At 55.9% G+C, this 68,553-nt stretch overlaps 6 protein-coding genes across 9 annotated transcripts; 4 read left to right on the plus strand and 2 right to left on the minus strand.

Annotated features, from left to right (window-relative positions):
* Positions 1–5,080: 5,080 nt before the first annotated feature.
* LOC119113557 (uncharacterized) lies at positions 5,081–8,638 on the minus strand. The gene is made up of 9 exons (XM_037237854.1): positions 8,585–8,638; positions 8,300–8,380; positions 7,928–8,260; positions 7,706–7,834; positions 7,371–7,444; positions 6,995–7,103; positions 6,728–6,886; positions 6,311–6,472; positions 5,081–5,110 (listed from the first exon to the last, which is right to left on the minus strand). Exons 1-9 carry the CDS (start codon positions 8,636–8,638, stop codon positions 5,081–5,083), a joined length of 1,131 nt encoding a protein of 376 aa, XP_037093749.1.
* A 4,730-nt stretch (positions 8,639–13,368) lies between these two features.
* Positions 13,369–16,281, minus strand: LOC119113961 (UPF0561 protein C2orf68 homolog). 4 transcript variants are annotated; one of them, XM_037238197.1, is made up of 6 exons: positions 16,030–16,281; positions 15,663–15,737; positions 15,098–15,206; positions 14,395–14,493; positions 13,800–13,977; positions 13,369–13,523 (listed from the first exon to the last, which is right to left on the minus strand). In XM_037238197.1, exons 3-6 carry the CDS (start codon positions 15,125–15,127, stop codon positions 13,369–13,371), a joined length of 462 nt encoding a protein of 153 aa, XP_037094092.1. In that variant the 5' UTR covers positions 15,128–15,206; positions 15,663–15,737; positions 16,030–16,281. The 4 variants fall into 4 exon arrangements, with proteins under 4 accessions (XP_037094092.1, XP_037094093.1, XP_037094094.1 ...); XM_037238198.1 differs by lacking the exon at positions 16,030–16,281 and adding an exon at positions 15,950–15,989; XM_037238199.1 differs by lacking the exon at positions 15,663–15,737 and having other exon boundaries at positions 16,030–16,060.
* Positions 16,099–19,789, plus strand: LOC119113559 (uncharacterized). Its single transcript, XM_037237855.1, has 4 exons — positions 16,099–16,188; positions 18,446–18,778; positions 19,207–19,277; positions 19,775–19,789. Exons 2-4 carry the CDS (start codon positions 18,466–18,468, stop codon positions 19,787–19,789), a joined length of 399 nt encoding a protein of 132 aa, XP_037093750.1. The 5' UTR covers positions 16,099–16,188; positions 18,446–18,465.
* Positions 19,790–20,907: 1,118 nt separating this feature from the next.
* On the plus strand, positions 20,908–32,269 carry LOC119113560 (zinc finger protein 546). The gene is made up of 13 exons (XM_037237856.1): positions 20,908–20,918; positions 21,105–21,110; positions 21,539–21,659; positions 22,694–22,771; positions 23,402–23,536; positions 26,473–26,571; positions 27,086–27,174; positions 27,660–27,814; positions 28,834–28,965; positions 29,096–29,229; positions 29,671–29,777; positions 30,414–30,572; positions 32,113–32,269. Exons 1-13 carry the CDS (start codon positions 20,908–20,910, stop codon positions 32,267–32,269), a joined length of 1,383 nt encoding a protein of 460 aa, XP_037093751.1.
* Positions 32,270–35,336: 3,067 nt separating this feature from the next.
* On the plus strand, positions 35,337–38,725 carry LOC119113561 (transport and Golgi organization protein 11). The gene is made up of 4 exons (XM_037237857.1): positions 35,337–35,440; positions 37,042–37,289; positions 37,365–37,399; positions 37,520–38,725. The coding sequence occupies exons 2-4, from the start codon at positions 37,082–37,084 to the stop codon at positions 37,712–37,714; spliced, it is 438 nt and encodes a 145-aa protein (XP_037093752.1). The 5' UTR covers positions 35,337–35,440; positions 37,042–37,081; the 3' UTR covers positions 37,715–38,725.
* Positions 38,726–58,288: 19,563 nt separating this feature from the next.
* Positions 58,289–64,507, plus strand: LOC119113562 (zinc finger and SCAN domain-containing protein 10). Its single transcript, XM_037237858.1, has 8 exons — positions 58,289–58,297; positions 58,734–58,826; positions 59,293–59,453; positions 60,004–60,128; positions 60,835–60,926; positions 61,433–61,645; positions 62,541–62,753; positions 63,432–64,507. The coding sequence occupies exons 1-8, from the start codon at positions 58,289–58,291 to the stop codon at positions 63,678–63,680; spliced, it is 1,155 nt and encodes a 384-aa protein (XP_037093753.1). The 3' UTR covers positions 63,681–64,507.
* The last annotated feature ends 4,046 nt before the right edge of the window (positions 64,508–68,553 follow it).

A 68,553-nucleotide genomic window follows, 5' to 3' on the forward strand; every position in this document is an offset into this window, starting at 1 on the left:
AAGCTCATTGCAATGGCGCCGCAGCTGCGACGACGTGTGACCATCTCAGTAATTAATCTTGATAGTCGTATTCGCGCCTGTTCGACGAATTCCTGTGGTAGGCGGTTGCTCGGAGGCCGGTTGCCGGGCGTTGCCTCGTGGGGCTGGGCGTTAACTTCCTGGTATGTAGTTGCTGTTATTTTGAGTTTGGAGCTGGCATGAGTCTGCTCGCAAGCAAATACGAATCCGATTTCACTCGGTGTTTTAGTGGCTATTTGTTCATTACGCAATTCGTAGGAGCAATTTTTGAACCATTATGACCCTTTCTGCCACGTAATATCGCAACTCAAAGCTGAATTCCGGCACCTCGACATGAGGTATCATTTAGCCAGACCGCCACTAGCTGCATTTGGGGCCAACAGATAAGCTGTCATGACAATTTTCTAGTGTCTGCACTTCAGCCATAGAGTGTTGTATTCTGTGCTTCTTTTAGATGGTAATGTACACGTAATATGCAACTTTTCTTATGTTGCAGTGTGCTCCAATATTGTGTCCATGCAAGGACAATATACTTAACTTTGTGTGAGCAAGTGGTTTCACTCCTGTCAATGTTGGAGCACTAATTGCATATTGCCCCCTGAGGCCATATTCAGTTTGGCACTTTTTGGCAGATGCACATTCCTGATCTTGACAACTCATCCACCGATTACCTGTACAGTACCCTGTACCTCTCTCCCATCCCTTCACTGCTACTTTATAAGCATTGGAGATAATGCATCAGAATATCTGCTATGTGATGCAGCAAAGTTACATGTGTCGGTGCATTGCTGTGTTTTATGTTTAAGTGGTGTAGCACTCACGTGTGAATGCAGAGGACTGAGGAGCCTTTTACTTTGTATGTAGCATGCCACCCAGATTTGCTGTCTGGTGTTTTGCCCTAGACATGCAGCTTTCAAAAAGGACAATGACAGGGTATGTCATCATATGTGATAACCAGATAGTTCGTAGGATTCTATCCTTCTGATTTACATGTAGGATTCTATCCTTCTGATTTATGATATTTAGAAATATCCCACTGTTCCAGTATAAAAAATTCATTCATTGCACAAAATGCATCCATTGCACTAGATGCATACAAGACATTGATGTACTGAACCTGAGCTCAAATGCACCACTCAGGCTTGGTCAAAATGTGCTTGATTTCCATTTGGGTGGGATTTTTTTTGAAGAGCCACCTTCAGGTAGCTTTCCAACATCACATCACCTCAAAACATTTGCCTTCTATTGGCTGGAATTGGTGCAATGGAGCAACAAACTCAAGAGTGTGGTATGCAGAACAGACTTAACATGTGCAGATTTGCACTGCAGATTTGTGGCTCTGGGGCAGATATTTTGAAATTGAGCAATGGTGATGCTATACTGGTCACATTTGTTGTTTGCAGTCTGGCCACTTGCAAGACTGTAAAAAGTATGCAGTTTTCTGAACATGTCTGGCATGGCAGCAATATCCTTGTGATTCATTCAGAGCACTCCGGGCATTAATCTGAGGGCTGGAGTTTCATATCCTATCACCATTAATTTCAGTTAATACAGAACATATGTAATATCTATGTATAATATAATATAAAATAATTCTCTAACTCAAATTCCTCCAAAGTCACGCAGACCTCAGTGACCTTGGAACTTCCATGATGTTATTGAGGATTTGACAGCTGTTGGGTCACCTTGCAGCACACACAGAGATGGTGATTAAGATTGCAGAGGGCCATGCACATGCAGTTGACCAGATAGTCTGTCCATGGATAGTTAACCACACACCCACACTGCCAATTGTTGACAATGGAGGTAGCAGTGACCACCTGTTGACTGGCTGTTCACTGTGCAGCACACTATTCATGCTATTGGTGCAACTGCACCACTCTGATGCAACAATACATACTGAGTTATCAACAGGGGCAGTGATGTCACAACAGCTGTGCAGTCAAATTGGCTAAGTTGAATTCAAGTTCTCATCCACTCTGTCTCATGCAAAAGGATCCAGACATACTTCCCTGATCTAGGATAAACATCTTAGCCTTGTGCAAATGGCCATAGCTCCTGTGCCCCCTCCCCCCCTTGGCTACACTGATGACAGGCCGTAGCCATTGTCACTACCTGCATATGCTTTCCAGTGACATATTCCATGCATGGCTCCTGGCCAGGGATTGTTTACATGCACCATTTGTTTGGAAAATGGCTTATTCAGACATTGATTTTCAGGTCATGGCAGCCAGACAGAGCCTGAAGCTGTTTGTTGGTAACCTGCCATGGACAGTGAGTGGGCGTGAATTGCGCACGTATTTCTCGGAGTTTGGACCCGTCGCCAGCGCCCGCGTCATATTTGATCAGCAGTCTGGGCTGAGCAAGGTAAGTTATAGCCTATTACCAGGCAGATGGAACAGGTGCTGGAGAGGGGCTAACATTTCACAGGCTGGTCTTTAAAACATGTCTGATTTTCTGATTTTGCAAGTATACTGTGTACAGATGTGTATACGTGTCATGCATTTAAGCTGCAGCTTTTTGGCAATTATGATGGGCTGTATTGCATGCAGAACATTGTCCCACCTCCTCATGGTGAGCACTTGCAGAACTGTTTGAGTCTGATTATACTGTCCCTTTGTAGGGAATGGTATGTCACTCCATTGCACCATCCTGTTGTCTCACTCATCATTTCTTATTTGCACCCAGGGTTTCGGCTTCGTCGTTATGGGAACCAAGGAGAGCTTCAATGCCATCTCCAACAAAGCCAGTCACATGCTAGAGGGATCACAGCTGGTGATCAATGCTCCCAGAGACTAAGCAGACAAGAGCGGAACACCGCGGCCAGCTGGGGTGTGCTGCTGGAGTGAGCAGTACCACTGGCTGCCACATCTTCCCAGCGTTCATCGCCCCAGCCAATCAGTCCGACGCGCCACCGTCAGCGCCGGTGATTAGGTCTCGTTGCTCCACCGACTCTCGCCCTCTTACCGGCGCGTCGGTCCGCGAGCAGCGCCTCCTCGTCCTGGGCGCCTCGCTCGGGGTGCGCCACAGACTCGTCCTCGCGCGCACGCCATGGCGGAGGGCGGCGAGTCCGAGAGCGAGTTCGAGCGAGCCGCCAGCCGCGTGGTGCGCCTGGCCTCCGAGCGGCGCCTGGCTGACGCCGACCTGCTGCGCCTGTATGCCTGGTACAAGCAGGCGACGGCCGGCGTCTGTCGCGGCGCGCGGCCCGGCCTGCTGAGTCTGGCGGCGCGCCGAAAATGGGACGCGTGGCACGCGCTGGGCGCGCTGCCGGCCGAGGAGGCGGCGCGCCTCTACGTGAGCGCCGTGCGCGAGCTCGACCCTGGCTGGGAGGCGGCGGCGGAACGGGCGCCGCGGGGCCTGGGCATCGCCGTCTCCACGTTCCAGCGCGAGGAGGAGGAGCCGCCGGCCGGCGGGCGCACGCCGTTCGACCTGGTGAGGGCGGGCGCCGTGGACGAGCTGGCGCGTCTCGAGCCAGCCGCCGTCGCCTGGGATGAGCCGGGCGACGATGGTTTGACCCTGCTGCACTGGGCGGCCGACCGCGGCCACGCTGATGTAGTGCGCCTGCTGCTCGCCAGGGGCGCCGCCGTCGACCGGCGCGACCCCGACGGGCAGACGGCGCTGCATTACGCCAGCAGCTGCCAGCATGCGGCGGCCGTGAGCGCGCTGATCGAGGGTGGTGCTGACGTCGCGGCACGTGACGCCGACGGGCTCACGCCACTGGAGGTGGCCGCCGACGAGGTGCGCCCCCTGCTGGCCGGCGCACCCCCCGGCGGTGACAGCGCACCGCAGCCAGTGGCCCAGCAGCGCTGAGTGGACGGCCTTAGAAACGTTTCTGTGCTTGTTTGACAGCGTGTGTGTGCGTGTGTGTGTGCGTGGGGTTTATGTTTACATTGTTGGCTGGCCAGTGGCAATACAGGTTGTCTTGTGAGTGTTTGTACTGCGAGAGTGCATCGTCGACAGTCGTGGCGTGCTGGGAGTGCCCAAGCCTGCAGCGAAGCGCCTTATACCGAGTGCCAGTCCACCGACAACCGAGCTTTGATGTCGGTTGTCTCCCATGCATGTGCATTAGTTCACCGCCGGATGCTTGCGATCGCAGATGCAATCGAAAAAAGCCGTTGAATAACCGACACGAATAACCTGGTCCGTGCTGCACTTCGGGCCTTGTTCCGGAGTCAGCCCTCGCCCCCCCCCCCCCCGCCCTACCTCTCTTCCCAAGTGCGAAGAGAAGGGAAAGATGCGTTTTTGCGCCTTCAGATGGGACTTGTCGGCATCGCGTCTTTCCCACTCTACCGATGTACGATGTTTCGCTCTAACGCAGACAACATGTTATCAACACGCATTTGGTGCGAATCGATTTTGGTCACCAGCGTGTCCTTCGCGTTCTTTACCGTGAAAATTGCGTTCGATGGTTCCCGCTTCACCCAAACTGGTTTACAAACAAGATTGTGATATGCAAGGCAAGACTGTATGCCACGTTGCCAGGCAAATGTGGACCGTGATGTGGCTCGCACCCGCGCTGCTCCAGTGGCCGCTTTCGACCGCTGTACTACTGCACAGCTGGCCTCCACTGCCGAGCGACTTCTCTCATTCCGTGCACCGGCCAACAGCCGAACGGAACGTGCAAGAGGACACGCGCCTCTCCGAATACGGTGAGTCAAACCCGCCCGAGGGCTTCGCCTTGCCGAGTCGCCGACGGAGTCATTGAACGGTTTTGCCCCCTGGATCCTCTGCCAACAATGAGCGTGGTGCGCTATGTCTGGTTTCGTGTGGCCATATTCTGGCTGCGGCTGTTCTGCCTTGCAAACTACAGATGTCACAACCGCTGGCGGCGCGGTGATCCAATACCGGCAGGACTGTTCGTATAAGTCATTTCCGGTGCTGCCGAATAATTTGGGCACTCGTATTCACGACTCGATAGTGATTTGTTCAGGCCTCGTCCACACGAAAAATACAACGAAGATCTCACCGCACACGCTCGCCGTTTACTCACCGAGCCGTCCCCACCCCTGACCGCCCCAACCGTGAGCATCTTGACGCTGTCGGCTCACGCTTTTAGCTGCGCCTAGTTTGACACGTACGTCGGTCCTCGGTCCTGACGGCGACACGCCCGTGGGCAGGCAGACGGACGAGATCAGCGTAAATGGCCTATCAAGCCGCGTGCCATTGATGTTATGTTCATCAATGCGCCGGTTTTGTAATGTTATCACCCACTCCGGCACGTCATGTCCGTACAACGCATAGCTCCAATACCAAGGCATTGGAGAGGACGCTCACGAGAAATCTTGCGACATTTATCTCTTTTAAATGTTGAAAAAGACATTCTCCGCTCCAAAAACTTGTTAGAGAGCTCCACGCTCTTCACATTTACACAAGTTACATTTCACACAAGTTGTTTCCAGTATCGACACGATTGACACAAATGGGACTCAGTTTCTAAATAGAAGAACTTCAAAATGCCCCGGAAACGAGGTAACAGAGGACCGACACTACACGCCACTAGGCGCAGGGCTCAGCAACGGTTGGATCACGACATGCAGCCTCAGCCTCAGTCGCGCTCCTTCACCGAAGACCTTTACGCCGATAATGCACTGATATAGCAGTTACACACGGGAGATCAACACCATCGGCGCACCTCGCAGGCAACCGGCCTCGGCACGGCCACAGTGCAGGCATGAACGTAATCCAACGAAGCCAACCAGAGAACTGCAGCTTTGCTTCGCCTCCACAGGCGCAGCCAGTGTTCAGGGACGTAGTTTCGCAAAGTAAGTTATGGGAGGGGGATGGAAAATGGAAGTGGCTAAATGTACCCACTATTGTACACAAACGGCGGATTTTCTCCCCAGATTTTGCCAATTTCCTTCTCAAAGCGAATGGGGAGGGAAGCCTCCTGCAGCTGAACACGAAACTACACCCCTGCCATGCTCTGCACACAGCATTGCATCGCGACCCGATCTTCAGCGTTGCGCTCAGACCCTGCAGTCGCCGGACATTGTGGCGACCGTTCCGGCCTGCCTCGGGCCGTCAGTCCGCGGCGGCTTCCGCTCGGCCGCGGCACCCGGCGTCCGACCTGGCCGCTTGCACCGCAGTCAGCGCCGCGCCGCCGCCGTCTCGGCCCGCCACCAAAGCCAGAGGGCGCCGGCCGCGGCTACTTGGACGGCTTGCGCTGCTGCTGCTGTTGTTGTTGCTGCTGTTGCTGTTGCTGCTGCTGCATCTGGCGCTGCAGCAGCTGCGCGCGTTGCTGGGGCGTGAGCGGCGGCGCCGTCACGAGCCCCTGCAGCCGGCCGGCGGGCACCTGCACCACCGAGAAGGACGGGCCGCCCTGCGTCTGGCTCGACAGGATCACCTGCTGGCCGCCGGCCGGCTCCGTCTTGAGGAACACGTGCTGGCCGCCGCTGGGCGCCTGCGTGGTGAGGATCACCTGCTGGCCGCCGGCCGCCTCCGTCTTGAGGAACACCTGCTGGCCGGCGCTGGTCGGCGTCTGGCTGCTGACCAGCACGGGGCCGGCCGAGGCGCGCCGGCCGCCCACCGTCGAGAGCACCTGGAACGCGGCTGGCCGCTGCAGGCCGGCTGCCGGCGAGGACGGCGGCGGCAGCAGCGACGGCGAGGGGGCGGCGGCCGCGCGCGGCGACGGAGCCGTCAGCAGCACGGGCGCCGGCTCCGTCGGCGAGGGCAGCACCACGCGCGGGGCTGACGTCACCGGCGCGCCCACGTTGATCGAGATGGGCGCGCCGATGCCGGGGATGGAGACCTGCACGTTGTGCAAACCCGGGATTGTCTGCAGGCCCTGCTGCAGGTGCTGCAGGTTGGCCACGTTGACGCCCTCCGACAGGAAGTTCATGATGTTGACGTTGGGCGGCGGCTCCGGCTTCTGTAGGAGGCGCGGCGGCGGCGGCGGCGGCGGCGGAGCGGTGGACGGCGGCGGCGGAGCGACCACCGTCGGCGGTGGCGGCGGCGCGAGCAACTCGGGCTTCGTCGCCGACGGCGGGTCGGGCGTGTCGGCGTTCAGCAGGTCCTCCAGGTTTTCCAGATCCGCCAGCAAGTCGCCGCTCTGCACCAGCTGCAGCGCCGTGCTCAGCAGATCCCCGCTTCCGGCAGCCGCCGGCGGCAGCGGTGGCGGCGGCGCCGGCGGTAGCGCAGGCGCCGGCGCGGGTGTGGGCGCGGGTGGCGGCGGGGGCGCCGCAGCCGGCGGCGCCAGGCGCGGCGCGGCAGGTGGCGCGTTCAGCAGCTCGGTCAGCGTGGGGTTCTGCAGCTCGGCGCGCGACACCGGCTCGGGCCGCGACGCCGCCGGGTTCGGCGTCTGGAACGAGAGCGGCAGCAGCTTGGTGGGCGGTGCGGTGGCCGGCGCCGCCGACGGTGCCACTAGCTTCTCCAGTAGACTGGAGCCGGCGGCCGGATTCTCTGCCGACGGCGAGTCGGCCAGCAGCGCCTGCAGCCCGGTGGACGGTGGGCGAGCGGTCGTCGCCGCCGCCGGTGCCTGCGCCAGGCGGACCACCGGCGGCGCACCGGCGGCCGGCTGCGGCAGCGTCACCTGGATGTGCTGCAGCTGGCTCTGCAGCAGCTGCGTCATCTGGCTGCTCTGCGCCGACACCTTGATCTGGATGGTCTGCGGCGCGGCCGACGCGGCAGGCAGCAGGCCGGCGCCGGCCAGCGGCGCGTGCTTCTGCGCGGCGGCCGCCGCCACGCGTGCCTGCCCCAACGCCTGCACCATGTGCTGCGAGAGCGGGCCGGCGCGCGCCACCAGCGGCGGGTTGCGGAGCTGCGCTGTCAACGCCGGCGTGCTGCCGCGCGCCAGCTTCGACTGTGGCACCAGCCGCTGCTGCGGCGCCAACAGCACCGGCGCCGATGGCGGCGCGGGCGGCGGCGCCGGCTGCGACTCACGGCGCTCGCGGGCGCCGCGCGTTAGCGTCACGCGCGGCGGCTGGCCGACCACCTGGTGCGTCAGCTTGGCGCTCTTCTTGCCGTACTCTGTGAAGATCTCGATGCACTGCTTGACGTAGAGGTCGGCAGCGGCGCGGCAGCACAGCGGGAACCGGCAGCAGGCGCCGCCGCGCCGACCCTCCTTGTAGTCTCGGTCGACGTACAGCTGGCCATGGTACGAGTCGTCGGCCGGCCGCAGGTACACCGACAGCTTCATGTGCATCACGCGCCCGCCGCCGCGGTCCCACTCGACCGCGTTCTCCTCGCGCAGGTGCAGCGAAGCGTCGCGACTCGGCTCGGCCGGAAACTCGACGCGGCGCGCGCGCTGCCGCACCTCGGCCGCGCCGGCGGCCGGCGCGCTCACGGCTGGCACCTCGGCGATGGGCGGGTTGCAGCGCGCCCGCTTGGGCGGCGGCCCGCCCAGACGGCCCTTCTGCTGCAGGAACTGGTGTAAGCGCAGCGGGCCAGCCGGCGGCGGCTGTTCGGCGGCCCGCCGGCGCCGCGCCGCCGCCGGCTGCGAGCGTCGCTCGGCCGCCTGCAGGAGCGTGCGGCCGGCCAGCGCGCGATGCGACCACTGCTGCTGGTTGGCCACGAGCGCAACGGCCGGCGACGGGTCCAGGCAGAGCGGCGGCGCCGTGGCCAGCGCCACCTGCGCCTCGATCTGCACGCGCTCCTCGTGGCTGAAGTCGGCCTCGGCGAACATGCGCGCCAGGTCGGCCAGTACGGTGTGCTGCGTCGGCCGCAGCAGCACGTACGCTGACGTGAAGAGCTCGGCGCCGACCGAGCGCCGGTAGTCGCGCACCTCGGCCACCGCGCAGCCGGCGACGAACACGCGGCAGCCGCTCTGGTCGAGCAGCTCCAGCAGCTCTGCCGGCAGCTCCTCGTCGTCGATGCAGCGCAGCAGCTCGCGCTCGTCGTAGCCCAGCCGCACCGACTCGGCCTCCTGGCCGTCGGGCGCGCGTAGCGCCAGCGAGTAGCCCTCGTCGCCCGGGTACAAGTTGACGCGCAGCACGCTCAGGCCCTCGCGCTCGGCGAGCAGCGCCAGCAGCGGCCGCTCCGGCGCCTCCTCCTCATCCTCGTCGTCGCGCTGCTGCCGGCCGCGCCGCCGCTCGGCCCACAGCCGCTGCAGCCGGGCGCCAATGGCGCGCCGGCGCGGCGGCGGCGCCGTCAGGCTGGCGCGCGCCTCTTGCAGCGCACGCTCCGCCCGCCCGGCCACGTCCATGGCACAGTGCATGGTGCGCGAGGTGGAGGTGGCAGGCTGATCACCTGGAGTGGGTTCAAGTCTGTTAGGAGCTGGGTGGTCACAGTATTGAAGTCCATCAGGCGACATCCAAGACAGTGGGCAAAAAACCTTATTCAGAGAGCTTGCAGAGCTCAGTTTTCTCAATTGATGGTTGCAGGCAACTCTTGGGATCTTCGCGGATTACCAGCTCAAATCCCAAGAGCAGACGGCGGAAGCGATCTACAAGGCCAACCAGATGCTGGCGGTCGTGAGGTGGTCTTTTGCCAATATCGATGCTTGCACATTGCCATGCTCTATGCTCTCTAAGATCTTAGTATGTCCGCACTTAGAGTACGGCAACATCATCTGGGGCCCGTTCGGAAAACTGGACCAGAAGCGGCAGGAGCGGGTTCAGTGACGAGCTACCGGGCTTGTCTATGAGGTGAGGCCCCAGCCATACCAAGAGGTTCAGACTCCTTCAGTTGCCCTCGCTGTACTACCGTCGTCGCAGGGGAGGCACGGTAACAGTGTACTAGCTGTTTCACGGAGGTAAGTCGTGGTCAGAAGAGGAGTTTTTGACTAGGCACAACTCAGAGGTGGCAAGAGGACACCAATGGAAGCTCAGAAAACCTGGAGCTAGGACTCTCATCCCTCGTAACTCGTTCAGCACAACTGGTTCAGCAAGCCCATTGTCAATGATTGGAATGTTCTCCCATGCCCAAGTTGTGTCATCAACCTCAGTTGAACAGTTCAAGCCTAGGCTTGATATGCACTGGGCAGACATGTCATCTCACACTGAATCTACCCATAATTCAAGACTGTTTGGTTACCATACTTAGAGCCTGACAAGACTGAGATCTATAGGCCTAGTGGCATTTTATAATTCCTGATCACCATAAGGTAAGGTAAGGTATTAACAGCATGAACACTTAACATCAACAACTTGTCATGTTGTGTCATTGTGTTGGACCAGTACCTCACACCCAACAAGCTTTTAAACTTGTATCCAGTTATTAATACAAATTGGGGTGACACCAACCCAGTTTGGTTTCAAATGGGGGGCAAACAATTTGTCTGCCCCCTTTCCACCTGAAATTCCAGATGGCTTAATAGCTAACAGGCAGCAGTATACCCCAAATAACCAAGACAGGGCATTCTGTGATGTCAAAAGAATAATTGCAAAAAAGAGGACTACAGTCTTAAATCTCATCTTCTAAAACACTTGGATACTCAGGACAAAACAAACAATATGTGCACCATACTCTGACCTAGATGGCTAATAGCAGGCTGCACTGGTTCCATGGCCTGCAGTTTTCATTCTCATCCAACCATGTGACATGACAACAACAATCCTGTCATCCTGCAAACAGCTATGAGAAAATAAAAAAAACAGTTAATTCCCAACACCATGCTAAGTATCCAGCAAACTACATCTGCCAATGTAAAATCAGCAAATAGGTCAGGTCCTGTCAACATTGATCTCACGCAGTTCCCTCACAATTTTTTTGTTATACTTGATGTACAGTACATGCACACATGTACTAGTTACCTGAGGTATCTTAACAGCACATCCTTTCCACCTCACACACAATATGCTGCAACACGCCAGCCCCGCACAAATACTGTTGAGGCATTCAAGGGCTTTGCACAAGACATTGACGGATTCTAAAAAAATGGCCCAAGGCAACAGGAACACTTAACCTCCTTCGGCCCAGTAACGCAAAAGTTGATCCGGCGACCGTCCCTCGGACGATTCCCCCAGCACCTGGCATAATCTGGCCGCATTTTCCATAAAAATAGCTTTTATTCCTTGCTCTTTCGCACACAAACTTTGTTTATAACTGGTGTACTGATCACATTTGAGGGGCATGATGGTTTCTGTCAAAATATAATTGATATTCCTCGGCATAACACGCCGTCTCTCCTGCACAGGTCCAGAAATGACGTAAAACGTAATCTAGTACCCATTACGTACTAGAATTCCCAGCTCCTACAAAAGAAAATTGGGAGCCCGTTCTTGTAGCTTGTGTGACGCAGACGTTTCGATATTTACCTCGATTGTGGTCATGCAACGCGGCTACATGTACGTGCCTACGCCATTGCGATTAATGCTGTGGGACGGCTCGACTGGGGGTTTGGCCTGGTTGCAGTCGATTGTGGGCGATCACCCTGCTCGAGTACTGATTGAGCTTCAGTACCCCTTCGGGATTGGTGCCGTCGAGCGTTCCCTTTCAGTGTTTCATGGCTCCAGGTGCCAGCTCAAATCTGATTTATCAAGCGGGCATAAGTCATCTGCACTGGTAGCCTCCCTGCAACAGCTATGAACAATTCTGGGGACAGGTTTTGTTTGACTGATGAAGCAAATGACTTCAAGGAAAAGGCAGCAAATTTATTTAATGCACTGGATGATGTGCATTACTCCCCTACCAAGGAAGAAGACAGCTTTTTGAAGGCAGACTCAGTGTTAAGTGGCAGTGATAAGGGAGCATCAAGGCTTGCAGGACAGGAACAGCATGCCAGGAGTAACTTCCCTGGTGCCTCTGTGCCTAGAACAAGAAGGAGAGGAATTATGCCACCTCCAGATGTGCCAAGTTGCAGAAGAAAACGCAAGATCACTCTTCCTAATCACCTTACAAACCCATCAAAATACACAAAGTACTCCTTGGCAGATGTTCCTGAGGCACAAATGTCTCAGAAATCAAATACAGCTGCAGCCATGGCATTTCTGAAGGAATGTGATCAAAAGCAAAAAGTGGATAAGGATGGGACTGTTGAGCCTGAAGATGCCAAAGTGTTGTTCAGGAAACCCATACGCAAACTCACTGCCCAGGCAAAGGGGGATAAAGAAAAAACATCTGATGCTTCTCAGTCTAGTTCAAGTCAGGGATCCCCTAAAAGGGATCAACCTAAATCCAAGAAGGGATGTGAAATAAGCCTATCACATCTGCAGTATGATGATGAAGAGTGTGACTGAAACACTACAGTTTGGCCCCATTTTGATAGGAGTTAATGTACTCACCCCACCCCTGAGGAAACTGTGACCCTTTGCAATCACTTGCTGGTACTATAAATGTTGTTTTGAATACATGTCTGGCCTAACATCCATTGAACATCAACACTGATGCATTTGTGAGTAACATTACTCCTTTTCTCCCATCCACAACATTCATTGCGGTGACAGAGTGAGGCAGTATGGGCAGAAACAGCACTGTGTTACAGGGATGCACCACTATGATCTTGCAATGCTATTTACATGATTGTGCATGTCATCCACATATGCACAATATTATTGCACAGCAGGAGAGTAAAATACTGTGCAACTTCCTTTTCACAAATATGATCCAAACCATTTGAATGGATGGATTTCTGGGACCAGTGCTCACACTAAGCAGTGCTTGTAGTATAGTCCAGACCCCCGCCATCCAATCATGCAACTCCAGGCAACCCCAGAACTTAGTTGGAAAAGCTTTATGTGCCGCAATGCTCGCACAGTCCGTCCTGCCCTCCAACCAACTGACCTTTAGTGCGACCACTGCCACCAGTTGGAGGCTGTACCTGCCAAGGGCGAATAGCGAGCGCCTTAAAGAGACTCAAACCCACCATGCCATGGGTGGATGGCTCAGAATGCAGGCATTCTAAGCAACTGAGGCACCAATACAGACTACCAACCATTATTCTCTCCTATCTTTGGCAGGTATCTTCTTAAGTATTGTAAGCTTTCTTGCATTGACTGGCACAGCCTTCGATAACTGCAACTGGCCTAGAAAAATGGTGTATTCTTTCCTTCACATGAGGATTACCTGACACAAACATGGTTACTGCTCACTAACTGGAACATTTGCTGGAATCACAGCCTCACTGGGTTGCACCAATTTGTACTGACTACCTTTCCTAAGATCACAGCCTCACTGGGTTCCACCAATGTGCAGTGATTACATCAGCTGAGATCATAGCATTACCAGGCTACTCTGATCCACACCAACATCTGCCAAGAGCACACAAGTGTACAAGTTGCACAGGCTACATTTGCTCATATCACACCATCACTGAGTTACACTGATCTAGACTAAGTTTGTGAAATTGCGGCTGCACTCGGCCACGCTGGGCTACTAGGGTGCCTAGGAGCAATGCCCATCACTGGTTCACATATCTTCGACTTGACTTGATGCTGTTGAGCACGGGGGACTCCAGAGCGCTGTTACCACCCGAGGTCACTCGGCCGGCGGGCGCCGCTCGTCGGCCGGCTCGGCGCGCGGCCTCCCGTCGGGCAGCTCCTGCAGCAGCCGATGGTACAGTGCCCGCTGCAGCCGCTCGTCCAGGCCAGCCTTCTGGCTGAAGTCGGCGCAGAACTCGCTCAGGTCAGTATCTGCGGGAGAGGCCCGGCCCAGGGCGGGTCAGCCTCGCACCGAGAGGCGAGGCAGCACCGGTTCCAGGCATAGGTACGGCGGGGGGCTGACCCTCTGTGAAGGGAGCCTAACATTTGAGTTCCAACACTTGTCATTTCCTGCTTGCTTCTAGGTAGCATTGGCGACAGTAACAATGCAGCACTGCAACAAAACACAAAGCTCTTTGCAGGAGGGGATATTCGGCTCAAGACAGCTACAGGAGCCGACACCACTACGCAACTCTACCGGGAGCCCACCGTCCATGAAGGGCTGGCGGCGCACAGCTCCTGTCCTCGTATCGGCGTACTCCAGCATGAAGAGGGGCCGGCGCGCCGCGGGGCCGCCCGCCGGTGGCGTGTAGATGGCGCGGTCGGGCCGCCGCGGCGCGGCGCGCGCCGGTCGCACTGCGTCGGCCGGGGCCGGAGCCGCGCGCGCCTGGCGACACGGGGTGTTGTGCTGGTGACGAGTTCGCGGCGGCGGCGGCGGCCTCACGCACTCTGACTCACTGTCAGCTGATGGTGGTGGTATTCCCATTGTCTTTGTCACTATGCCTGGCTCATTGCTGCTATGTGCAAAGGTACTAATGTCCGCAATAGCTACACATTCCCGATGTCATTTACGCATAAGGAACACTCATCATACCATTTGGACATCTGATAACTGTGTGAGCATAGGGTCTTGATCTAAATTGCATCAATCAATGCACATGACATGCCAGCAGTGAGTTGTGATAGGTTGTCAGTTGTGGCAGATATGTGAATGAGTAAAAATGAACACATGGAAAATGAGCAAGTGAACTTCTACTGTTGCACACACTGCAGTTGTACAATATGGTTACTTGTTGACATATACCTTCGCTTGTTTTTCTTTCAGCTCCTTGTCATAACTGTCCCTGTCAAGCTGGTTTTTGATGATGGACTTAATAAACCCGTGGTTCATGTCCAGGTGTACCTGTGGTGAGAGCGGACATCAGATTAGAATGAAGGAGCCTATCACCCAACATCTTCAGCCAGGGATATCTATTGCTTCCATTACTTGAGATTAGTATACCAAGGCTTTCATCTGTAATAGAACTGTCATACATTGAAGTCATGAAGTTATCATGAGCACCTGACTGAAAACCACATTTCAACTGATTAAGCCTGTCCCTAAAATGTGATGTCATAACCAATCACAGGGGTATTTTGATACCAAAAATCAGGTTTACCCAACAAGTGGTGTGCGCTGCAAGAACCCCCGCTTTTGCTTTCTTCTCTGCCATAACACTAAGGCCTGCCATCAATGAGGCACCACCTCTGAGAGAGTAGTCATATATATATATATATATATATATATATATATATATATATATATATATATATATACCTGGCCAGTGTTTATAAGTATTAAGTATTAAGCAGTTCTGTAGTCATTTTAAGTAGCTAGTTTTTGGTTTTATATGAAATATGCAGTATATAGCCTCCATATCCAGAAAGGATGGTGAGCTTCATCATACATGAGTCATTTTCATTTTGTTGACATCCCAGCCAGCCATGGTTATTAGTAAAATACTCACATCCTTCCCACACTTTGGTGAGCCATCCATACTGGAAGGATCCAGTTCACTGGTTGAATCTTGGAATTCAAGTCAATTTGAAGTTGACTGCTACTGAGTTATGCAGCTTCTGAAAGATGGAATGCCTGGTAGCATCGGGCTGCACTGCAATTTGCCAGTATTTACAGTGCATATATTTAGTGAGACAGGGTTTGTAAGTAAAACAGAATGTAAGTGCTGGTTATATCCATCCATGTATATATAAATACATATATTTAATGCAAACATATACACATACACACAATTTCTATATATGTATGTGCACATCTGGCAAGACTCTGATGTGTAGCCTTGAAAATCATAGTAACTTAGGGCCTAAAAGATACCAAGATAAGAAGCTGGACACAGGTCCCCAGCAATGAGGCAGAATAAAATTATCTCCCCAATACACAGAACTGATCAAAACGTTGAGACAAGAAATGGAACTGATGAACACGGTGAAGCACCAATCGACCAACCAGAGCAAGTTTCCGATGAACTTAAGTTCTAAGCTTGTTCCTAAGCATCCGTCACCCTGAGGTCTGACCTGAGGTCTGAGGTCGTTATAGGGCCTTGGGCCTAACTGTTGCAACCACAGGTCCCTGCGGTGCGCCAGTGCGCGCTGCGATCAAGGAATGCAACTGGGTAATTACGGCACAACAATCACGATGATGAATGAGAGAAACATGCTCAATCAATATACACCGGTGAACGGGAGAACCGCGGGAAGAGCGACGGTGAAAATCAACACGGGCAGAGATGATGCAGATGACCAGATCATGGCATTTCCTGAAGCTGTTATTAACTTAGAATTTATTTAAATTATCGACATACGAGGTAATGGCTCCCAGTTAACACGCAAATATCCCCCATTATCATCCCAATAAAATGTACATTTTTTAAATATACTGTACCTTGGTGAGCGACGCAGATGTGACTGTTGTGGTGGCAGTAGCGATCAGCGACCCAATGCTGATGGATGGTGGAGTGAGATGGGAGATATGTATTGTTGCGGGTAGTGTTTAGTGGTGTGTATCCAATCCCAACATCAGATACATATCAGGCTAAATAAGGTAATCAAGACTTTGGGCAAAGCCTTGCGGTAAATGATAGGAACACTGGTGGCGCCAGGCTCTACATAATGACGTTGACACGGCTCTGAATTAAAACAGGTATTTATTTTGCCTCTAAGTTGAACATGTCAAAAAGAGATTCTGAAAATGGATGTTAAGACACTAATACGGCATGCTTGAGCACTGTGTAATCTTTTGTTGTAATTAAAGTGTGCATTCGACGTTTGCACTGGTTTTGAACTGCAAAGCTGTCTTGAAAAGCACTTTGTAAGTCCTTAACCTGCTCAGTTTGTGAGCCACACACTTTCAAAGATGTGCAGACCACTTCAGGGAGACTATTTCAAAGCCACTGAGGTGTCCATTTTGCACAAGATGTTGTCATGTAAGTTCTTTCATCATGTGGGTCATGTGGTAAAGGCCAATAAAAACTTGTATGACATTCATGAGCATGATCTCCAGTAAAAGTAGCTGTCAGCTGGCTCTCAATTGTTGTTTTGCTGGTTGTGATGAAGTTATCAAGTCCTGATGTATTGAGGAGCCCATCTATTAAGCAGAGAAGCTGTGTTGTGTAAAGTGAAATTATACGAGTAGGTATTTTTTAAATGTAGTACATCAGTTTTGATGCCCCTTCTTGCTTTAAAGCTGCAGCATCACACATCAGTTATAATTACAGCAGAAATAGCAGACATGTATGGTCTTGCCTGTAGCATAAAATCATGACACAATGAGCAGAGACCACTTGTAATCACGGATTGAGAAACGGGAGCTGGACATACTGACAATCATTTACACATTTGCCCTGTTTTTATTTTGGAATACTGTTGTCAAGAATAGGTACTTGTTTCAGTATTGCACATGATGCAGTAAGCCATAAAAACTATGTGATTGTTGATTGCATGCCTGTCATCTGAGCACCTGAGCATTCTGTGGTGAAATATTTGATATGTTTGCACCACACTTTGAAATTGCTGGTCAAGTTGGGATGGGTTATGGCTTTTCAATGGCATTCTGAATACTAATATGTTTTCTCATTATCTATTCTTATTAGTCAAAATTTTGCATACATTTTGGCAATGTTCTCAAAGGGCACATTTCAAAACTTGACATAATTACCTGAGTTGTCTAACTGACAACTTACACATTTCATTGGGAGACATATGTGCACAAAGTGTGTATACAATAGCTGTGATTGGGCTATCTGCTGACTTTAAAAGACTGGGCAATGGTGTATTACTGCAGCATGGAATGCAGGGCATGATAAACATCCATACCTGCTTGAAGATGACAAGTCAAGATGAATTGGGTGGGGGTTGTTCACAAGACAAACTGTACATGAAAATGTTGTTTGCTGGCAGCACATGGCATGTTTGCCAGCATGGGGAGGTAGGGGGCCAGTGTGGAGAGTAGTTAGGTGGGGGAAGGCCATTACACAGACATGAAGGTGGCACACAACCGGTAACACACTAAATAACTGGGTAGCACTGATTCTGAAGGAAGACTTTCTGATTGATAATTTCTGAAGGAAGAAGATTAAGCATGTTGTCACCCAGTGATTGTGTGTATGTGAGTGTGTGTGGGTGTGTGTATTGGGTGTGGTTGTGGGTGGGTGTAGGTGTGCACATGCAGCTGTGGCACCCGTACTTACCTTTTGCCACAAGACATCAGTGGAATTGTATGTTCATTGCAACATACTGACTAGGTGGTGCATACACTATTTTTTGTTCAGTGGCTTCTAAGAGTTGTGTGATGCACAGTTTCTCAGACAGACTTAATAAAAAATTATTTTTAAGGGCTATCAGAAAAACCACATCATGAAGCAGCATGTGCCTTATGGGTCATACAAGTTGTTTTTGTCAAAAGATTCAGGAATTATGCCATCATAATAACATTGAGTCACACCTAACTGTGTATGCCATTCAACTGGTACCCTCTTAGCAGCATCAGTTTGGGACTGGGTTGTCAACCTTCAGTGGTGACTTTTTTGGTCAGTTGATGCTTCTTGAATCATGAGCATTTTGGATGTTAACAAAGCTGTTGATTTATTGCATTCAAGCTCAGGAACCATAATGTTTTGGGGCTTATGAAGCTGACTGTGATTATCTCTTTGTGAAACACAACCTATCCATCAGTCCAAAATCTGAAAACAGAAACTCTCCCTGGCCTGAAATCCTCACTTTTGCTTAAAAAGAGCAGTGTGGTTTGTGCTGCAATAGCCCTGGCTATTCACGTGCAACCAATGCCTCCCGTCATTCTCCAGACGCAGTGGCACGCCTGGCCATGGACAGGCCCAGCCTGATGTACGACTCCGGGGAGACGGACGGCGACGCGGAGCGCCAGGTGGTGCTGGCGACGGGCGCGGAAGACCCCAACGCCAGTCATCAGGTGGTGCTGGCGACGGCGGCCGAGGGCGCCGGCCGGCAGGTGGTGCTGGAGGCGGCGGCCGAGGCCGCCGGCCGACAGGTGGTGCTGGCGACGGCGGCTGAGGGCGCCGCCGGCCGGCAGGTGGTGCTCGAGCTGCCGCAGGGCGTCGACACGTCCGAGGGCGTCATCATGCAGATCGAGGGCGACAAGATACACATTATCACGCCGGGTAGGTCCTGCGGGGAGCCTCGGTCCTATGCCATGCAGTGCTGCCAGGCCCCTGCAGTGGCCACCCTGCCCCCTGGTCTGCTCACCACCATGTGGTGGTCCATCATTGTGGGCGTCCGTCATGACCAGTGCGTGAACACGTTGCTTGCATAGCTCACCGTGGGTGACCGCTCCAGAAATGATTTACGGCTTCTCCGAAATGTCCGGTGCACGGTGCTGCTGCCCTAGTCGACGTGGCAGCTGCGTTTTGTCTCTGTTTAAAACATCTGGCCATGGCACATCCTTCAGCCTGGCGCGTCGTGCGCTCTGTACCGAACGCGCCGCTGGTCCGTGCCCGGCCCGCCGCGTGCCTGACGAGGTGCGCGCGCCGCCGTTCCGTGTCCGGCCTGGTGCGTGCCTGACGAGGCGCGCGCGCCCCCGGTCCGCCAGGCTCCCAGCTGGCGGGACACCCGCTCGGACTGGCCGTGCAGTCGATGATGGGCGACGGCGCGGCGAGCGGCGCCGAGCAGCAGCCTGCCGCCGCCGACCTGCAGCTGGCCGACGGCGGAGCGCAGGCGGACGACGAGCGGCCAGTGGCGGACGCAGCGGCGCAGCACGAGACGCCGGCCCAGGTGGGTGCCGCCCGACCGCTCGGCTACTGGTCCACCGCAGTGACATCTGGCGGCTGTGAAGGGCATGTTGACGCCACTTGTTTGCGGTCGTCAACATAAAATGCAGGATGGGCTTGTCCGGGTTACCGTTAAACACAGCTGTGGTCTGCACATCGTGAGTCTTCTTTGGTACTAACTAGACCTAGCATGTGTTTTGTGTGTTGCCAGTCACCCCACCACTATCTCGTGACCGAGGTGCCATCCTTCACCTCGCCATCCCCTGACTGAGGTGCAGTCCCTCGCCCCGCCATCTCCTGACTGAGGTGCCATCCCTCACCCCACCATCCCTTGACTGAGGTGCTGTCCCTCAGCCCACCAGTCCCTTGACCTGAGGTGCTGTCCCTCAGCCCACCGTCCCTTGACTGAGGTGCTGTCCCTCACCCCACCATTCCTGACTGCGATGCTGTCCCTCACCGCGCGGCCGCCCCGCAGGCGGAGCCGGAAGCGTGTTTCGTCTGCGCCGAGCCGTGCCAGCAGCCGGCGCGGCTGCTGCTGACGCGCTGCGAGGCGGGCGGCTGCGCGCTGGCCGAGCGGCTGGCGGCGCTGCTGCCGCTGCGGCTACGGGTCAGCGCCGCCGACGGCGTCTGCGCCAGCTGTCGGCAGCTGCTCGAGCAGGCGGACCTCTACCACACCCAGCTGAAGGTGCGGCGCGCCTGCGGCGGCCGCGGCGCGGTGCCACGGTCGTCGTGCCCTGTCGTGTGGTGTGGTGACGTCAAAAGCAGCCGTGAAACAGCGTGGCTCGTGTAGGACGTTAGCTAGCATGACGTTGATTTCTGCATGACATATGTTCCAAGGTATTTTACTGTGAAGCAGCCAGCTCAATGCTGCAGTGGGTGCTCCCGTTCATGGTGCTGGTGAAGCCGCCGACGGCGCGTGCCACCCACCGCTGGAACACGCGGCTACGTCAGAGCACGCGGTTGTTACACCGGCGTGTAAGCGGCTGCGTGGCAGCTCTCTGTGTCTGGCTTTGTGCCGCGGACCCCTGAGCTGACGCGACGCAGGGCCTACAAGTGTCCGCTGGGACCCACTGATGGATTCCGGCTGCTGAATGTGATGCTGCAGCCGCAGTGGCATGTGTACGACTCCCACGGCAGCAGCCGCCCCGCCACGCGGTGCCAAACAGCGGTTCGGTGACCGACCAAACGGCCAGTGTCTGTGTGTGACCCGGCCCACCAGCTGACTGGCGGGGCGGCGCTGTGACCGGGGCCGCCGCGTGCCCGGCAGGGCGTCGAGCTGAAGGTGCGTCAGCTGTTCCACCTGGAGGAGAAGCTGGAGCTGGAGGAGGAGCGGCTGGCGGAGGAGCAGGAGGAGGCGCGGCTCCGCCGCCAGGAACTGGCGCGCCGTCAGGAGCAGGAGCGGCTCCGGCAGGAGCAGGAGCGGCTCCAGCAGGAGGCCATCAGCGCCCGCAGCCGTGAGTGGGCCGGGTCTTGCCGGCCTGGTCTGGTCTGGTCTTGCTGGTCTGGTCTGGTCTGGTCTGAGGATGTGGAGAGTGTCTCATGGACCGTCGATTATTGTCGAGACCTTGACCGAGGCAGCATCTGATGTACCAATGGGTCAGCTTGCCACCCCATTCTTCTACAGCCACTCCCCCGCTTGCCCTGACCCGCGCCAGCCGTGTATTGCTGCACCGCATACACGTCGGTGACCACCAACTGATCGGCGCGCGTTGTGTTTCAGGCGCAAGTGAGCCGCGGCCGGGCGGCGTGACGCCGCAGCAGCCGGCCGACGCCGACACCTCGGAGGTGAGCCAGCGGGCAGAGCGGCGGCGCGCGCCACCCATTTGCCCCGCCCGCACCAGGCCTGCCCACCTCCGTCTCGTGCTACTGCTACTTGCTGACGACGACAACGTCGCCTACAGACGAGAGTCGGCTTTCAGAGCCCGTCCCGGCTTTGATGTCTGGTGTCTGATGTAGTTTCTGGTTGAGTTGTGGCCCCCGCGTAGCCGTGGCGCCGCGTGGGCCTCGCGTAACGGGGATGTCACACTTGAAGCTTCTCACCTTATTGTTAGCTTCGCGAGCGTGCGTCGGCCATCTGCAGGAAGCGCATTTCTCGGTCGATGACGTCACCGCCGTCCGCCGGCGGAGCGATCAGCTGACCGGGCCGTGCCGCAGGAGCTGCCGTTCGCGGCCTGACGACGACTTCGACAGCGCGGACGAGTCGGCGTCCGTGGAGCTGGTGGTGCTGCCGCCACCGGATCCGGACCCCGCCGACGAGGACTGGACGCCCCGTCGGGTGAGTGGCCAGCTCGACCCGGAACGGTTGCCGGTTCGAAACTAGACATTGGTCGGTTTTTTGTTTCGGTTTGTGTGCAGGACTGGGATACTTGTGGTATACGGAGTGGCGTACGTTAAGTAGTTCAGTGAGTGCCGCCTTCTCGTGTTGGGTGATTGTGGCCAATCAACGTTAAAAGTGAGACAACGCTCATTTTGATGGCTTCGCTTGCCCGTGCATTCTCGCTGACATGGGCCCCATTGACGCTGCCGGCGTGAGAGCCTGGGATGCCTGTCGTCTGAGTATCCGAGTGTTCCGATGAGTCCAGTGTCATGGTAACGACGCGGCACTGGCGCGACCTGGGGCCGACAGCGCTCGACACGCCGCCAGCGCCGGCCGCGGCGGCCCTGGTCTCCCTCGGATTATGCCACGGGGACCGAGCGGCCCGGCTCGCAGGTCAGTCTGGCGGACCGTCGATGGCGGCCGCGTCACCCCGCCTGTCGGATCACCGAACACCTCGCGGGAGGGAGGGAGGGAGGGAGGGAGAGAGGAAGCGGGAGCGGGAGCGGGAGCGGAGCGGGAGCGGGAGCGGGAGCGGGAGCGGGAGCGGGAGCGGGAGCGAGAGCGAGAGCGAGAGCGAGAGCGAGAGCGAGAGCGAGAGCGAGAGCGAGAGCGAGAGAGAGAGAGAGAGAGAGAGAGAGAGAGAGAGAGAGAGAGAGAGAGAGAGAGAGAGGAGAGAGAGAGAGAGAGAGAGAGAGAGAGAGAGAGAGAGAGAGAGAGAGAGAGAGAGAGAGAGAGAGCGTGGAGCCCGCCGTCGTCATACGCAACGGTCGTCCACATATACCCCGTTGAATTGTGTATTTTGGGTTTAGGATTCGTTTCCACGGGACCTAAGGTAGCCTGTGCATATTTGGGTGCAGTGCGCCGCATGGCGTTCAGGGCAGTGTTTGTCCTGGGAGTGTCAGATCCCCCTCGCCGTCGGACGGCATCTAGACCCCGCTAGGGCGGCAACGAGCCGACGCCGGACGCTGCTGACACGGGACCCCCTACCGCAGGAGGAGGCGACGCCAGACGAGCGGCAGTCGGAGGCGCCCTCCGCGCAGGGCCGGAACTCCGGACGCCGAGGTGAGCATGTGTGAGAGCGGCCGGGCCAGCGCGCGAACGTGTCACCGCCACACCGGGGCCGGAGGGCACGTGGTGGTGTCACTGAAGCCACCACACCCGGGCCGGAGGGCATGGGGTGGGGCCACGGAAGCCACCACACCGGGACCGGAGGGCACGTGGTGGTGGGGTCACTGAAACCACGACACCGGGGCCGGAGTGCACATGGTGGTGTCACTGAAGCCACCGCACCGGGGCCGGAGGGCACGTGGTGAGGTCACTGAAGCCAGACAGGAAAGAGAGGAGGGGTGACCGCTGCGCTGCGGGGCGAGAAAGCGACAGGTGGCGCCCCAGCGTCCAGACGTTACGACACACGGAGCTATGGGCCGGGCTATGCGGGCGAGCTCGGGGGGACGCTGCTGGTGGTGCCCTGTCCAACAGGCGGCCACGGAGGCCCTAAGCGGGCGTTCTTTCACCGGGCCAGTCTGGGGCAGTGCGAGGAATCTGCTGGCGGCTTCCGTTACAGAACTGGCACCGCACGCCGTACACTGTTTCGCGCCGCGACGGCGGCCGGCCAGGCGCTGCGCTGTTCCCGGCAATGTCGCGCGTCGCGTCGTCGGCGACTGGGCGGCCCGTGCCTTGACGCGGCCGACCTGCCGCAGGCGTCGGCGCCGGAGGAAGACCAGAGCGAGGAGCAGATGCCGGAGGGCGTCACCACCACCACCATCGAGTTCGTCTCGATCGACGGCCCGCAGCGGCGTAGAGGCCGCGGCGCCGGCCTCGCCAAGTACGGACTGGTACGTCGGAGGGCGCCGGGTCTCGCCGACTGGCCGCTGGCTGGGGGCGGGGCGGATGATCAGCCGGCCCTGGTTGAGGATAGGCTGGGGGATCAGTCGGCGCCGGCTGGGGGCGGGCGGGAGGATCGGCCGGCGCTGGCTGGGAAAGGCCGGAGGATTGGCCGGCACTGGCTGGGGACGGGCCGGTGGATCGGCCGGCGCTGGCTGTGGACGGGCCGGAGGATCGGCCGGCGCTGGCTGTAAACGGGCTGGAGGATCGACCGGCGCTGGCCGGGGAAGGCCGGAGGATCGGCCGGCGCTGGCTGGGGACGGGCCGGTGGGATCGGCCGGCGCTGGCTGGGGACGGGCCGGTGGGATCGGCCGGCACTGGCTGGGAACGGGCCGGTGGGATCGGCCGGCACTGGCTGGGAACGGGCCGGTGGGATCGGCCGGCACTGGCTGGGGACGGGCCGGTGGGATCGGCCGGCACTGGCTGGGGACGGGCCGGTGGGATCGGCCGGCACTGGCTGGGGACGGGCCGGTGGGATCGGACGGCACTAGCTGGGGATGGTCCGGAGGATCGGCCGTCGAGAACGGTTGGGAGATGCGGCGCGGAATTGAGTGTTGTTTTCCGTCACGTGGGGCAAGGCTCGGAAGTCTGGCCAAAATGCGGTTTCGCGGCTTATTCGTGCGCGCAGTGTCCAAATTGTTGTCTCCGCATGGTCATTGCTGCGGCCGAGTTGTATGCGTTTTCGGAGGGTTTTCAACGTTGGCTTTGTTTAGCGTGGCGTGTGTTGTAAGTGGCAGTGTTCTACGGGAAGTCGCTACGCCCGGACTGCCCCTATGCGTTTCGAGTCATCTGCCAAGCCTCGCGTGCGATCGGACGGTCCAGATCATCTCACGTTTTCTACTAACACCGCAAGTGATCTGGCCCCAATGTCCGCCAACGCCACGGCGGTCGTCCGGACGGCGGGAGAGCGCTGCCGGCACCCAGGCGCGACCTCTGACCCCGGAGTGGCGGGCGAAGCGCGCGCCGGCCGCGCCTTGTGAGCGGTCTGCCGTCCGTTGGCAGGTGCGGCCCCCGGGGGCGACGCGGCGGCGCCACCCGGCCAGCTTCCTCTGCCGCCGCTGCGACACCCAGTTCGGCAGCAGCAGGTGGGTGACGGGGATCAGACCGAACCGGACTAGGGAGCGGGGCACGAACCATGGGGTCCGACGATTGTTGAGACTCCTCGAGAGAAACGCTGTGGGATGACGCGGGGGCGGGAACGGGGAAGCGGGGTATGGAAATCCGACGTTTTGTGGCGTTAGGCAGGTGAAAACTGAACTGCACCTGCAGCATATTAGGATAAGCCTGTTTGGCTAGTAGTTGTAAGAGTATTTGATTATCGTTTTAAGAGCTGTGCTTTGACTTAACCACAAGATTTGTTCCCTTGTGGGGTGAATTTCTTGGTATCTAATGCCGTATGTTCGGTCCATGCGTATGTGTCTGTATTATTTCCTGACATTATGACACGGACCAGGTACGGCGAATTATGTGGGAGCTGTTTGTCTTTACCGTATGAATCGAATCCAGTCTAGGCCGCTTGATGCATTGCGTCTGCTCCTTTTCCCTGTCGTCTGCCGGCATGGCGATTCCACCAACACCCGGTAGATGTCACCAGCGTCTGTCCGCCGCCTGCAGCGCCCTGGTCACGCACATCAAGACGGTGCATACGTTACCGTGGTGCCGCCGCTGCCGTACCGAGCTTCCGGACGGCGCCGCGCTGCGGCAGCACCGTCGCACCTGCCGCGCCGCCTGCCCGGTGTGCGGCCAGCGGGCGGCGGATGTACAGCGCCACATGCGGACCCACCACCGGGACACGGAGGTGACGCCGAGCCTGGCCAGGTGAGGTGGGGGAGGGACCTCGGGAGGGAGAGGAGACCTCGGGAGGCATCTACGGACCCGCCACCCAGACACGGAGGTGGCGCCGGGCCTGGCCAGGTGAGGTGGGGAAGGGACCTCGGGAGGGAGAGGAGACCTCGGGAGGCATCTGCGGACCCGCCACCCAGACACGGAGGCGGCGCCGGGCCTGGCCAGGTGAGGTGGGGGAGGGACCTCGGGAGGGAGAGGAGACCTCGGGAGGCATCTGCGGACCCACCACCCAGACACGGAGGTGACGCCGAGTCTGGCCAGCTGAGGTGGGGGAGGGACCTCGGGAGGGAGAGGAGACCTCGGGAGGCATCTGCGGACCCACCACCCAGACACGGAGGTGACGCCGAGTCTGGCCAGCTGAGGTGGGGGAGGGACCTCGGGAGGGAGAGGAGACCTCGGGAGGCATCTACGGACCCGCCACCCAGACACGGAGGTGGCGCCGGGCCTGGCCAGGTGAGGTGGGGAAGGGACCTTGGGAGGGAGAGGAGACCTCGGGAGGCATCTACGGACCCGCCACCCAGACACGGAGGTGGCGCCGGGCCTGGCCAGGTGAGGTGGGGAAGGGACCTCGGGAGGGAGAGGAGACCTCGGGAGGCATCTACGGACCCGCCACCCAGACACGGAGGTGGCGCCGGGCCTGGCCAGGTGAGGTGGGGAAGGGACCTTGGGAGGGAGAGGAGACCTGGGGAGGCACCTGCGGACCCACCTCCGGTAGTCTGGGTCAGTCACCTGGCCTGATGGTTTGATGTCCACCCCGACCCAGCTCGACCCGGCTGGGCATGTTCACTTGAACTGACCTGTGATTTGTACCGACCTGGCCTGACCTTGAATCTTTTCTGACGTGTGGCTTGACCGACCGTGCTTAGGCTGGACCTGAAATTTACAAGGGACACTGTGACCGACTCGCACCGAGTGACTCCAGACTGCGGCGCGCGCGGCGGGGTGCTGACCTCGCCTGACCGGCGCCCGTGACCTGACCCGGCGCCCGGCCGTCCCCAGGAGCCGGCGGCGCAGTCCCGGCACGCCGGCGCCGCCGCCGCAGCCCAAGGTGATCGAGTTCAGCAGCGTCAGCACGCTGCGCGAGCAGGTGAAGCACGTCAAGACGCCGCGCTGCACGCTCAAGCTGCGCCGGGCGAACCTGGTACGTCCGGCCGGCGCTCGACCGCCCCGGCCGCGCCGCCGCCGGTCCACGGCGCGGCGACGGACTCGGCTGCGCCGGCCCCGGTCTGTACTGTGTTGTGACCACCCGCCGAGCTGACCATTTTGGGGACAAGTACACTTCGCCAATCCCGTTGATGGATGTTGTTCCCGTGATAGATAGTGTGAAGCGTGGTGCGATTTTGCCAGGCTGCGAGGCTGGACAGGCTGCCGCACCGGCTAGCTGGCCAGGCTTGTTTGTTTATCTGGCCACTTCGCACCACTGGGATGGGACGCGCACAGTCCCGGGTATCCCTGGGACCACCGGGCAGTGGTGATCCGGAGCCGTTAAGTTTGGGCCGTGCGGTCGTGGCTGCCCGCTGCCGGGGCTGAACTGGTGCTGAACGGCCGCTTGCGCCTGCCCGACGGTGGTGCCGTGTGGTGCGGGCCGGAACCGGACAGGGTGCTTGTGCAGGGGTGTCCGACTGCGGTGGTGTGATTTCGCCGGTTTGGTGCAGGCCGACATGGACAAGATCCAGCATCTGAACGTCGACAACAAGAGTTTGAGCGCCGCTACCCACATCCGGAGGTCGCACAACTGCGTCAGGTGAGTCAGCGACTCGCTGGTGTGCCGGCCCTGGCGTGTTTACGGGGAGAGAACGTAAGTACGTGTCGCACGTACACGAACGTTTCTGTTGTTGCTGCTACTGTGTGCGTGTGAAACAACTGCTGCGAAGCAAAACAGTCGTCTCGTACACATCTTGAGACGTCATTAAGGTGTACTTATGCTGTCTCCTTTGCGTCGGTACGTTTCTCAACGATACATTCGGAAGGTGTTTTAAGCACGGAGCTATCCAGTCTATAGTTTTTGTTTGTTTGGACCAGGTTTTATGCACCACGCTGCAGTTCCGTGCCCTAACGCGCCGAGCCATCATGCATAAGGATCATTTGACGAGAACGTTTCAGATTGGAAAGTACCTGATGCTTCTCCTGTGTGCCTAACGGCCACCGCTGACTCGAGCGCGCCAACTGCGCCCGATGCGCGTGATGTCTGAAGAGTGCCGTGTGACATGTGACGTGACGTGTCGGCAGGTGCGGTGAGGTGCTGCACACGCTGAAGGAGCAGATCGAGCACCTGCACACGGCGCACAAGGGCAAGAGCTGGTGTCGACGCTGCAGGACGGAGTTCGACAGCAAGCAGGCCAATGCGGAGCACCGCCCGGAGTGCAAGCGGGTCAACGCGGCAGGTAGGCGGGCCCACGGCCACGGCGCGCGCCCTCATTGGTCGATCGGCGCCGCGGTGTTGTGCAGCGGCAGCAGTCATTGGCTCGTTGGCTCGTTGCTGTTGAGCATCTGTGGCCGTGACTGGCTCGTTGGTCCAGAGTTGTTTTGCAACGGTTTCGGTGATCAATCTTTTTTCCCCACTTTTTATGACTTGGGAGCTGTGAACTGTTAACAAGAGCCATTGACTCTCAGTGTAAAGCAGGTACTAACTCTTTTGCGGACGGCCTAGTGTCCAAAACGTTTAGGCACCGAATGTGTTAAGAAAGAGTCACGCCAACGTGTTACGTAAATTCATCTAGTGTATTTGTCGTCACGCAAAATAGCTCGTTTGTGTTGATAAACGTTTGTCACATATTGCTTTGTATAACTAACGTTATGCAGTCTTTCAACGTTCATTCAATCACCTTAAACAGTTTTGAAACACTTCTTGGCTCGCACACTCACGGTGCTATTAGCGTAGAAGCAACTAATGAACGAGTGCGACAATACGAAGACTGTCATGCGAGTAAGCTGTCGATAGCGTAGCTCTGCCCATCAGCCAGCTGTGCTCCAGACCCATAACTTTCTACGCTTTGGCACATGTGGCAGCGTCTTTCTCCACACACCACTGCGGCGAGATTATTATTATTATTATTATTGTTATTATTATTATTATTATTATTATTATTATTATTATTATTATTATTATTATTATTATTATTATTACTATTATTATTATCGTCATTACCATCATTATTATTTATATGGTTTTTATTTTATTTTTATTATTGCGTATCTTCACGAAATCCAGCGAGTGGCTATTCTAACGCCGCGTCAGTACACACTACATAGATCAACACAGCGATCAGAGTAACGCGTGCGGGAGCCGGACACTGTCTGGCGCCGTGACGTGCTGTGCGTCGTGTGGAGGCGGCAGCCAGTGTAGGCGTGCTCGGCCGGGCTGCGATCGTGGACACTGACGCGCCGCGGCGGTCGCCACCAGGTGTGTGCGGCCGGTGCGGTAAACACGTCAAGCACCTGAAGACCCACATGAGGACGCACGACTCGCCCAACAAGCGGAAGCGGGAGCCGGTGATAGGGCCGGACGGCAAGATGGTGAGCGCCTCGCTGGCAGGTGAGTGCCGCTGGAGAGCCGCCACAAGGGGAAGGGAAGGGGCGGCGAGGAAGAGGAGCGAAGCGGTCCTCCTGGTCCCCCGCGTCGCCGCCCGGCCGCCTCGCTGATGTGCCTGACGCCCCGTCCGCAGGCGGGGTCTGCAACATCTGCAAGAAGTTTGTCTCGCACCGGCTGAAGCGACACGTGGACTCCCACATCCAGCATCCGTGCCCCATCTGCAAGAAGCTCTTCAGCCGGGAAGACGTGATCGCTGGACACATCAAGGTGGGGGGGGGGGGGGGGGGGCTGAGACACTCTGGGGTTCGGATCGACTGCTTTCCGCGTGGTGAAAGGTTGTTGCATGTGGATGTTTAGGACAGCCGTGTGTGGGATTCCGAGAATGTGGGACTCGACTGATATAATTTGGGAGATGTTGGATGCTACGGACGTGCTTATTGGAGGTTAGATGCCACTGATATAATAACGGGGATGCGCAAAGCCATCATCGTGCCCCCGGGAAGTGCCTTCTCTGCCCGCTTCACTATTCTTTACATCTGGGACCGGGTTCTCTGTACGTGCGTACTCCGCGTAAGTATAAGCCGGGCCGGGCCGCTGGCTGTCACGGGGCGTCCAGCGCCAGCTGGTGCACCCGACACCCCGGAGCCGCGCTCAAGACCGCCTCCCACTGGAGGCTGGCCGCGGTGCTCACCCTGATGTTGCCGGCAGCGCGTGCACATGAAGGAGCGGCCTTACGTCTGCAACCACTGCGGCAAGGGCTTTGTCTCCCTCTACAGCATGCAGCGGCACGAGATGATCCACACCAACTCGTACAGGTAAACGCTGTGCTCTGCTAACGCTGTGCTATGCTAATGCTGTGCTCTCCTTCGGCAGTGTGGAGTCCTTTGTTTCCCAACAGTCATTGTGGCTGTGATCCTCATGTATCAGCCCCGTTCAGCAGAGGATACTTATTTGTGACTTAAACAATTTATGCCGTGAACTAACGAAGCTTGTTGACATATGGTATCCACGTTGTGCTCCCGTGTACCTGAATTGCCTTGCCCTCCATGGCGTGTCCGTCGCCGTAAGATCAGCAAGTCAGCTGACATCCGCCGGTCAGCTGACGTCAGTCAGTCAGCTGACGTTAGCCGGTCGCTGCCCGCCGGCTAGAGTTGACTGGTCAGCTGACGCCGGCCAGTCAGCTGACGCCAGTCAGTCAGCTGACGCCGGCCGGTCGGCTGACATCAGTCAGCTGACGTTAGCCGGCTGCTGTCCGCTGACTAGAGTCGGCTGGTCAGCTGACGTCGACCGGTTAGCTGACGTCGGCCGGGCAGCTGACGTCAGACGCTCAGTTGACGTCAGCCGGTCGCTGTCCGCTGCCGGATGGTCAGCTGACGCGTCGGACGCCGTCACGGCCGCCCGGCTCTAATTCTGCCCTGTCCCGCGCCCCCCGCTCCCGCCCCCGGCCGCAGGTTCTACTGCCAGGAGTGCGGCGACGGCTTCCGCCAGAAGCAGCAGCTGACGGCGCACATGCGCCACAAACACGGCGTACTAGAGATCGAGTTCGAGGACGTCACAGAGTCCACGATCCTGGAGGAGATGGCCGACGACGCCGTGGCCAACGAACTCAGGTGAGTCTCGTCAGGCGCCGGGCGCCGGTCAGATATCGCCGCGGCCAGACATGGGTCAGGGGTCACTGCCGCCCGGCATGGGTCAGCGCTGTGCTCAGGTAGTCTGCGCTGCGCATGGGTCAGCGCTGTGCCGCGGATGGCCGCCGTCTGGCGTGGGTGACGCGTCGCTGCCGCCGAGGTGGAGACGGGCTGGGTCGGCCAGGACTCGGAGTAAGCCGGTGGGGAGTGAAGAGAGGGTTAATTATCGTTGAGCGCATGCTGGGGTCGTGATGAGGCCGGTCAGGCCCCGGGTAGTGGCGCGGGTCAGGTCGCGGCTCAGATCAGACCGAGCTCAGATCGCGGCTCAGATCAGACCAAGCTCAGGTCGAGGCTCGACTGAGGGGAGAGGGGGGGGGGGGGGCTCGGGTCAGACCGAGCTTGGGTCAGGGCCCGGGACATGTCAGGGTTCCGGTCAGACCGAGCTGAGGTCGGGGCTCAGGTCAGGGCTTGGGGCAGGTCTGGCTCAAGTCAGGGCTCGGGTCAGACCGAGCTCAGGCTCTGCCCTCTGGAACGCGGTGGTGTGCTGCCGTCCAGTCCATGTGCTGTGTGATGCATCCAAGAGCCCCTCCAGGCAGCACGGCCAGGTGGATGTCTGCGTGCCCGTGGTGGTGAAGTCGTCTGAGGACAGTTCAGATATGGCCGCGCTGAGAGTGGCGCCGACATCTGATGGGAGGGCGGCTAATGTCGGCGGTCTGCTTGCTGCTCTCATGTGTATGTTCGTTTTAGTGATATGGCCTCTTCGTCGTCGTATCTGTATAATCAGTATGCAACAGACGGGATAGCTTCTCTGACCGCGATGGTCCCAGCTTCCGCTGGTATCACCTGCAACAGATTCCACTGATTCGGTGTAAGGTGGCACGATGGACCCTTGCGCCCATGTTGGCGAGTGTCCTGCACCCTTGGTCCTTCCCGTCCCTGCGGAGTCTGTCAGCATGCGTCCATCTGAACTGACCTCCGCCGGGTGCGACGCCGCGTTCCCGGCTCCACCCACGCCGCCAGTCCCGGGCTCGACTCACAGCGTGTGACACCGATGTGGCCCTGCGTGACGTCCGGCCTGTGTGACATCCGTGTGAAGCCCGTGCGACGTCCGTGTGACGCCCTGTGACGTCCGTGTGATGCCTGTGTGAAGTCCGGTCTGTGCGACGTCCGTGGGAAGCCCGTGTGACTTCTGTGTGACGCCCCGTGTGACGTCCTGTGACGATCGCGTGACGTCCGCGTGACGCCCGTGTGACGTCCGTATGATGCCTGTGTGACGCCCTGTGTGACTTCCATGTGACCTCTATGTGACGGCCGCGTGCCGCCCGTGTGACGTCTGAGTGACGCCCCGTGTGACGTCCGTGTGACGCTCGTTTGACGTCCGTGTGACGCCCGTTTGACGCCTGTGTGACGTCCTGTGACGTCCGTGTAACGCCCGTGTAACGCCCTGTAACGTCCGTGCGACGCCTTGTGTGACGCTCGCGTGACGTCCGCGTGACGCCCGTGTGCCGGCCGGCGCCGTCAGGTTCTACTGCCAGGAGTGCGGCGCCGGCTTCCACTCGCGCCGCCAGCTAACCGGTCACATGCGCCGCAAGCACGGCGTCGCCAACGTCGTGTTCGAGGACGTGCAGCTGCATGTGACCGACCACATGGTGAGAGGGGCGGCGACGGTGACTGACTGACGACCACGTGGTGAGAGGGGTGGCGGTGGTAACTGACTGACGACCACGTGGTGAGAGGGGTGACGGTGGTGACTGACTGACGACCGCATGGTGAGAGGGGTGGCGGTGGTGACTGACTGACGACCACATGGTGAGAGGGGTGGCGGCGGTGACCGACTGACGACCACATGGTGAGAGGGGTGACGGTGACTGACTGACGACCACATGGTGAGAGGGGTGGCGGTGGTAACTGACTGACGACCACATGCTGAGAGGGGGTGACGGTGGTGACTGACTGACGACCACATGGTGAGAGGGGTGGCGGCGGTGAATGACTGACGGCCACATGGTGAGAGGGGCGACGGTGACTGACTGACGACCACGTGGTGAGAGGGGTGGCGGTGGTAACTGACTGACGACCACATGGTGAGAGCGGTGGCGGTGGTGACTGACTGACGACCACATGGTGAGAGGGGTGGCGGTGGTGAATGACTCACGAAAACCCACATGGCGAGAGGGGTGGCGGCGGTGACTGACTGACGGGAGCCCACATCTTGAGAGGGGCGGCGGTGGTTATTGACTGACAAGAGCCCACATGGTGAGGGGGGTGGCGTTTAAGACTGACTGCCTACCACATGACGCGGGGGGGGGGGGTGGCGGCGGCGTTGACTGACTGACGACCACATGAGGGGTTGGCGGCGGTGAATGACCCACGAGAACCCACATGGTGAGAGGGGTGGCGGCGCCGACTGACTGACGGGAGACCACATGATGAGAGGGGTGGCGGTGACTGACTGACGACCACATGGTGAGAGGGGTGACGGCAGTGACTGACTGACGACCACATGGTGAGAAGGGTGGCGGTTACTGACTGACGGCCACATGGTGAGAGGGATGGCGTCTGTGACTGACTGACGACCACTTGGTGAGAGGGGTGGCGGCGGTGACTGACTGACGACCACATGGTGAGAGGGGTGGCGGCGGTGACTGACTGACGGGAGCCCACATGGCGAGAGGGGTGGCGGTGGTAACTGACTGACGACCGCATGGCAAGAGGGGTGGCGGCGGTGACTGACTGACGAGGGCCGGGCCGCCACTGCAGGGCGGGTCTGCCGGCTGTGGCCCCGGGACCAGCGATGCTTGGTGTAGGTGAGAGTGTAGCTAGTTTTGTTGAATTTAGTTTAATCTATGACATTTCGTATGTTTTCCGCCTTGTTGACTTTTGTGTTACATCGTGGCATGGTTGACTTTATTTCGTTTACCTTAGAGTTTAATGGGTAGTGGCCAGGTATCGGCAGTGCTCAAAAGCGCCAAGGTGGTGTGTTGGGGCTATTTCATGCCCCCCCCCCCTCCCCCGTTAGCGGGGACTAAAAAGACGTGTGCTGGGCGGTTTCTGTGGCTGTGAAGGCGTCCGGCTGATGGGCTGATAGTACTGAGATCTGCAAACTTGCGCCCTCTGGTGCTCATTGGATGGCCGGGGTCGGTCGGCGCAGTATCTGTAATCTCCCTTCACGGGATCCCTGCGGCGTGCGCACGTGCGGAGCAAGAGGCGAGACGCATGGCCGTTTTAGCGTACGCTCCGTATTACGTCATGGCGAAGCGTGCACTGCGTGCCGTTTTACTCTAGACTTCTGAGGCACGAGACACTCGCTTGACGACGGCCTGTGCTCAATTCTCATCGATTGATCTCGATGTGGGAAGGGGGGGGGGGGGGAGGCGTCGCAACATGGCGTGAAAGCCCAACAAGAGGCTCCAGCCGCGCGCGTTAACATTAACCTCCTGCCACCTATTTGAAGGAGCACAGCAGCACGACGGTGTGAAGCCGCCCGGTCGGCCCCCTGTCAGCCGTGTGCCGTCGGTGCCGCGCCGCCGGCTGACGTCCCCCCTCCCCGCCGGGCAGGGTCAGCTGGAGGCGGTGGAGGCGGCGGCCGAGACGGGCGGCGAGCAGGCGGCCGACGCGGCCGACGGGCGTGCCGCGCCGCCCGAGCAGCGCCAGGAGTGGTGGGGCGACGACCAGGCAGCCGCGTACTGAGCCGCCGGCGGGACTGACCCGCGGCACGGCGGAACGCTCTCCTCCGCTGGTGGTGCCGACTGCCAGCGGACGGCTGCAGGCGTGGCACGAGCGCAGTCGCGGCATGAGCGGGCCGTTGCGGAGGGCCGCACCGTAACGATGAGTCGCCTTACCAGTCACAAAGCATGTGGAGAGGGTTTGCAAACTCCATCGTCTGTTGTATTGAACATGCATTAGGCTGGTTGCTATGTGCATGTGAAGATACTAGGTGGTGTTGACCAAGTTGGGTATGGTAGGAGCCTTGTGGAGCCGCTTGCAGGAGGCAGGTTCATCGGTTCCTTAGACAGTGTGCTCCATTGTGCCCCAAGTTGGCGTCTCAGCATGTGTGAAAACTGAATACATTTTGAGAAATGGTGCCCTGTAAGTTTGTACCGTTCTAGCTTACCAGCCATTTCGTGTGTCCTAACAGTTTACGGGACATCGGTTCGAGAGTTATCTCATGTGACCTTGTCTGAACGAAATACATGCATGTTCTTGCCTTGTATTTCGTTTGTTGCGCGTTCGGATCCTTTGGAAAATTTACGGTCTCTGGGCTGCCGTGGTATCAGTAAATTAAGCCCAGAGCATATGCTTCTCGACGTTGAAAAAAGTTGGAGAAGAATAGTGCATTCAGACAATAAAATTTAAGACTTCGCGTGCAAGATGAATAAGCGCACGAATTTTGCAAGTTAATGGCCGACGTGGTTTCGATCGGGGCCTTGGAACAATGCGGCAACGTGGTAAGTGTGGAGACAGGGTACCGCAAACGTGCTTCAAAAGACACCTCTTGACTCTTTTTCGTTGGAAAAGTCCTCATGAAAAACTTCAAGAAATGGCTTGCATTCATTTTGAAGGCATGCTGCATTTCGTGCACGAGTAATTTGTTACGGCCCAACTAGTTCCGGGGGTTACAAAAAAGATGAAGAACAGTAGTCAGCTGACCCAAGTTTATTGTAAGGGCAGGCATCGTCCGAGACTGCAAAGCACCCAGCGGCGGAAGGTAGAAGCCGTGGGTGTAAGGCGATCACGGCACGGAAGGCTGGATTTCGCGTGGGTGGCTTCCGAGGCGTCAAGGTGACGCGGCAGACGGAACGGATTCTGTGAGTTGGATTCCGTGCGGAGGGCGCTCAACGGCAATTTAGGTAAGTGTTGAAACCGCTCTGCTGTCAGCTTTTTCAGGATATTTTATGTGCTGTTGGTGCCTGTAACGGTCATAGTGATTGGAACACGTTTCTGACGCCATCAGATATTTTAGCCACTAGATGCGATTTGCTTTGTTATAGGAGCTTCTGTAGGCAATGTCAGTGTCTTGCTAGTTGACCTGTCAAGAGTGAGATCAGTGGTGTGTTTGGGGTGCAACGTTTTCTCACTGCAGTTAATTGTGTGAATGATTAAGATTGATAGATATATGCCTAGCCACATATGGCTGTACATGCATGGGTGAAGCAATGCTTGGCTGAGTCTGGACAAATTCTAGTTATGCATGCATGGAACTACATGCAGAATGCACACATGTTAAGTGCTGTAAGTATTTTGAGTGTTCTTCAGTCCAGCTACCTGCTAGCCAGGCTGCAAAACATCCCTGTTGCACCAAGCACTTGGCATAGCCAGGACATTGCAGCAACAGTTTCAGTGCATGCACATAGTTAATATGAATGCTAAAATTTTGAATATTTGCCACAAGGTCTGCAGTGCTTTAGTCCATGGGGAGATGATATTTCAACCAATTGTTGTGTTGCAAAGATAGTCTTTGACAAGGAAGTTCTCAAATATTTTTCATGAATAAATAGATATGAAAATTCAGCTCAATGTTTCTGGCCTGGGCTTGGCACACATAGGCATCAGGTCCAGCTCACCAAGGTTATGCAGACATTCTGCACATTGGATGGGGAAATTATATGAAATAAGATTTCACTCTATTTTTGTGGTTTTGCCATCTGAATCAACATTAAAAGACTTTGAATGAGAATGAAAGTGCTGCTAAAGATAAAAACTGACATTTCTTCCAATGTCATGAGAATCCATTTGAAGCATGGGAAAGCCTCTCCACCCATGCAAATATGTAAAAGGATAGATGGTGATATTCTGAATCATATGGTATTATGGATTGAAATCAAGCACCAGTCTGGCACAGGTGATTACAGCTCCCAGGTTAGGATATCTATGCACATGTGTCTGTGTGTAAGTGGATGCACATGCATGTGTGTGTATTTCTGTGTGATGAGTGTCAGCATATGTCACAACTTACAGCTGACATTTCAACTTCTTACAGAGATGCAGTCATGCATACCTTAGGCTCAGGTGTTCATATTTCTGTGATGTTTTTTAATAATAACAAATCAGATGTTGTCGAACAGCAGTTTGCAAGCAGAGTTCAATATGCTCATGATTTATAATCAGAGGATTATTTTCCCATCATTGGTAATGTTGGATATGTATGTAATGTATGATGTATGATGTATAATGGATATGTACAACTGATATGTATATATGTATAAAATGATGGATGTTGTAGGCAGGATTTACATGCACATGACAAGTTCAAATGTTGGAGAACTATGATTGCAGAGCAGTGATATTTTGTATGATTGAAATTTTGAAAGATGTTGGGTTGTTTTTCATAGCCTCTGCAATTCATAACAAATACTTGGTGCTGCTTCTTGAATGCAAACATTATGCAGATGCTCACATGCCAATCCTGCCCTGGCAAACCAGGACATCACTGATCATCATTGTGCTGCAGTGACGTCATCGCGGCACTTCAGTGACGTCACGGTCCGGGCATGTCGGCTTCGGCCAGCCCGGCGCGGCTGTCGGCCGCCTTTGACGACGACCTGGCGTTCACGGCCGACATCAATGCCCGGATGCGCGTGCCCAAGCGGATCCAGGTGACGGGCGAGGGCGACGACCGGTTCCAGCAGCATGCCGGCCTGCCGAACGGCGCCGGCGCCGCACAGATGAGCGTGCCAGACCGTATCGTGGTGCTGGGCGGCGAGCGGCACGGCGCCGGCGGCGGCGCGCCGCGTGAACTGCTGCTGGAGCGCGCCGCGCAGCCGGCGGCCGCAGACGACTGGGGGGCGCGCGTGCAGGCGCCGCCGCGCGTGCTGCGCGTCGACGAGCACCTGCTGCCGCCGGCCGAGCCGGCCTCGCCGCCGGAGGACTCGCCGGAGCGGCGGCCGCGCTCCGAGCGCAGCCTGGTGCTGCGCGAGCAGTTCTCGCCGCCGGCGGTGGCCGGCTACCTGAGCGCCGGCGAGGAGCTGGAGCTGCTGCGCCGCCAGCTGCTCAAGGTCAACCGGCGTCTAATGCAGATTGAGGTGGAGAACCAGCGCCGGCGCTCACGCGAGGTGATGCTCTACACGGCCGGTGTCGCCTACTTCGTGATGAAGGTCGTTCTGTGGATGGGCCGCTCGCTCTGACCGGCGTCTCGTGCCGCCGGATGACAGTGGCCAGTGTTTGGGGGCGCGGTGCGTGGTGGCTCTCGCTGTGGGCTTTGGGGAGGACCGGGCGCGTGTAGAGCTGCCGGTGCGCCGTCCTAGTAGTGGCTGGTGGTTGTGTGGATGCTGGCTTGGGCCGGCGGCCACGGAGCCCCGGTCGCTCTTGTTTTAGTGCGCTGTGCTGGTGATAGGGACGTTGAGTAGACCCGCTCTCGCACGTGGTTAGTGGTGCCATTTACTGCACGTATGGGAGTTGCGAGGACAGGAGTCTGGCTGCGTGATGACCTGGTGGACCACCCCTCTCCTAGCCACAGGTGGATGCCCATTGCCGACCTAGGACGTGCAGAGATGAATTATATTTGAACGTCCTTTGGATGTGCATGGCTCGCTTGATTTATCGATCCCTTCCCCTGGTGAGAGTGCACATGACTGTTCAGGCCGTGCCGGACGGATCGTCTGTGGTCTCGGCGTGTTCAGGCCGTACCGGGCGGATCGTCCGTTGTCTCGGCGTGTTCAGGCCGCACCGGACAGACCATCCGTGGTCTCGGTGTGTTCAGGCCGCACCGGACGGATCGTCTGTGGTCCTGGCGTGTCGGACCGAATGACTGAATGCGTTGTGGTGCTTGTCCTACCCGACCCGACCCGTGTGGTCCAGCCCGGCTGCCGTAGTGCAGTCGATCCGTAGTGCAATGTTTGACGCGGAGGCCGGCGGCCACCTCGCCAGCGTGCGCCGGCCTGGAACACGGCTTCGGCCGCCGCGGGATGCTCGTGCGCCTCAGCCAGCCGTACCTGGTTTCCGCGTCTGTCCGATGTCTTCGCACACCCGTCGGGGGAGGCGTTTTAATGCTGCTTGGATGTGTGGAGTAGGAAGGGATGACACTGCACACTGGCTGTAGCAAGGTGGGCCATAACCCCGGGTCATTTGTTAGGCGGGCGGGGATGTCTGTTTACGCCTGTGGGTGCCGTGGGCGGTATTTTACGCGTCTTTCTTGCCCCCCCGGTGCGCTAATAATCCCCGATGAGCCCTGAATGTGTAATACATGACGATTGACATTTATTTACATGTTTTATTCGATGTTTTTGTTTTCTGGAGTCCACGGGTCCACGGGAAAAGGGTGGGTCCATGGACATGTGGATGACGTAGCTCACATCAGTATACTACTGGTATGAGCTACGCCATCCTTGTGGCGTTTTTGCATGCGAGCCTGCCCAGGCGAGGTGTGATACAGGAGTCGATGACCGTGACGGGAAGAGTAGGCACTAGCACCAAGCGTAGAGCGACCCGGGAGCTGCGATTAGTTCAGAGAAAGGCAGCGACATTTTTTGGTTGCTTTCCGTTTTCATTCCACGTGGGCGGGTCCTAATATTTGCGAAAGTTGAAATCACAAAAGGTGGCACCACCTAGCCAACCCTCTTGGTTCGGTGGTACCCGCTGAAATGCCACCAAGCCGGTACAGTCACCTCCCGGCACCGATGTGATGTTCCGGAATCTTCCAATGAGTGACCCTATTTCCCCCTTTCATTCATTGCACGCCTCAACCCGTTTGCTTGAGACACGGAGAACGTCAACTAGATAACTGGACTGGAGACATGGGGAACTTCGGCGTTAGACCGGCGAATTTCTCCCCGCCACGAGTATCCGCTTTTTGTGTGGTCCGATGCGCACATTAGATTTGCCCCCACCGGGGGGGGGGGGGGGGGGGCAAACGAAGTTTTACCCGATTCATTGCAACAGGATACGTTGTCATTGCACTTCGTTAAAAATGGGTCTGTCTTTGATCCAGTCCGTCTTCATAACCATGAGTAACGCTATCAGACTGGCAGTCCTCAGAACTTTCACCTTAAAACACCAGAAGTTCTGTTCATTCCGCTAGCACGGGCACAACAGCGCGTTCTGGGCACCTGGCTTCCGCCTCGAGTCACATACGTGAGACAAGTCACGAGTCTGCACTATCACGTGCACGATACATTGCACGGCAAATCCAAGCAATCACAAAGTGCCGTAAGAGCTTGACATAGCATATCCGCGGCATTACGATCAACACCAACCCATGCTAAGCTGTGACCAGCAGTGACAGCTTGTCGTAGCAGCCAGAGGCATTAAGACGTGCCATCGACGATACCGGAGTGACCAGGAACAGCAGGAGCGGGTTCGCAGCCACACGCAATCACAATCCTTATAAAGAGCTGAGCCGCCTTGCCAGCACGTCGGTACAGGACGCCTCATCGCGTCCCGGCTATCACTTTCAATGACTCGGAATGGTATGAGCCACACTCCATATGTAAATGATGCATCTCAATGTCAAACGAAGTCCCTGCACAACGCGAACGTACAAAATGAATGATATGCAGATATATGCGCATACGTGGCTATGCCAAATGCAGCTAAACAGCGACGATCAAATAAGACTGCATTCCAGCACAAAAAAAAAACACGAACAAGCAAATATCACGTGCTTTCTTCCAACAACCACAGCCTAACACACATCTCATACCAGGCCACAAGCGTGAGTGTCCAACCGCTCAGGGCGGCGCCGCACCACCCCTACGCCGACGTGTCCATCACCTCCTTGATCCTGTCCAGAAAGGGCGAGGCCGGCGCCTCCACGTGGGCATCTCCGTCGCCACGCAGCGCATCACCAGCCGGCGAGCTCTTCGCCGCCGACGGGGCGTCGCCGCCGCGCGGGACCGGCTCGCGAGGCGGCGTGGGCGACGGCTGGCCGCCGTCTCCGGCGCCGGCCGCGCCGCTCGGTCCGCTGTCGTCGTCCTTCGGACCGGCCTCGCCACCGCCGGCCGGGTTCGTGGCGCCCGAAGATGGCGGCGGGTCGCCCGCGGCGGCGGCTGGGGCCTCGCCCCGGACGTTTCCTGCGCCGTCACCGACCGGCAGATGGCGCCGGACCGGGTCGGCGGAGATCGCCGCCGCCGGCTCGATCTCGCCCGCAGCGCGCACGGCCGGCGGCGCCGCGCCGCGCCGCCGCAGCGAGCGGGCGGCGGCTGTGGCGGCGGTGCTGGCGGTGGCGGCGGAAGCGGCGGCGACGCCCGCGGCGGAGCGCATCAGACCGCCGCCGAGCCGGCGCAACCAGCCGGGGCCGCCGGCGACGGCGTCGGCGTCGGATGCGGCGACTGTGGTGCGCCGCCGCGATGCTTCGCCCAGCATGCACACGTGGCCCTCACCGGACACCAGCAGGTGCACTTCCTCGGCGCCAGGCGCCACGAGCACGTGCTGCGGGGGGCCGGCGGCGCGACGCTGTGGCGGCCGGCAGCGACAGGCGATCACGACCAGCGCCAGCAGCGTGGCGGTGCTGAGCGCCATCAGCGGCAGCAACCACAGCGCCGGCACCTCCGCCGCCAGCGCGGCGTAGAAGCGGCCGAAGCCGCGGCCCACCTGGTCGGCCGGATGCAGCAGGAAGCGGGTCAGCGTCTCGGCCACGGCCATCAGCGGGGTGACATCCAGGAACGGGCTGACGGTGAGCGCCGCGTGGTACTGACGGCACACGGCGTCCGCCGAGGAGAAACTGAGCAAGCCTCTGACGTAGCTGGCCAGGCCGTCCGTCCAGCCGCGCTCGTCGCCCAGACACTCGGCCGGCACGCGGCCCATTGCTGCCGCGTGCCGCTCGGCCAGCGCCGCCTGGTACAGGCGCTGCCAGTCCCACACGCAGCTGCCGACGAACACGAAGAATGCGAGGCGGCTGAGGATGTGCGGCCACGAGCGGTCGGTGATCAGGGCGTAGGCCAGCCAGGCAACGGGCGTGGCGCCCAGCAGCAGCAGCCAGAACTCGACGGTGAGCAGCGGGCGCGCCCAGCGCGGCGGCCCCCCCACCGACAGCGACTCCAGCTGACCGGCCGACAGCGCCTCTTCCAGGATGGCATCCACCTCCACCAGCGCCACATCGTCGCCGGACAGAAACCGGCGCAGGCGTAGCACCTGGCACACACGCCCACCAAGGGGACGGGTTAGCAGATATGCGGGGCACTGCGGGCTGATGAATACGGGCAGGCACACTCACGCGACACGCTCCGGCGCAAGAACAGCGCTGAGCTTACGACCTCCGGAAAAAATCCACAGGTATTCCGCAGTACTCATGAGGCACTTCACAAGACATCACGTTGTGTTGCGTTCACGACGAGGTTCTCAAACGAAGCTACGTACTCATAGTTGGACTCTCAGGGCCCTGTTGGACTCTGAGCCTTGCTGGACTCTCAGGGCCCCGAGAGGAGAGTGCGAACTCCGAGAACCCTGTGCGGTGCAGCCTCAGACTTGTTTCTGTAGCCGAGTTGTGCAATTAGCAAATCCTCATTGCGGCTGCTCATTGCACGCATCATTGCCTCGTACATCAGTGGAAACCCATGGGTTCTCCTTTTCAGAAGAGAGGTGCTGTGTTGTGGTATCAGCACCCGTGAGAGGCGCTGTGCTGTGACACCGACACCCGTGAGAGGTATTGTGCCGTGGTACCGACACCCGTGGGAGGTGCTGCGTTGTGCTGCCGGCGCCCGTGAGATGCGCTATGCTGTGGTACCGACACCCCTGAGAGGTATTGTGCCGTGGTACCGACACCCGTGAGACATGCTGTGCCGTGGTACCGACACCCGTGAGAGGTGCTGTGCCATGGTACCGACGCCCGTAAAAGGTGCTGTGCTGTGGTACCAGCACCCGTGAAATGCGCTGTGCTGTGGTACCGGCACTCGTGGGAGGTGCTGTGCTGTGGTACCGTCACCCGCGAGAGGTGCTGTGCCGTAGTACCGGCACCCGTGAGATGTCCTGTGCCATGGTACCGACACCCGTGGGAGGTGCTCTGTTTTGGTACCAGCACCCGTGGGAGGTGCTGTGCTGTGGTACCGGCACCCGTGAGATGTGCCGTGCCGTGGTACCGACACCCGTGGGAGGTGCCGTGCCGTGGTACCGGCACCCGTGAGATGTGCCGTGGTACAGACACCCGTGACGGGAATGACGTTACCAATCCGCAGTGTGATTCGCCTCACACGTACCAGCCCGGAACACCCCGCCAACTGGCGCACGGTGCACGTGCCGACGGGTGACCGGCGCGGTCGGCGGACGCACCTGCATCTCGGCGATGTGCACCCGCAGCAGGAACGTCTCGCTCCCGGCCGGCGGCTGGTCGCCGTCGAGCTTCAGCAGGCGCAGCGTGCGCGCCACGTGCCGCCGCATGAAGGCTGAGTCGGCTACGCGCCGGTCGGCCGGAGCTGGCCGCGCCGGGCACTGTCGTCGTCGCGCCGCCGCCGCCGCCGCCGTCGTCATCCAGCGCGCCCGCTGCGTGCTGTAGGAGGCGAGCAGGCTGCGACACCGGACGGCTGCAGTGCAGCAGGCGTCCTGTCTGGAGTCGGGAGTGGGCTGGTCCGGCTCAAACATGGAGAATGGGTCCTCGCTGGCAGCGACTCCTGTCAGCAGCAGCAGCAGCAGCCACTGCAGCTTTGACATGGTGGCCCAGGTCTGGAAGTGTGTGCTGTGGTTGAACACTTCCTGTTATTTACCATCACATTTGGTCATTCTATATGATCTTACCAGTTTTCTACACCAGGGAACATGTAATGATCCCTTCAAAAGCCAATTTCAGTACTCTATGCCCTAAATTTTGATAATCTGCCACCAATTGGAGGTTGTGCCCTAGCTCTACCAATGATATGTCTTTGAACTCTGACATGATTTACAGACCAGCATCAGACTAATAATACACAGTGAATTGAATTGGGTCACAAATTATAACCAATACAATAAGCTGAATTTTACACTTCAGTTAGGTAAATATACTTCCTATGGGTGACATGCATTTTCTTATTTCAAAACCCCTTTGCTTTTAAGTTATAGGCCTTTTATTCAACTGAACAGGCCATCTTTGCCAACATATATGTAATTCAGAGGTTATTGTACTAAACTTTAGTTTCAGATTGAATCTAACAGTGCACTGTATCTCATTTATTGGGATGCAGTCTCTGAGAGGAGTCTGATGTCTGATGTCAGAATTTAGACCTTATCAGCCAGAGGCTAGTGGAAATTAATTTGACACATGGATACTCTTGCATTGGTCTCAGCAAGCCTGCAGTGGCATGGAGAAACAGCCAACATATAAGCATTAATGACACCACCGGCCTGATTTGTACAGGCCAATGAGAGATACCATCAACTCGTACACCTGGATCACCTAGCTCACTCCACAAAAATAGTGCAATCTTCACAGCAGTGTCTCCAACTCGTACTGTTGCTGGGAACCACGACATACGGTAACTTCCGACTCGACCAACCACACTACTCACAAAAAATGTACGGACAAACGCCCTCATGTACTGATAAGTCTTGTATGGTTTGCCTGCCAGGTTAAGCCGCCTCGGACTGTTTTACTGAGTGCGAGGGTCACGCCTCCGTCCGGACCTCGCTACGCCGGCATCCTGTTCTGACGTTCAGCATGATTGTGGCGCAGTATATTCGCAATGATGACTTGAATTATAGATGTCATCAGCTGATTTCGTTTTGACGTCACTGGTACACACAATATGGTTATTTAGCCCTCGCCTTAAAAAACACCGCATCAAATTGGGTTAACTTAGCCCTGAGGCCGTACCATGCATACAAGTACGCATTACATGCAGGTACAAGTATGCATTGTTAAGCTACAATCTCAACATGCGGTCATTAGCATGGATAATTCACAAAATCAATTTCGTTTTTCGATAACCCAAATGCACCACTTGGATGCCAGATGCAAGAAAACCTTACGCTTTAACCATATCCTGAAGGACATGTGACTTTGTAAGAATAAATTTTACTTCACTTGTTCCTACGGTGCACTGTCGGCGCGATCGGTCAACTGAATGCGAACTCGAACAACACTGCGGACAGCGCCACAAGTGGCACATGTTGTCCCTACGATCAAACTGCGTTGGTTTTGTACGTTATCCCCTCAAGCTTAGTGAAAAGAACACGTTTTCCTCCTTCAGCTCAGCAGCCAGGTGAGATGTTTTCGGGTCATTGTTAGTATTTTTGTTCTGCCCGTCATCTTCTCAATTCGCTCTTTTCGTTTGAAAATAGTGACGAATTTATCGTTTTAGAGAACATGGGAGTCAAACTTCTGTCTCACTATAGAGATGAAAAATAGCTCATGTTGGCAAGTTTTGGGCCGGTTGCATCAAGCAATACATGATGGATAGGATTAGTTTCGTGAATTATTTTAGCGTAGAATGTGTGAAGTATGTTATCACTTAGTCTTTGACCCAAGTGCTTTGTCAGCGATAAGAACTCAACAGATCTTTTTGACTGATAGGTAACTGCTTTTTTAACTGGCAGGTGTCTTGGTATCTGCATGGTAGACCAAGTAGAGGGACTGGGTAATTTGGTGTAAATGCTGGGCCCTTGGGCCTAAAAAGCAGATAATGTTCAGGCGTGTTGTTGCCCTGCATTGACTTCATCACAAGTAAAGCCCCTAAACATGAAAGTGCCACAGTAAGATTTATGAATATTCATAATGCTGCAGGATGGGACCATGGGGGGGGGGGGGGGGCAGAGGACAATGGAAATCCAAAGCTGGAGGCTGGGCCAACTGGCACTTTGGATGGATTATGTTTTTCAATTAGTGCCTTTAGAGCCTATGTTTGATATGCTGAAAGCTGGGGGTGAGCCTGGCAACTTGCCTTGTTCTCATGCCCAGAAATACATATCCCCTCATGAAGCATTAGGTGGCACTGACAATATAGGCTTGTTCCCTAGTGTCAGTGTCATTCTGAATGTTTTAATGGGTTGTCCACATAAGTTGGCTGCCAGCTCTCCTTTCTACAATCTCCCCTTCATAATCCCAGTGGAATCTCAAGAAATGTGTTATATGACCCCAGCATCAAATCCAGTGATATCAAATAGTGATTGCCTTGCCCCTTAGGATATTTAGCTATGACTGTTTGTGTATGGGGAGCCTGTCTGCCAAGGTTGTAGTTTCTGTAAGAAAGTGGATAAGGGCAAGCAAGGTAGATGACCTAACCTGCCTCAAAATACTCTTAAACATATGTTTTACTATATTAGCATTTTATTTTGGGTGGAGCTCCAAAAAAAATAAGAAACTACACAGCAGGTATCTGTTATTATGCATGTCCAAGGAGAATGATGTATGCCACACCTCCTACAAAATACTTAAGTGTTACTAAGGCTAATCCACACTTGGGGCATGACATAACTAGGTAAGTGTAGAAACCTAATGATGCATTTCACTTTTTATGCACCAGCCTAGACATGACAAATTGCACACCAATTTGAATGTTTCCACACAGCCACACATTTTATGGCAAAATGTCTATCCCACCATGCAGAAAATACCATCCTGTACAATCCTGCTATTTTGCATTGTTATCAAGTTTTTGGCTTCATCCACAACTGTATTTCTTTCACAGATATGCATTGTGACTGTTATGCCAATATCTGTATGAAATAAATGTTTATAACTTACAGTTCGCAAGTGAACAGGCCTTTTGGAGTTCCATTGGTTTTCATTCTGCTTTCAGACCAAACTAAAAAGACATGGGTGCATGCTGCACCACATTATAGGCAGGGATTTTTAGGGGCTCAAACTTCCTTCAGCACATGTGTGTGATTTGCACTTCGCATTGAGAAGTGCATGATATTCTTATTTTGAAAGCAATGTTTAAACTTCAGAAAATAATCCTACAGCATGACAATTCTGCTATAGCCCATGGGAAAATCACAGCTTAAGTTCATCACTTATATCGTTTTCTCTCATCAGGCATGCCTTAAATGCTACCAAGTCAAAAGTTTGTGTAGCATGCTCACATACTCATACGGCCACAATACTGAGGGGTAGACCTTTATGTTTGCTCTCAAGAACTGTCATCTCTGTGTTTTTTGGATGTAAAAGACGCAATGCTTCAGGGTCTTCCAGATTTCACCTGGACTGACGGGAGTGCAGCACTTGGCTGAAATGGCAGCTGGATATGTGGGGGAGGCGGGTTGGTGACATTTCGATTCACTCTTGCTGCACGCGCCACCTCTGATCGTAGTAATCTGGTGAGTGTTCATCCCCATAACATCGTTTAAACCGCGTATCATTCCAGCAGTGGTGTTCGGAGCAACAGAAGCCAGCCATCGTCAACAAAAACGGCGTTAACTTTTAAATCGCTCGGTTACTAAGGGGAATCTCACTGATTGAAATGTCATTTGCGTAACGCACGGTATGCGGGGCCGCGCGGTCACCACAGAGGGCGTTTGTGGTCCGCCCCATGGGGCTCCTCGTCGGTGCGTGGTTAAACACAGACGAAAAGGAGTCATTGAAGAACACATGGAAGCAAAACACTACAGACGAGTCGCCCGAAATGACCTCACCGAAAATGCAAAGATCTTGGGACGTACAAAGAACAGCATTCGCTTATGGTGTTTGAATTCCTGCAGATCATGAAAGCTGCTCCGCCACTTGATAAGCAAATGACGTCGTGTGCCACTGTAAAATTATGGGGATGACGAAACTAAAAGAGGGGAGGGGATCATTGTCCATTTTAGACCGAGCTAATCCCTCTCTTTTGGCCATTTAATGAGTTGCAATCCTGAATCACCACAGCGAATGAAACAGTGTCACGTGTTTGAGTGTGTTGTATAAATTTGTTACATTTTATATATTATATATATATATATATATATATATATATATATATATATATATATATATATATATATACATATGCATACATACATACATACATACGTACATACATACATACGTACATATATCTCTAGTCGTATGCCAACAAGCCAGAACTGAATCGGATCTTTGGTTTTGCAACCCGCCTTAGTCGTGAACCAAACGGTTCAGCGCAAGCAATGAGTCTGGACTGAGCTGAATAACAAACATGGAACGGCCTTGAGTCATGAGTTGAATCGGACTCCAAAATGTGTGAGCCAGTCCTGAGCCGGCTAAACAAAATTAATCGAACGCCGGACTGGTGCGGTGCCTGCAACTTCAGAGAGGCCCGGAATCGTCAAACGCATGCACACGCGTTCTGGTAAAGCGAGTTCAGGCACAAAACGCACACAACGCTAAATGCATCTGGCACAATTGTTACAAATCCGCAGAAGCGACGAACAGAAGACATCCTGTTCAACAGAACACCCTTCGTGCAGGGGTGCAGCCAGAGCCTCGGTAGGGCCGGGGGAAGGGGGGGGGGCCTGGGGTCGACTCAAAAACCCTGATGGTGATCCCCCCAAAAAAAATCACCGGATATGACTCTCTTGGTTTGGAGGGGCGCGTTTTCTTTTCAGCTGGACAGAAGCCGGGAGCTACCGGACGACATTCGTTCTGTTTGGCTTTTGAAGTCAACAAACTGAAGGATGCGGACGTTTAAGGACTGCACGGAATAATCCGCGGGCTGTATTGATTATATAGTATTTCAGCAGAATTTCGTAAACAGTGGACCTCACGAAGCTATGCCTGAACTTTGTGTGGATTCTACTAAGATATCGGGGGCCCACGAACGTACATTGTATATCGAAATGCCCTCACAAACTTTTGTAAACGTAGCCAACCTTGGTTTGTCTGAGAATATTAACCTTCAGTCAAGATTCACGGGTTGAAAAAATATTGTAAGGAAGTTTAAAACATGCTCGCTCTCAGGTCAAGCAAAACGCCGACTCCCGCGTTGCAGTCTTCGTGGGCCGCGAGTCGTCAAATCTGCGGTTAGCATAAGGTAGCGGACGGAACAATGGCGTATCTGAAAGAAGTACCTTTGAGCGCCGTAGGTCATTATCACGTACGTGTAGAAGATAGTCCTAGCGTATGCTTCACTCGAGCGGTTTTTAGATGGATTATAAGAACGGGTATCATTTACAGCCCCGCGAACTCGTGCCGGAATCTGCCGGTGAAACTCGAATAGACGTGGCATCACTCTGTAACCGACTGCGGACCACTATCAAGGCAACAGCCGAATGGCCTCTTTGACGAGTCGTGTGCGAATACCGATTCTGGAAGGTGATCCCGCAGCCGCGCGTCACGTGGCATATGAAACTGGACTCGGCGCTTTGGGTGTCGGCAATGCCGATTGGTGAGCGCGTAGCAATACTATATATATATATATATATATATATATATATATTATATATATATATATATATATATATATATATATATATAGTATGTTCTTTCTTATTCTTTCAGATACGCCATTGTTCCGTCCGCTACCTTATGTTGACCGCAGAGTTGACGACTCGCGGCCCACGAAGACCGCAACGCGGGAGTCGGCGTTTTGCTTGACTTGAGAGCGAGCATGTTTTATGCACACTTGTTTATGGACTTCTTGCGAGAATTTCACACGTTGCTGGCATCGTGTTGTAGAAAGGCAATGTCTGTAGACTGTCACTCTACCACCCATTTTCGTCGAAAGATATTACCTGAGGCCTAGAACACAATCGAACATAGTTATCAAGCAAGTCTTATTAGGTGCGTGCCACAATTGATTGGAAGTGTGGTATTGTTTTCGCTCGGCCTACGTGTTCGGAAATATTTTGCTGCGTTCTTTTACGCTTCGAGGAATTCACCGATTCGGGTCTATCAAGCCTTTATATTACGGGGCTCAGCTGCAGGGGCGACTCCATCTTGAAGAGGCGCCTTGACTTTTCGATCAGAAAATGCCCGGCCCTCACTGCACCCCCCCCCCCCCCCCACCACCACCCACTCCCCTTCTCGTCTCTTGACCCAAACTGCGCGATTGCTAACCTGTTTGCGTAACGATTTTTGGTAAATTTACAAGATTAAGAAAGGTTGATTACCTGTTTTTATAATAAAGTGGGCTAAATCTGTTGAGAAAAGGTGAGGGCTAGGTCATCCGGTCGTCGGCTCGCCCCCCCCCCCCCCCCACAAGTTGCAAGAATTGACACCCCGTAACACAGATTGTGCGTGCCACTGCAGGACCGTTGACATGACATCGGATCTTGCGTTATATTGACAGTGATGCAACAACAATCACGATAACAGTGATTTTCATTCCCAAAATATTTTGCCTCCTCGGTGAAAACTCCCTAAGATAAGTCTTGCCATGGAGCTGCCGGCTATCTGCGACCTAACCATGAGTGGTCCGATTATGCCAAAACAACTGATGGCGCACCGAGCTGTGACGCTCTTACACGCAGTTCACCCGCTTCTTTCCATGGTTCAACTAGCCACCAGCATTCTTCGCAGCCCCCACGTCCGCGGCTGATGGGCTCGCCTGGTGCATATTGTATAGGGACGCGCTTCGACGCCTATTCCAGGCATCGGCCGGCAGCGCTGGCGCTATAAGAGGACGTCCACGAATTACGTCACGCCCTTCTATCATTTCTCAGCCCTTCTCCCGGCAACTCATTGGTTGTGCTGGGCGACTCTCCCCGTGCCCACTAGTTACAGTTGTGTTACGCGTAGCGCCGCAAAAGGAATGTCCATCTGGTCCCTAATTGAGCTAGAGATCTGAAACAAGTGACAGACGTGTTCCTAGCTATGGGAGCAAGCCATCAATATCCGGCTCCAGTGTTTTTTTTTCTACATTTAAGGATGGTTTGCAACCATCATCGCCATACCTGAGCGTAAATTTAGGCAAGTTTTCATTTCAGTAAATTTAAGCTGCCCCTCCCTCTCTTGTTACGCTTCCGTTGCTCTCCATCCCCCTTCCATGCGTGACGTGAGCTAGGGCGGTCCCGAATCGATCTCTTGTGGGAGGCGGCGTAGTGAATTCCCGGGGTGCTGCCAGATCATCTGCGTGGCCCTTTGAATCGCTTCAGGGATTCTGGTGGTTCTTTCCGACCAAAATCCTTCCAGAGGCTGTTACCGGATCATCACGTCTGAACATCTCTGTAATTTGTAATATGGTGTACGTTGATGGAGCCTTCGTCGTTCCCAAATGACGCTTGCAATGACGCTGGGTTATAATGGCTGATTGAATGCGGAGTAGACTTAGAAAATTTTGAATTGTTTTGCCGCACACCGTCGTGGCAAAGGCCACCCAAACAGGTTATCTTTCTGGCGGTTTTCCACAAGTAACGATAGCTAGTCGGTCTGATCAATCATCGTGTCCGAGATTGATGGTATTTAGCAGCCAACCTTAACACATCTTGCCACCTCTTTTCCCAATCACTTAACCTCAAAATGGCACCATTCAGTAGATAATATAAAGAAAGCGCTTAACGTGCCCATTTACTTTGTCTTTAGTTTTCATTAGTTCAGCACGGGAAGACACGGCATAACAAATTTGCGAAAATAAGAGTCAAAGTTACTGGCCTAAATCCAGAGCATTGGGGGGGGGGGGGAAGGGGGGCGACCGCCATGCTGGTCCGTTGGTTAAGTAGGCAACAGATTCAGATTCATATTCTGATCGATAATCGCTCGACAGCGGTATTTATCGACCTGAAAATCAGTACACGGAGATGGCGTAACCTTTTGATTGTAATGGGTACAAACCTGAAGCTGGTACTCACCTACCCGTAAGTCCTTGTTACCAAATAATGGAGTCATAGCGTGTCTAAGGTCAGGTAAGTTGAAACGGACCGCTTACACGACTAGCACCAAAAGCTGAGACAGCAACACTAATGTGGGGCGCACATCAGGCCAAAGTAGTGAATATCGATCTAAATATGTGAACTGAATGGGCTGCCGACTTGACGTATATCGAGTGGTCTCCTTTCGACAAAACCCTGGGTGCGCCCCTGGGTCACGGTTCAGTGACAGATGTTGTTGCTTATACTCATCCTTCACGCGGTGCGTGGGATGGTGATAGTATTTGAGGCTGAACATGGCGATGAAGAATAATGAACTGAAACATAGACAAAACGACGCAGACATGTTAATCGCCGGCAATGTGCCATTATGACGAGGGCCCGCAAAGCAGCCAGCTTCTACCAAACTGCGGTGCTGTCTCGATTTTGCTAAAAAAGACGACATTCATATAGATCAATAAAAAGGAAGAAGAGGAAAGCAAGCGAAAGCGGTTCTGAACCTCGTTGAAAAACAACTGATTTGTTTTTAACTAATACTGTAAGGAAATGGCTCGACTTTATGCCAGAAAATCTTAGATCAGCCCCAACGAGATTGGGACCCCCAAGTCCAAACGTTGCGGATTAAGCGCCCCTGCTACCCCGCCCCCCCCCCCCCCCCCCGCCCCTTCCTCGGTTTCCGCACCTATTCCCAGACCTGAGCGAGCAGTTTAGGAAGGACCGCTCCATCTCTGTAGCGAAAGGGATGAAAACCACTCACTCATGCGACAGCATTACTGAAAAGTAGCATTCTTTTAGCGCCAGATCTAAAATGCACAAAAACCAGCATAAAGAAGGGCAAAACCCATTGCGGTCAATTCAAGCCTCGCCCCACTAGAGTTGTTCTTGTCATCTTCGTTCTACGAGCGGGTCGCAGAGTTCTAAGATTTCGAAAACTAATCAAGCTTGAGACGCGCGGGAAACGGCATTCAATTCAATTATTCAACAACTAAATCGTGATAAGTGTATGGTGATGCCTTATGGTAGTTCTGGCGGTGACGGCATCAACTATAAGATGAGAGCCCGGGACTTGAACCAAGTGAACAGGAATAGGACTTAGGGGTAATAATGTCCTGGGATTCAAGGGCTAAAAAACAGTGAGGCTGCTAGGAGCGGCACACTTCGGATGCTAGGAACTATAAACGGGAATGTGTATTACAAAAGTAAGCATGTTGTCAAAAAGTTGCACTTGGCTTAAGGCAGACCGCACCTAGTGTAGTTTGTGAAGGCTTCGTCCCCGTGTTTCCAAAAAGATATAGTAAGTGCAGCTGGCTGGAAAGAGTACAGTGAAAAGCAACTAGGATGATAAATGGGATCGGCAACTAAGAGTATAGGGATAGGCTTAGGGCTTTGGACTTTTGTGGCTCTTTGTTGGCCTGGTTCTCGTTATGACATTTGGAAAGCCTTCGTCACACTGCATCAGATAGGGGGTTATAAATAATATTTTGATGCACCCCGGGTAGGTCGAACCAGGTTAAAGGGGCCAAATTAGCAATTTATAGACCCCCCCCCGTTTTCTCAAGAGCCAAGCATGTTACGACGAAGTGGAAGAACGTGTTAAAAACCCCTTTGAAAACTATTTGATAGACACTAGCGGACCTTGTTGCATTTGCATTGCAGTTGCATTGCATTGCTGCATTGCAGTTACATCGGCCCATTTGGTTATGCCTATCAAGTGCTAAACTTGCCACACCAATGGCAAAAAGATAGTTGAAAGGGCTTTAAGAAGCTGTTAGATGCGTGTCATTATGGTTTAAAGGGAATGCTTCACGTTTGTATGGGGTTTTGAACTGAAATAGCCATCTTGAAGATCGTTCGGTGCAGTTCACGGTCCTGTCCCTCTTCAGGCCTAAGCCCTTCTAGTTTCTGAGCTGCACGCCCGATGTATGGGGGCACTGAGGTCATTAACGAGGTTACTGAGGTCGTATATGAGGTTACTTGGATCATATATGAGGCCACTGAGGCCATAATGTCATCATAACGTCATTCAAATCCTGCCATTGCATTGTTCATGTAGCGATCGAGGCCAAGAACGTTCTTACTGTAGAGTCGTTCATATCTGGCGTTCTTGAGCACAATATTCCGATATAACGGCCGCCAGTCGGCTCATTCCGTTGACGCCGATGACACAGTGACGTACCAATGACACATTCAGTGACAATGACACATGACACAATGACAAAAACGTATTAAGGAGCATATTGTTTAAATATAACAATTGCGTTGTGTACAGTAGTCTTTATACTTAAAAGTATACCAACAGTCATAAGTGAGTTTGTTCCATCATATCTGATATTTGCTTCAATATCTTGAAATGCAGAGCATTTCCTTTAAATTGTGTGACCTTCAAACAGTAAATTCTGATCACAAAGGTTCAAGTTGGATCTAGCTCAGCTTCGGATGACCTGACCTTGTAATCGCCACGAAAAATCGCGTTGTATTTCAGAGTGATAGAGATAAAGATATAAATGTAGGAACCCACTTAGGAGTGCATGCTCCTTGAGAAATAAGGTTTGCATCTCGGTTTTGAGTTAACTATCACAAAGCATTTTTGTTTTTACAGGGGGTTAAAAATAAGTTAAACTCTGGTATTCGGAGTGCTGGCAATAAATCCTGTTCAGCATCAGAAGAAAAATCTGTCCGAACAAAAGTTTTCGGGTCTGCATTGTTTCTCATTTTGAAGCTGAACTGGACCTATAATTGAAATTAACGATGCCAAGCCAGAAGAATATGGTACCCAATTCTTTTGTTTTGTGAGACCTTGCAACACAGCAATTCGGGACTCAACTTTAAGTGAAACAATATTAGGCTCGCGGTCCACCATTGGTAGAGGGCCAAATGTCACATGGCATAAAAGCGTTTCCACAAAACTGGTGAATCAACGGCGTTGATGCCATGTTTGGGTTGTGAGTAGAAAAAGTTTCTCGGCTTATGTTTGACGGTGAAAACAAAAAGGTTGTCGATTTTAAAATGGTTTACCCGTTAATCTAAAGTTGCCCCTCATACGATGACGTCATTTTCAGACTGCGGAGTCGAGCCACCCCGCCGTACTTTGCGTGGCAGCTCCACTACGAATGAGGATAAGAATGATGGTCTTTGTGTGATGCGGACTTTTTCTTACTGTTTCGTACTACTCCAGTTAAAAAATATGAGGGAGGAGCGAGCCATCATTGTGCAGGGGGGAGGGGCAATTCAACATCGGGGGTGGATGGGGCAGGAGCCTCACAGAGGAACGCAAATCGACACCCGTGACGCGGGAGCCCAAAATTTCAGCGCCGTGCTCACAACTGTTGGTGCATTGTTTTGGAAATCCTTTGTTGAGCGCATGTGTCCCGTGGAAGGGTGAGGGCTCAAACAGCCGGTAAATGTCGCAGACCAGCCGGGCCCCGTCATGGACCGTGCGGCGGAGCTGGAGCAGGAGCTGGACGACATGGAGTCGCTGGAGGCCGGGCAGCAGGTGATCCTGCAGCTGCCGGACCAGGCGCGCGACGGCGCCGACTCCGTCATCATGGAGGTCGTCCGTGTCGACGGCAACCAGATCCACTTCATCGCGCCAGGTGCGGAGCGCTAGGGCTGGGGGACGGCGCCGGTCACGAGGTGTCGCCAGGTGCGGAGCGCTAGGGCTGGGGGACGGCGCCGGTCACAAGGTGTCGCCAGGTGCGGAGCGCTAGGGCTGGGGGACGGCGCCGGTCACGAGGTGTCGCCAGGTGCGGAGCACAGAGGCTGGGGGACGGCGCCGGTCACGAGGTGTCGCCAGGTGCGGAGCACAGAGGCTGGGGGATGGCGCCTGTCACGAGGTGTCGCCAGGTGCGGAGCGCTGGGGCTGTGGACGGCGCCGGTCACAAGGTGTCATCAGGCTCGGCGTGGGCATGTCTATTGTCGGCGGCTCACCCCGTACGTTGAATGGGACCCGTCCGATGTGTCGGCAGGGGTGAAGACCGTTGGTCGGCCAGCATTCTGTTTGGGGGCTCTAGCTGCTCGTGAGGTTTTTAAGACTTTAACGTAGGGATTTCGGCGTTGTGTGGAATGCGTTAGCCTAAAATCCCGCTGTTCTCCTCAGTGACGTCAAACTTTTCCCCTGTGCGGGCCATCACCATATTACCACCAGTTTAAAAGCTAAAAGAATGCTGCTGGTAGGAGCTCTTTATCACGGGGTGATATTTTCTCCCATGATGATATGGGCTCATTCGTGTCTTTTTCGTGGCTATTTTATGAACATTTCATAAAATAATATTGTATTATCATCTGATCTATTTCATGGTTTCGCGCTTGAAGGCTGAGTCATGATAAACCTTCCGGCGACCTGAATGTGCGTAATCTGCTGTCTTCATGACAGCGTCAACTCCCTGCCCTCTGCGTGGTCAAACAATGGACCACAGCCATCAATGACCACGTTGCTCGGTCTTCACTATGAAGCAAGGCATGCGGTCCGCCTCGCCCGTCCGAGTCGTGTTCAGTGTGGCTCGATTTAACCTGCCGCCCGCACGGGCACGGTCAGACAGCACCGATCCGGATCCGGATCCGGATCCGGAGCCGGAGCCGGTGGCGGTGGAGGGGGCCGATCTGAAGCCGGTCCCGCCCGAACTGAACCTGCCCGGATCGGCGGCCGGCGCGGCCTCCAACGACGACGACGACATGGAAGAGGTGAGGGGCCCTCGCGCGCGCTCTGCGGCTCTGTCGGCTGCTTGAGGCCGCGTACTGCCGTCGAACGGCGCGGCCAGCTCGGTGGAGGCGGCCCTGCGTGCGGGTTGGCCGCGGAGGAGCGCGACAGGGAGAGATGGCGGGATGATCGAGGCTCGCACGCACACCGTAGTGGGTTTTTTTGCGAGACGACTGCTGCTGCAAAACTGCTGCCGACAGGCCTCTTCGACACCGATTGTACACGACAGCAGCCACAGTTAAGGTTTCTACTGACAGTCCTCACGCAGGACAATAAATGTACACCGTGAGAGTTTACTGGTACAGATGATGTAGCATGACGATGATTTTGCCTGTGGCAATACTAACGTTTAGCAGCGATGATGCTTGGTCATGATGCGTTGTCCACTGCAGCCGTTTGCTGAAGGAATTTTGTTTGTATGACTCCCGTCGGGCAAAACTGTAGTTGCAGATGTTTTAGCCGTGGTGGTAGTTTCTCTGCAGAGCTATGTCGGGAGTAGTTATGACGTGGTGCGGGTGTCGAGTAGAAGTTCTGCAAGTAAGATCTAGCACTCAGTAGTTCTCTCATAACAGGGTGAGAGCGTTTGATAGAGTTGTAAGCCGAATGGGACACTGTATGCGAATTTTACGTCTTCTTTGCAAGTCATCCCCTATCTATTTCACTGATATTTGAACTGGTATCAGCGCTTTCCTCGCACCAGTGCATGGATATTCCTCAACACAGGACACAACGTAAAGCGGTGTTACCTCGTCACCAAAAGCATCGATGTTTGGCGCTTGTGTCGCAAGCACCAAACCTCACGCAGTGGGGCCGAGAAGGCGACCACCACCGCCATCACACGGACACACCACTGGAGCGGGGCCCCAATCACACGCGTGCCCTGCGCCCCGCCCCGTCCCGCCGCCCCGGCGACACCGACGCCCCCCTGCGGCCGACAGGTGGAGGTGGAGCGGTGCTTCCTGTGCCGGCGGCCGGCCACCCAGTCGCTGACCTGTCTGATCCTGGGCCGCACCGGCGGCACGACTTGCTCGCTGGCCGAGCGGCTCAGCGGCTGCGTGGCGCCGCGCAAGCTGGACGTCAGCACGGCTGACGGCGTGTGCCGCCCGTGCGTCGCCCTCATCGACACGGCCGACCAGCACTACCACCAGTACCAGGCGAGTGCGCCGACACCACGCGGCGCTGCTGATCGGGCCGCGCGAGTGCCAGCCCTGGCCGGCGTCAGCTGATGTCTGGCGTTACGTGACTGATCTGGCGAGGTGTCTGACGTCACAGAGATAATCTCTCGAGGTATCTGATGTACAGAGATGATCTGTCGAGGCGTCTGACGTCTCGGGCTGGTTACTCGGCAGCTGGCCAGCCAGGGGATTGTCCAGCTGCTGCAGGACAGGGAGGAGCACCAGCAAGGCCGGGCGCGACACTCGGACGGCGACGAGTCGGAGGAGGCGGGACCTGCAGAGCCGCCTGGTGAGAGGCCCAGACACATGCAGACACTTGGTGAGAGGGAACCCTAGCCCCATGGTGTCGCCTGGTGAGAGGCCCAGTCTGACAGAGACACTTGGTGAGAGCCCCAGCCCCAAAGTGTTGCCTGGTGAGAGGTTCGGCCTCACAGACACTCGATAAGATCCCCAGCTCAATATTGTCGCCTGGTGAGATGACTAGCCTTAGTGTCAGGAGGCCGGCCCAAGAAAGGCTCTGGTGGCGGCTCAGTAGACCTGTCTTGAGCAGCTGCCTGCGCACAATGCTCACAACTGGAGCCTGCCATGGGGAGTCACCTTTGTATCGTCCGGCAGCATCGCGGCCGTCCAGCGGTCTGGAGGAGCTGGACTCGGACGACACGGACTGGACGCCCCAGGGCGGGCCGACGCCGCGCTCCTCCCGCGAGCGCGCGCCCAAGCCGCGCCGGCCCTGGTCGCCGGAGGTGGCCGGCCGGCCGGCGGCGGCGCCCCGCACTGGCCCGGCGCCGGGCGCGCCGCCCCGCGGGCGCGGTCGGCCCCGCAAGCACCCGCTGCCCGCCACACCCACGGTACGCCCGGCCGGGGCGAGGCGCAGGTGGCAGCCTCGCCGCCACCTGCGCAGTGGCAGTGTGCAGTGGCACATGCGCCACCTGTCCCGCAGGGGGAGTATTTTGAAGTCACCTCGGCATTCATGGTGTCATAATAACGTCATTTAAGTCTTGTCATTTCATAAGTCATGCGGCGATCAAGGCCAAGAAAAACAGAATTGTCGACGCGTTCATATCTGGCGATTGTGAACGCGCTTTCCAGATATAATTGTTGTCAATTGGCTCTCAATCAGTTTTGTGCAAGGTACGGTGGCGTAATGAAACCGTGACGCATTGAGGAGAATATTTGCTGAACAGATAATTTCACTGTCTATAGCAGTCTTTCACTTGAAAAGCATGCCATTGGTTATAAGTGAGCTTGTTTCAATGCTTGATTCAATCTCTTCAAATGTAAAGCATTCCCTTTAACGGTGACAACGGCGCCGGTGAGGCCGCGGGAGGGGATGCGCTGAGAGGGAGGCTCTCCGATTAGTACGAGGAGGTGGGGCTTGGCTAGGGAGCGGGACGTTACGGGTGTGCTGAGTTCTGCCTTCAGTGTCACCAGGCGGTGCCTTCGGATCGCCTTTGCTTCAAAACTGCCCGGTTTTGTTGTATGCTTGAAGAAAACACCGATCTCCCTCCGGCAATGGTGTCACCGATATATTAGTGATGCACAAATCTAGTAATAATAACATGTAATACTATGCATGACAAAACACTTGGCCATGTGTTAGTGATACCGATTAAACACCTGTCAACTTTTACGTGTCACCCAAATCGGATAATATCGACGGCGTTGCAGGTGATAGAGTACAACGACATCGGAACACTTAAAGAGCAAGTGAAAGACATCAAGACGCCGAAGTTCAGCATCAAGGCCAAGCGGCCCCTAAAGGTGAAGCCACACAAGACTCAGTGAGCGTGCGGTCATCGGTAGAGCGAGCTGACCCGCCCGGCTCTCGGCGGCCTGGCCAGCGCGCTGGGCCGAGCCGGGCAGGGGCGGCGCGTGACACCTGTCACCGTGACCCGCCACCGTGGCCCGTCACCGTGACCCGTCACCGTGACCCGTCACCGTGACCTGTCACCGTGGCTTGTCACCGTGACCTTTTACCGTGACCTGTCACCGTAGCCTGTCACCGTAGCCTGTCATCGTGACCTATCACCGTGACCTGTCACCGTGGCCTGTCACCATGGCCCATCACCGTGACCTGCCACCGTGACCTGTCAACGTGACCTTTCACCGTGACCTGTCGTCGTGACCTGCCAAGTGACCTTTCACCGTGACCTGTCAACGTGACCTTTCACCGTGACCTGTCACCCCCCCCCCCCCTGGCTGTGACGTTCCACCGTGGCGTGCGCAGGCGGACCTGGAGAGGATCATCCACCTGGAGGTGCGCGCCGCCGACGGCTCCGGGCCGGGCCCGCTGGCGGCGGCGGCGGCGCGCCGCGGCCGCCCGCCCGCGGCCCGCGCCGGCAGTAGCTACGAGTGCCGCCGCTGCGACATACAGTTCCAGGACTCCCGGTGAGTTTGCTGTGGTGTTTCGCGTCCCGGCATCCCGGCGAGGACCCTGTGACATGTCCTGTCGGGAATCCTGCCAAATCCGGGGTGACGCACCGTCCCAGGATTGCTGTCAAACTTACTGTAACACGCCGTCCTAAGGCTTCCTTTATGTCTACCAGCACACTGTTGTACTGGAATGGACTGGATTTGATTGGACTGTGTTTTGCTTTGCTTTGCTTTGCTGTGCTGTGCTGTGCTGTGCTGTGCTGTACTGTGCTGTGCTGTGCTGTGCTGTGCTGTGCTGTGCTGTGCTGTATTGTATTATCGGTCGCTGCAGTGTACTGAACTGTATTGAACTGCACTGTACTGCGCTTCACTGTATTACGTTGCACTGCCCCGCGCTGTACGTTACTGTGCTGTACTTTCCCACAGTACTGCTCCGGCCAAAACGTGCTGTGATATATTCGGCTGTGCTGTACTCGACTGCACTGCACGAATCGTCTGCGCTGTGCCGTACTGTATCATGTTGTACGGTTCCGCATGTGGCCTGACACCGTCCGCCCGGCCGCAGGGAGATGGTGAAGCACCTGCAGCAGCACGTCAGCAAGCCCTGGTGCAAGCGCTGTCGCACCGAGTTCCCCGACCGGGCGGCGCTGCTGGAACATCGGCGTGCCTGCCGCCTGCAGCATCGCTCCGGTCCGTACCGCCGCCGCTGACCCGGCGCAGTGCGTCACTGCGTCGCCCTTATGGCCGGGAGGTCGTGGGTTCGAGACCGGCCGCCGGCCAGACTTTTTGGGCTTGATTTGTGTGGAACTCGGCCACTTTTGCACCTCGTGTCCCTTCAGGTTTTTTCTTGTGTGGAGGCGCTGACGATGGGCCTGGTTGAGTCTGGCGTCCGGTACGGGTCTCTGAGTCGGATTCTCTATCGTGATGGCGTCAGTGATAGCCTCACCAGCTCAGGAATGGTCAGAGCATGATCCACGGTCTTCTGTTGCTCATGTTGGGGATTCGGGATGTGCCCCATTGGTGAAATGCGTGCTTGGGTTGTCTGCCTCCCCTGTTGACGCGTGTGGCGTGTTGGAAGAGTGGTCGATTAGTGCAACCTCTACGGCATGCTACAATCGTTTATTCTTTGTTGTTTATTGTGTATTTAGGACATAAGCATTCTACAGGCAAAACCCAATTACGGAAGCAGTCCAGTTTTAATACAATCACCTGGATTACGTTGCCGGTGCAGTGACAAGGCGTGATCGGGTGCGGTGCACGTCGCCATAGCATATAGACATCCTCTGCTCATTGAGACTCGGCTAGGACGACGCCCCTTGATGCAGTCTGGTGCAGCACGCATCACCGCAGCGTGGCGCGGTGCAGTGCGGTGCAGTGACGGCGGCCGTGCCGGCAGGCGTGTGTACCATCTGCGACCGCGAGGTGCAGTTCCACCGGCACCACATGAAGCGGCACAGCGAGATGGTGGCTGAGGGACTGCTGGAAGAGGTTAGCTGGCTGCTGCGTCTGGATCGGGCTGGATATGCCCCGATCGGGCTAGATTGGTCCGGGCTGGTCTGTATCGGTCCGGTTCGATTCAGATCGGTTTGCTCCCGTAGCCGTGCGGGGGCGGGGGGGGGGGGAGGGGGAGGGGGGCAGGGTGCGTGGTGGTCCTCAGGCGGGGCGCCGCTCGCGGCTCGATGTCTCTCCGGTGGCTGGGGTGTCTGGCTAGCCCAGGGCTGCTGGAGCTGACTACGTGCATATCCTGTGGACAAAACGTCTGTTGCTCAACCCACGCCGTGGAAAGAACTTCCGGACACGCGCCCTTTTCTCATATTCTTTGCCTCCTGTATATGTGCTGTGTTGGTGGTGAGGGGGAGCGGAGGGGTGGCGCCACGCCAGTGGGCCAAGCTGTCACCGCCGGCGCCGCCTTCGTCACGCCTCACCGGCAGCTGCACGCGCGCCGGCCGTCAGAGAGACCCGTGCCGCGCCGCTCTGACCGTGTGGGTCGGCAGGGAGCGCCCATGCCGGAGGAGCAGGACACGCTGCCGGCGGGCGCGCTGCAGCGGCGCGTCGGCAAGTACCTGGCCGGCGGCGTGTGCAGCATCTGCGGCGAGCACGTGCCAGAAAAGCTGCGCAAGCACGAGCGGCTGCACAACATCACGCACACGTGCCCCATCTGCAAGAAGGTGTTCACGCGCGAGGACGTGGTGCGGGGACACATCAAGGTGAGGGCCGGCTCCAGGGAGGCTCGGGAAGGGTCAGGGGAGATTGAGGGGCGGCTCCAGGAAGGATCGTGGGCGGCTCTAGAGGGGCGGGCGGTTCCAGAGAGGGTCAGGGGTGACTCCAGGAAGGGTCACAGGTGACTCCAGGGAGAGTTGGGTGACTCCAGACAGGGTCGCGGGCGACTCCAGTGTGGGTCAGGGTGACTCCAGGGAGGGTCATGGGTTACTCCAGGGAGGGTTAGTATCGACTCGAGGGAAGGTCAGGGTTGACTCCAGTGTGGGTCAGGAGTGACTCCGGGTGACTCCAGGGAGGGCCAGGGGCGGCTCCAGGACCACTCGGGGAAGGTCAGGGGAAATTGAGTGGCGGCTCCAGGGAGACTCGGGGCAGGTGTGTTGAGATGTTTATGTTCAAACATACGTAGCGTATGTCGCTCACATGAACGACCAGGGTGTACCTTATCAAACGCTTGCCTTCGTGTTTGTCCCTTGTGTGTCGCGCCTTGTGCCCCTTCCCTGCCCCCCCCCCCCTTGGCAGCTGTCTGGTAATCGCTGTCCCGATCCAGCGCCACGCAGACGTCCGTCCGGGTGTTCGTCGTCACACTGCATTCCACGTGTGTTCTCAGTCGCGCCCGGCGCCGTTTGGTTTGTAGTGCGTCTCCCCGTCTGACCAGAGGCGCTCGCCGCGCTGGGCGCCGCCCCAATGGAGTCTCGCTGGGCGCCGCTCCGCTGGAGCCCGCCACGCTGGGCATCGCTCCAGTGGAGCCAGCCGCGCTGGACGCCGTCCCGCTGGAGCCCGCCGCGCTGGGCGCCGCCCCACTGGAGTCTCGCTGGGCGCCGCTCCGCTGGAGCCCGCCTCGCCACCGTGCGGTTCTGACGCCCCTCATGCCGTCCGTTGCAGCGCGTGCACATGAAGGAGCGGCCTCACGTCTGCGCCCAGTGCGGCAAGACGTTTGTCTCCGTCTACAGCCTGCAGCGACACGAGATGATCCACAACAACGAGTACCGTTTCTACTGCCAGGAGTGCGGCGACGGCTTCCGCCAGAAACAGCAGCTGACGGCGCACATGCGCCACAAACACGGCGTCGTCGACGTCGTGTTCGAGGACGTCCAGGTAACGGCACGCGCCGAACACGTGGGGCGCCGGCAGAGACCGAGGCTCCCGGTCTTCTGGCGCGAGGTGGAGGCCGGGTCGCTGCTGAAATGTTGCGCTGGTGCCGCCAAAGCATCCGGATTTGAGACGGGGACGACCCACGGTCACGACAGTGCGCGCGCGGATGAATAATGTGATGACGTGTGAGATGCGTCGCACCGTCAGCCAATGGCTGGTCACCGCGCCCCTGGGCCCACATATTCCGACTGTCAGCTAATGGCTGCTCACCGCGCGCGTAGGCCCACATATTCCGACTGTCAGCTAATGGCTGTTCACCGCACTCGTAGGCCCACATATCCCGACGGGCGAGCAATGTCGCTCATGATGGGCGATACCCTGGAGGTGCTCTGTCACCGAGCCGTGTGACTCCGCCTGCCGTGAGCCGGTGGCCTCTGACCTTGATCTCTGAGCCCCTGACGTGATCACTGGATGTTATGTGTGACCTTGATCCCCACCGGCCGCTGAACGTGACCACTGGTGGCCTTGACCGTGACCCCCATTAGGCCTCTGATTGACCCCTCACCCGGAAGTATGTCAGCGCCCCCCCCCCTCCCCCCCCATTGCGACCCTTGACCGTGGCCTGTGACGACGACGTCAGGCCTCGGCCCCTGGGCGTGACCCGTGACCGCGTGACCGCAGGTGATGCCGGAGGGCTCGGCCGTGGTCGACGCCATGGCCGTGATGACCGACGGCGGCGTGTCGGTGTACCGCGGCGCCGTGCTCGAGCACGACCAGTACGACAAGGAGGAGTACGTCATAGCCACCAGCAGCGCCGACGGCGACGACGACGGCGTGCGCTTCAGCGGCGTTTCCGACGCGGAGGACCACATCTACCGCACAGCGCTGCCCCACGCGGCTGGTGACGGCGTGCATCTGGAGCACCAGTAACCGGCGTCGGAGGCTGGACCGGCCTCGAGAGCGGCTGTGGTGAGCCGGGGAGCGGACCGACCCGCAGGATCAGGTGGCGACGTCAGAGGCTGGACCGTCCCTGAGAGCGGCGGCTGTGGTGCGTCGGAGAGCGGACCGACCCGCAGGATCAGGTGGTGACGTCAGAGGCGGGACCGGAGTGGGGGAGCGAGGAGCATGGTCAGGTACGGGTGTGGTTCCAGTGGCGCGGCGCGGTGCAGCTCGGCGCGGCGTCAGTAACGGGGCTGGACGGAAGCTGCGGAGGATGGCGACGGACGCTGGACTCGAGCTGGGAAAGCACCAGCCCTGCGCGGCCGGAACACTGCGGTGAAGGCGCGCTCCAACCGACGTCACTTGTGTGTATCTGTCTGAAGTGTCTGGTCGGCGGCGCCCTCTGGAAGCGAACGGCTGCCCGGTCTCGGCGGCTGCCCGGTCGTCTCAGCGGTGCTGGACGGCGCTCCTGGTACCAAACAGCTGCGGGTGGGCGATGCGCGGTCGTTTTTCATCGGTGATTGAGTGCTGACTTCATCGAGGAGGCCAGCTCTGGACGTGGGAGAATTGTAGGCTCACGTGTGATGTTCTTCCCACGCATTGAGCAAACGGGCGTGCGATGGGGTGTGAAAGTTGGCGACGCGACTTCCGACAACTATTTGGCTGTCTTCTTGACGACATGCAAAGTTTTGAATCTTTTCGTCCATTTTCTCCTTCGCTCACGTTGTTTGGTTTGAACTTGCCTGCATGTACTCGTTATGCCAGTGTGCTGGGTGGCTTCACATGGATCATGATGCGCACTTGACAAGTATATTCCGTTTCGCTGTACAGTTTGTGTTAACCCTGCGATCTCGCTCGGACTCGAATCCTGCTGGAACATGATTGTTGCCTTCGTGCAGACGCACCGCGATTCTCGCACGTCGTCCTTGTAGCGGGCGCTGGGCGGACGCTCTGAGGTAATCAGCAGATTCGTTCTGCGCTAGAGTCGCCCCGCTGTTCCGCTGGGTGTCGAGCATGACATGCAGGGGCGGATCCAGATGGCGGAGGGGCATGCCTCCGCCCTTGGGGCTCGAAGGGTCTCATAGGCACCGAAGGGGCCCATAGCCGGCTGAACAAACGCAAGCTTTACACAAAAGTCCTGGTGATTTGGTTTTTAAGGGCGTGTCGGCATCGGGGCCATTTTGCTTACACAACAGTCAACAAAACTGAACGTCTTTTGGCTTCCAGGCGACTAAAAACAGTTTCAAGGAAAAGTGCCACGAGTAGACAACATTATTCCTCACTGACTGAGAGGGTGGCAAGTGGGAGGCTTTAAGGTTCATCACGCTGTCCAGAGACCCCACGCTGTTTCCGGGGGCTCTATATATCCGTTTGCAGGGTCAATCCGACCATTACGGAGCCTTCTACTCGCCCCTGATTGCTTTGCACTTTCTCTGAGAGTCCCGCGCTGCTGCCAGAGCCCTTCGTTTTAGCGTGCCGGGGCACTCTCGTCGATCAGCGGCCTTCCACTGGTTCCTTCCATTGGCCGAAAAGGCCCCACACGCTTTAGCCGGGGGCCCCACATGTTAACCTGCCGGGATATTCTCGGTTGTTCAGGGACCCTTCATGTTGGTCTCGGTTGGCCCACCGACACTCGCGACAGGCCCATGGGGCCTCTACAATGGTTACGGCCCTTCCCATCCCGCCATTTGCTTGGAGCTCTACGCTCTTGTCGGGGGCCGATCTGTTAACCTGCTCGGGCACACTCGATCGCTGAGGGACCTTCTACATTGGGTCTTGGGTACCTCCTATTTGAATGGAGGGCCCTGCGCTCTTATCGGGGTCCCTATCCGTTAGCCTCTTCCGGCCCGCTTGATCGTTTGGGGCCATCTACACTGTGTTGTGAATATTTCTTATTTGAATGGTGTGTCCTATGCTCTCATCGGGGCCCCTATCTGTTAACCTGCTTCGGCTCGGTCGATCGAGATCCTTCCACATTGTGCTGCGAGTATTTCGTATTACAATGGTGGACACTACTCTCTTGTCGAGAGGCCTAGCTCTTAACCTGCTCTGGTCACTCGATCGTTCGGGGGCCCCATATTGTGTAGTGGATTTTCAGTATCTAAATGGAGGGCCCTTCGCTCCTGGCGCCCCAGCTGTCAACCTGCTCGGACGCACTTAACCGTTCCTTGGTTCTTCATATTGTGTGTTGGGTATTCTTATTTGATTGAACAGCCCTATGTTATTGTCGGGACCCCATCTTTAAAACTGCTCGGGCCAATAGCGGATTCGGAGGGGACGGGTGGAAGGCGCGGAACCACGCCTCCACGTGCTCCAAGTAGGACTCTCTGAAGGGGTCCATGTTCTGCCGAACGGACGTAGTTTTCTAACATAAAACAACAAGTTGGACGTCTTTGGGCCCCCCGGACGACAAAGAACAGTCACAAGCGAAAGTAAGAGCCCGTGAGCAGGTAAAGCGTTCGCTGATTGAAAATGTGGTGATTGGGAGGCATTTTGAGGCTTATTACGTTGTCAAGAGGTGCTACGCTGCTGCCAGGGCCCTATATCTCCCCTTGTCGGATCAGTCTGATTGTCCAAGGGACGTTTCACATTCGGAGATACTGAGGCAAGCATCAAATATGATGAAACAAGCTCACTTAATATTGGTATGGTTTTTAGGTGGAAAAGATCGCTTTTGACATGCGCAATTCTTTGTTTAGTTGTGGTATGTGTGGCAAGGTGCGCTCGTCGCCTCGCTGGGCGCGCCTCTGCGCAGCGGCTCGACCTTGAACGACCTTGACCACGTGACCTGGTCAGACGGCACGGAAAACCAGACGGAACGCCAGTCGACTGTAACCGGTGAGTGAGGATGATCACACCGGTGGCCAGCGGTTCGGTGCTGCAATGGAACGGGACCACAGACTGGTGGGGGAGGGAGGAAGACCTTAATGATTTTCTTCGCCGTATGGACGTATATCGCCCGTGTAGGCTAAGAGAAGAAAACAGTGGGCAAGGTACTGCTGGCCCTTGGCCCTCGGGGAAGTGTCATGTACCGACTATCGGAGGAGGATACCAAGGACGTACACAGCTTGAGGGTACCACTTCAATGGGAGTTCTGCAACTCTTCGAAATGGCATCAGGACAATTACGAGAACTGCCGTAGGCATTCTGAGGAAACGTATTGTATGTTCATTGCGAGTTTACGCATGCTGTTTCGTGATGCATGTCCGGGTGCGAATCCTTCCTCTCCAGTATCAGCTACCTTGCCCAGAAGGCGTTTCTTAGAAAGCATCAGCCCCGCGGCAGCACCCCAGATCCACCTCTCGTTCCCGGATATGGCCGTCGACAAACTGCCGGACCGTGCTAAACCTGTCGACAAAGCTATTTCATCGTCGGCACTGCAATCCGCCCCCGTTCAAAACGTCGCAACTGAAGACGGTCAAATCGACGGCGAAATGTGTGTATATTATGCTTGATATGTGCGAAAATATGTGGCATTCTAATCTCATGTTGGCTAGCTCCCCCTCAGCATGACAAAGTAACAGTACAACAGCCTACAAAGTGTTTCACTAGAACGGCTACGCACTATTGAAGATAATATTTCGCATTTAAAGATATTGGGCAAGCATCAGATATGATGAAAAAATTACATTATAACCATTGGTGTGTTTTTAAGTAGAAAGGGCTGCTCTAGACAAAACGATTTCTCCGTTTAGTGAACATGCTCCCGGAGGCGTCATGGTTTGATCACATCATCGCACCTTGTACAGCATTGATTGAGAGGCAATGGGTGGCCGATATATTTGGAAGTTGTGCTCTCGAACGCCAGATATAAACAACCCGACCACCATATTTTTCTTCGCCTTAATCGCCGTATGGCCTACGGAATGGCAGGATTTGAATAACGTTGATATGCCATCGTGAACGTCAAGGTTACATTGAATGGCTCTCCCTGAAAAAGTCTCCCCATTTTCTCTGGCGTGTAGCTCAGAGATTACGCGGGGGGGGGTCGGGTATTAAGAATGATATGACTTTAGTAAACTGCACCGAAAGGTACCGCAGCAGGATGGATCTGCTGAACCATTATTACAAAGTGAGATGGTGGTTTAGAGTACGACCTATACATTTTCAGCACGGAATCCGATTCAAAATCTGTCCTAGCAAATTTTTTGCTTTCGGTTTTGTGTATTGTGTATTCCATTTCATAGCTATGCATGCGTTTGGAGCTTACGATACCGCACCAAAAACAATGTTCTGCTATTTGATTTTTTTCTCATGAGGCCATGCCGCAAGGAATTTTGGCTTTTGAGTCATACAATATTAGGTTTGTAGCTTTCGATGGGTAGCAGACCAACTTGACGTTGGGCATAGTCTCCCCGAGACCGGTTAATCAGCGGCGTCAATATCATGTTTGGGTTGCGTGGAACAAGCGTCTGGAGTTAATTTTGACGGGCAAAAATATGTCATATGTAAAGGAGTTTAACTTTTATTACCTAAAGATACTTATCACATAAGGAAATAATTTTGTGGTTGTGGATATCAAGTCACTCCGCTGCATCTTCCATGGTGACGTCAATGCGCGAAAAGATCAAAATAGATAGTCTTGGTATGATGGTCAACTTTCACCCACGCTTTTGCAGTATTCCAGCCATTAACATTGGGGGGGGGGAGGACAAGCCAGCAGAGGGGGGGGGGAGGCAAGTCACCATTGGAGGGACCAGGGTCCTCTCAAAAGAATACAAATCAACACCGCGTTGGAACCGTTTAAACGAGAAGTGAAAGAGCTTAGTCGCAATTATAAGTATCAGCCACTTGAGCCAGAGCCAATAAATACTTGTTCATAAATCAGCTGCGGTCAAGGTCAGATGAATTACCTCGGTGCGGA

This window comes from Pollicipes pollicipes, unplaced genomic scaffold (assembly GCF_011947565.3).
Source record: "Pollicipes pollicipes isolate AB1234 unplaced genomic scaffold, Ppol_2.1 Scaffold_7262;HRSCAF=8765_pilon_pilon_pilon, whole genome shotgun sequence".
Taxonomy (NCBI): domain Eukaryota; kingdom Metazoa; phylum Arthropoda; class Thecostraca; order Pollicipedomorpha; family Pollicipedidae; genus Pollicipes; species Pollicipes pollicipes.

Coding starts and splice junctions, on each gene's coding strand:
- LOC119113557 (XM_037237854.1), bottom strand. CDS start 8,638: ATGTTCGCCGAGGCCGACTTCAGCCACGAGGAGCGCGTGCAGATCGAG. Junction 7,835..7,927: donor TGGTCGGCCAGCCGCCGCGC/GTGACGCTAACG, acceptor TTGGCGCCGCAG/CAGCGGCTGGTGCCACAGTC. Junction 7,445..7,705: donor TGGTGCAGGCGTTGGGGCAG/GCACGCGTGGCG, acceptor ACCGGGCTGCAG/GCGCTGCTGGCCGACTCGCC.
- LOC119113961 (XM_037238197.1), bottom strand. CDS start 15,127: ATGGATGGCTCACCAAAGTGTGGGAAGGAT. Junction 14,494..15,097: donor CACCAAAGTGTGGGAAGGAT/GTGAGTATTTTA, acceptor CTCTCACCACAG/GTACACCTGGACATGAACCA. Junction 13,524..13,799: donor CCGCCAGCCCTTCATGGACG/GTGGGCTCCCGG, acceptor CCTCTCCCGCAG/ATACTGACCTGAGCGAGTTC.
- LOC119113559 (XM_037237855.1), top strand. CDS start 18,466: ATGGACAGGCCCAGCCTGATGTACGACTCCGGGGAGACGGACGGCGAC. Junction 18,779..19,206: donor GATACACATTATCACGCCGG/GTAGGTCCTGCG, acceptor CCGGTCCGCCAG/GCTCCCAGCTGGCGGGACAC.
- LOC119113560 (XM_037237856.1), top strand. Junction 21,660..22,693: donor AGGACTGGACGCCCCGTCGG/GTGAGTGGCCAG, acceptor CCCCTACCGCAG/GAGGAGGCGACGCCAGACGA. Junction 29,778..30,413: donor ATCCACACCAACTCGTACAG/GTAAACGCTGTG, acceptor CCCCGGCCGCAG/GTTCTACTGCCAGGAGTGCG.
- LOC119113561 (XM_037237857.1), top strand. CDS start 37,082: ATGTCGGCTTCGGCCAGCCCGGCGCGGCTGTCGGCCGCCTTTGACGAC. Junction 37,290..37,364: donor CCGTATCGTGGTGCTGGGCG/GCGAGCGGCACG, acceptor CGGCGGCCGCAG/ACGACTGGGGGGCGCGCGTG. Junction 37,400..37,519: donor GCGTGCAGGCGCCGCCGCGC/GTGCTGCGCGTC, acceptor CAGTTCTCGCCG/CCGGCGGTGGCCGGCTACCT.
- LOC119113562 (XM_037237858.1), top strand. Junction 58,827..59,292: donor AGGCCAAGCGGCCCCTAAAG/GTGAAGCCACAC, acceptor TGGCGTGCGCAG/GCGGACCTGGAGAGGATCAT. Junction 60,927..61,432: donor CTGAGGGACTGCTGGAAGAG/GTTAGCTGGCTG, acceptor GTGGGTCGGCAG/GGAGCGCCCATGCCGGAGGA.